This window comes from Haemaphysalis longicornis, unplaced genomic scaffold, assembly GCF_048455015.1.
Source record: "Haemaphysalis longicornis isolate Haplotype H1 unplaced genomic scaffold, Haemaphysalis longicornis Haplotype H1 scaffold_7, whole genome shotgun sequence".
Classification (NCBI taxonomy): Eukaryota; Metazoa; Arthropoda; class Arachnida; order Ixodida; family Ixodidae; genus Haemaphysalis; species Haemaphysalis longicornis.
Window position 1 is genome coordinate 49,096,619 of NW_027526422.1, and position 69,975 is coordinate 49,166,593.

General features: G+C 45.8%; 5 protein-coding genes across 10 annotated transcripts in view; 2 read left to right on the forward strand and 3 right to left on the reverse strand.

The window, feature by feature from the left end:
• Positions 1-2,453: 2,453 nt before the first annotated feature.
• Positions 2,454-8,353, reverse strand: Prbp (Prenyl-binding protein). Its single transcript, XM_077677212.1, has 6 exons — positions 8,195-8,353; positions 7,931-7,993; positions 7,818-7,843; positions 7,557-7,682; positions 6,323-6,428; positions 2,454-4,631 (listed from the first exon to the last, which is right to left on the reverse strand). The coding sequence occupies exons 1-6, from the start codon at positions 8,233-8,235 to the stop codon at positions 4,550-4,552; spliced, it is 444 nt and encodes a 147-aa protein (XP_077533338.1). The 5' UTR covers positions 8,236-8,353; the 3' UTR covers positions 2,454-4,549.
• A 201-nt stretch (positions 8,354-8,554) lies between these two features.
• Positions 8,555-33,572, forward strand: Pex5 (peroxisomal biogenesis factor 5). 3 transcript variants are annotated; one of them, XM_077677209.1, is made up of 16 exons: positions 8,555-8,759; positions 8,913-9,151; positions 9,245-9,283; positions 12,050-12,067; positions 14,705-14,828; positions 16,300-16,501; positions 19,187-19,283; positions 20,283-20,417; positions 21,455-21,579; positions 22,655-22,715; positions 22,814-22,957; positions 23,093-23,163; positions 25,386-25,583; positions 26,977-27,142; positions 29,405-29,562; positions 32,174-33,572. In XM_077677209.1, the coding sequence occupies exons 2-16, from the start codon at positions 9,056-9,058 to the stop codon at positions 32,382-32,384; spliced, it is 1,845 nt and encodes a 614-aa protein (XP_077533335.1). In that variant the 5' UTR covers positions 8,555-8,759; positions 8,913-9,055; the 3' UTR covers positions 32,385-33,572. The 3 variants fall into 3 exon arrangements, with proteins under 3 accessions (XP_077533335.1, XP_077533336.1, XP_077533337.1); XM_077677210.1 differs by lacking the exon at positions 20,283-20,417; XM_077677211.1 differs by lacking the exon at positions 14,705-14,828.
• Positions 33,573-58,554: 24,982 nt separating this feature from the next.
• LOC144145568 (type-1 angiotensin II receptor-associated protein-like) lies at positions 58,555-66,879 on the reverse strand. The gene is made up of 6 exons (XM_077677219.1): positions 66,656-66,879; positions 66,258-66,292; positions 66,062-66,173; positions 64,065-64,150; positions 62,301-62,413; positions 58,555-61,208 (listed from the first exon to the last, which is right to left on the reverse strand). Exons 1-6 carry the CDS (start codon positions 66,683-66,685, stop codon positions 61,066-61,068), a joined length of 519 nt encoding a protein of 172 aa, XP_077533345.1. The 5' UTR covers positions 66,686-66,879; the 3' UTR covers positions 58,555-61,065.
• A 169-nt stretch (positions 66,880-67,048) lies between these two features.
• LOC144145567 (uncharacterized) lies at positions 67,049-68,488 on the forward strand. Its single transcript, XM_077677218.1, has 3 exons — positions 67,049-67,243; positions 67,412-67,515; positions 67,774-68,488. Exons 2-3 carry the CDS (start codon positions 67,428-67,430, stop codon positions 68,391-68,393), a joined length of 708 nt encoding a protein of 235 aa, XP_077533344.1. The 5' UTR covers positions 67,049-67,243; positions 67,412-67,427; the 3' UTR covers positions 68,394-68,488.
• Positions 68,489-69,218: 730 nt separating this feature from the next.
• The window catches only part of Camta (Calmodulin-binding transcription activator), a 94,340-nt gene continuing 93,583 nt past the window's right edge, over positions 69,219-69,975 (reverse strand). For all 4 annotated transcript variants that reach the window (XM_077677217.1, XM_077677216.1, XM_077677215.1 and 1 more), the window contains one exon: positions 69,219-69,975. This exon is cut by the window's right edge. The gene's annotated coding sequence lies outside the window, so the exon portion shown is untranslated.

The following is a 69,975-nucleotide window of genomic DNA, read 5'->3' on the forward strand; positions in this document are numbered from 1 at the left end:
TTCAAGGGGTTTCCCCGGCTTGGGTATAGTTGTTATCGTGGAGTGTTTCCATTGAGGGTGTAGTCGATCCTCGAGCCACAAATCGTTTATGTATTTGGCCAGGGCCTCCATCTGAGCATCGTTTAAGTTTCTTAGCATATTGTTTGTTATTCCATCTGCACCAGGGGCGCTTTTCTTATTGCTGGCCAATATAGCCTGCTGTAGCTCTTCCTTTGAGATTTCTCTATCAAGTAAGCCATTGGGGGCTACCTTGATAGTTCCTGCGTACCGGCGGGATGTTTCGATCCAGTTCAAATCGCTCTTTAATAGCCAAAATCAATTCGTTGTTGAAGTTGTGAGCCACCTTTGATGAGTTGTGAAACTCATTCATGATGAGCTGTCAAACCTTTGAAGTTGTGAGCCACTTTGATGAGTTGGTGACTCGTCTCTCTCCTTCTTGTTTCGGGGTTCAACATGCCCTTGATAATAGCCCATGTTTTGGAGTTGTTCAGTTTGCCTTTAAGCGATTCGCAAAAATCATTCGTTTTGGTTTGCGAGCTTGCTGGCATGATCTCTGGCCCGTTTGTCTAAGTTTCTGATGCGAAGCTTGAGCTTCTTATTGTGTCTTTTCTTCTTCCATCGTTTGTGGTGCATTATCATGACCGTTCGTGATGATGATGATCTTTGCTTATCATCTTGTGTGAACCCATCGTGTAAAGTTGACGTTTTTTCAGTGCGTGTTGGCACAACATCGAACACCACCAGTGAGACATAGAAAGCTTCGCTTTAAAAATTCGAAGATTAAAATTTTCGGGGTTTCACAAGCTGAAGCTACGCCTGGCAAATGAGGCACACAGTAGTGGAGGTCTCTGGGCTAATTTTGGCCACCTGGGGTATTTAAAGGAGTTCCGACACCGAATTTCAAAGCTGAGATAACTACGTAAAAGCTTCCTTTGTATACAGAGATATCTCTTGGGATGTTTCATTGTAAGCGTTCAGTATAACACATTTTAAATCAATTGTAATCCTTCTATGCACCGGAAATCACAGAATGGATACCCTTTCAGCATTGGCATCAGCATGACGCAATGTGTGCCTCGCCCCAACACTGCTGACGTCAGGGATCCCATGATGTAGCAAACATGCTAGCTATTATTGGTATGCGCGGCTTCACCTTCTGCATCGTATCACACTTTTGGACTGATGTCATGCTGTCAGGGCGTGTGCGACCCCAACCGGTCAGGATGCACGCGCATGCACTTCCAGACCGGCCATAGTGCGACGAGAAAAGTGATGTCATGCTCTCCTGTCATGGCTCTCCTGTCATGGCAGCCGCCTCAGTGGTAATTTGGTCGAAACCAAAACAGACACAAATAAATGAGGCTGTAAATAATTATTTACATGCTCCAAACATCCAAGCGAAGCTCGCTAACTCGGACGTATACTGCTGCAGCTTGAGGAAGCAATGCGGAGTGACCACCAAGAAATGCAACTCCAGGCCGTCCAGCAGGTAATCGAGGCGCTGGCTAGGCAGGGACCTAGCGAACCGGCAAAGGCGAGCGAGGATCCTCGCAGAGCACGCACCAAGACAACGACGTAGGCCACGTCCGAAGCACGCGTCCGCGCTTTACTGCAGCCACAATCAACATGTCTCCAATCCAATTGCGTTGCAGTCAACCATCTAATGTGTCATTCTGTGATTACTGGACTGGTAAACACCAATCGCAGCAAAAAAAAAAAAAACCGACAATTTTGTATCAGTACTTTTTATATGCACCCAAATTTCGACCCACGGGTATTTTTACTTTTCACCTCCATCAGAAAAGCTGCCACCGTGGCTGGGTATTGAATCCACGTCCTTGGGCTCAGCAGCACAACTCAGCAAGAATGGTCTGTGTTGCATATGTTAACATGTCCTCCAAGTTTGCCTAGCCGAGACTTGCCCAAAATTATTCATGTAGAAGAAAAGTGGCAATAGCATTTTGTGCTGTGGGAAAATGGTGGAACATCTAAAAAAATGCCAACACTAAGCAGAGGCTCTTACCTTCGTAAATTGTTTTGTTCTTAACTGAAACCTCAGTTCACCTAAGATCTGGCCGTAACAAATTTTTTTAAAAAAGGTTCTACGAATCACAACACAGTTACGAAAACTAGAGCATGTACAGTCGTCAAAAGTGCTAACAATAACGAAGAAGCGGGCGCCAGCCTATGCACGTAGCGGCACATTACGATAGCCATGAACGCATCTTCGGCGGTTGATAATCGGTGCTCCTTAGGCTGACTTTCTGCACACCGCAGCTCCAGCGCATGCGCACAGCTTTGCTTATTACCCAGGGCGCTATAGCAAGCTGCCGCTCTGTGCATACGGTGGCACCTCGTTCTTTGTGGTTGTCAACATTTTTGATGACTGTACACTGCTGTGTTTACAGCGGTAAACAGAGTCACTACATGGTGCAGGAAGTGCACAGACAATGCTGGTGGAAATGAAGTTTATTGCCTTTGGTAATTTAAGCAGTAGTAAGAATTCATGCATTTCAAATCTTGCTAACAAAAATGGGTATATGCAATACATGCAGCCTTTACCTTTAGACGATGGCACGTATGTACCAATCTGTACGTAACAATTTTCTTTCAAATGTCAATGATTCAGGTTAGGCTTTTTTCTGCATTGGAAATGGTGTGTTTCCATCACAAATTCTGCACTACCAATCAACTTGCAAACTCGCATATCAGAAATAAATATTGCCAGGAATGCACATCAACAACCAATTCCCCCTCCACATAAAAATAAAAACAACAGAACAATTCGCAACGATGACATCGATTTGCAACAGCAAGACAATGGTTTTTTTTTTATTACTAACAGTATCTTTATGTCAAAAAGAATTTTAAACAAATTACGAAGACTAACACCACAACACAGCAGTGCTCTGGCTGTCATTCAAACACTACATCAATTCGAAAAGCAGTTGAACACTTCTCACAGAGAAAATAGAACCTGCAAGAGAAACCAGCGATACAGGGAAAAGGGGAAAAAAAAAAAAAAAAAGCAGCAGCTTCAGAGAGCCTAGGCTTTTTTTAAGAAGCACTGTGGTAAAGGGAGGGGGAACGTTTTGCACTAAAGATTTCTCCATGCCACATGGCAACAATATGTAAACTTGCCACAATTGCGTAACACATGAATAAGGGTAGCAATACTACAAGCAACAAGTATAGGTGCAGCCTATCTGGAATGTGCTTTTTAACTAGACAACATGTTTCAACAGCACAATCTGGATGGCAACATTGAAGACAATGCATTTTTTTTTTTTCTTTTGTTTGAGGTGGGGGTAATGGGACAAGAGCTGTGGCAGTTATCCCTGCAACTTGCAGGCTGTATGGTGCTTGTTCCACCCAAAATGTCCACACATCATATGTCCTTTAAAAGCAGTAGCAGCAAGTGGGATTCTAATATCAGTCACTAAAAGAAGGGTGTAGACAAGCACTCTATCACAAGATTAAAGCCTCTCTCGTAGCATGGTGCCAACGTGTAGAAATGAAGTCATTGTGTCTACGCTTGTGGACAAAGCATTAACATCTAATTCAGCATCGACACAGTGCTCATCTGCTACGATACAATGAAAAACGCAATAGAAAAGATCGTAACTGACATACAATCCAGCAACGCGATGAATTGTGCACTTTTTTTTTTTTTGCTAAACAAACGACAGCTGTCCGTTATGCGGCATTTTTCTTCCTGTCATAACAAAACACCTGGAATGATGACAGCAAATACGTCGAGGCCACCATTTTGCGGTAGCAGCAGTAGCCTCGCGCTGAATGTGCTCCCTTATTTGGACTTCTGCCTGGACTAGCACAGCTGCCAGCTGCATCTCAAAAACGGCCAGCCAGCACGCAAAAAAATACTTCTCACAACAGCAGGTATGGCGGTCGCAACAGTTGGGAGGGGACACCGAAAGACAACTACCTGCGTTTGCACATTCATCAAGCGAACTTGTCAGAGCAGGGGGGAGGGGGGGAGGGGAAGCAATGAAGAAAGAATGTACACAACAAAACAGGCATAATTAAATACTGACAAGTTTGCACCTCGCATATTTACAAAAAGAAAAAAGTATTTACAACTCAAAAAATAAGTGTCAATAGCCGATTCAACAAAAGAAAAAGCATGAAAACAACAAACAAAAAAGACTGAAGTTTGCGAATTTACGTCAAATGTGTTTAACATCTGACCCAAATGCAACCTTGGAAATTTCATAGAAGTTCTTATCACAGGATAGATTTTTTACCATACGCAATAAGAAGTTGTCGAAATTGTGAACAAATTTTCTCGTCTGGGCATTGATTTCAGTCTGCCCAGCGAAAACTAATTGAAGTGACGGAGACCTCTAACAGCGGAGGGAAAATAAGCGAAAAGAAGGGAGGTGGCGTGGCAATGTGGGGAAGGAAATGCAAATGGAGAGGCTATCATTTGTTCGAGACACCCCGAGTGTGAGCACACGTGTCAGAGAAAGTAGCGAGGTGCCACAACGAGCTCCTCGCAAGCAGCCGCCGCCGCTTCACGTCGCGGGACTCAGATGTAGTACAGTCGGACCTTGGATGTGCTCACAAGGAGGTTGTCATCGAAAAACTTCGTCTCTATTACAACATTCCCACTGGAAGAGAGAGAGAGAGAGGGGGGGGCAATGAGCTTGTGAGTGAGAGAGCTCTTCCTCACAGCAGCTGTACTTTGCAAAAACCTACAGGGTTCGCACAGGCTTCAAAAGCAAAAATTCAAGGGTTTTCAAGGACTTTCAAGGACCAGAAAACACATTTTCAAGGTCCCCATCTAATGTTTTATCAGGGATTATTTATAACTTTTCCAACACGATGCAAAAGTTTTTTATTGCGCAATACCTAAGCACATTAGTGCACATTTAGATAGGTGCTAACGGGTTCGTAAATGCTCCCCCAGCTTTATTTTTTTTTTCATGGCTGGTATTTAGAGGTTTTTCTTTTTTCTTTGTGTTTTGCTGAGGCTGTTTGATTTCAAAACTTCGTTAATGTTGCCTGCATCTCCTGCTTTGTGAGCAAGAGTATCAGCTGAAATTAAATCGAGCAAGTGTTGCCTCAAGGTAAGATGAACTATGTACACGTCCACCATTTGCACGTAAAAGCAAACATAGATGGAGCGTAAGAGGGACAGCACACATGCAATGAGCAAGCGTCCACAGACTAGATGGAAGATAGAGAACACAAGCTGGCTTTCACTGGATTGTATCGTGATATGGATTGGATTGACAAGTGCCTGCTCCCAATGTTGCCTTGTAATAATGAAAATCCACCAAACTTGTAATTTCACGCAATACACTGAAACTTGATTGTTACAATGTTTCTTTACATTTGTTAGCACCTAAAATTCATGACAAACACTTTAAATTCTGGTGAAAAGACAGGGCCATTGATTCTCTCCGAAAAAATCAAGGGTTTTCAAGGACCACTTAAAAATTCCAGGACTTTCCAGGCCTTGAAATTGACACTTCTAAATTCAAGGGTTCTCAAGGACCTGTGCGAACCGTGACCTACAACCATGCAACAACTCAGCAGCAAATACTTTTCCATCAACCATATTGAATAGATCTAGGTAGAGCCCATGGAGGTATCGTATGTTAAGCAGCTGGGCTTGTGCACACAGAATCTTAATTAGTGCGGAAAGTTGGTACTGGAGTAACTGGGACACGTTTTTAAGCACGAAAAAGATGAGAACTTAGAGAAGAATACGCGCGGGACAACAAACGCTAGGGTTTGTCCCATTTGTCTATGCTAGCGTTTGTCCCATCCGTATTCATCTCTAAGTTCCCATCTTTTTTTGCGCTTGAAAACATGTCCCAGTTACCCCACTAATTAACGTAGTTTCTAGCACAATGGGCCCCGTCCTTCCTCCTCTATTGCGTGTAAATCCCTCCTTTACTTCAGCTACTTTAGTCAATCTCATCGGTAGCGTTTGTCCCGTCCGTAGTCTTCTGTAAGTTCCCATCTTTTTTTGTGCTAGAAAACATGTTCCAGTTATTAGAGAAACTGATTTCTGCTAACGAAAATTCTCCAACTTTGAACAGAGATAATATACTCTTTTACTTCCTCATCTGTGGCCGACTCATCATGAACTTGCAAGTAATCCTTCTCTGGCCGTCAGTGTACTCCAAATCTTGCATGCAAGATATTCTGTCCAATGGTAATAAAAGTTCTTCACCAACTAATCATCGTTCTCATTGTTAGCCGCACACTCTAGAGACAACGTTTTAGGCATCCTGTTATAAACGCGACCGCTGGGTGAATGCTGTGGTGTGCTATGTTGAAACATACTCACTTCAATACGTTGGCAGGCATCATCTGAGATTCGGGCGCTGCCTCTATTAATGACTGCCACGTATTGGTGGAATTGGGGATGACGAAGCCAAACTCAAAGAACCACTCTGCAACATGAAAGGCAGGGAAGGATTTGAGACGGCAAGTGAAGAGGCTGCCTCGCTCAAATTTTGCACAGTTGAGGCAGGAAGTTGGGCTAGCTATTATCCAGCATAGTAAGACGTGATTATTAGACATGCATAAATGTTTGCATAATGAGTGTAATAAAAGCAGTTCAACTCTAGCGTGGTCTTATGTTTATTCTTTGTGTCCATGCTCTGTGATAATAATATAATCATGCCTGATTTGCACCACCATTACCTGGAATTTGTATAGAAAAATGATCTTGCCTGAGGTAGCGCCTTGTTAGCACGCAGTTACATTCAGGTTGGAAATTCTGCCGTGTATTCTGCTCTTTATTAAGTTTGGTTCGCCCAGAAAATTTACTAATATTACCTACTGGGAGATTTGATGGGGTGTTAATGAGCAGCGAGAACAGCAGTGGCATTATCATCAAAGGTGTAATTAATGCATATCTCTCAAACAATGCAGGCAATTAGTGTCAGCAAACAATGAAATATCACATAAAAATAGATGGAAGAAGCAACCTTATATTTCCGTATCAAGCAGACTCTTATCAAGCTCCAAGCTCTGATTCCGACTAACCATGCAACACAACCATAGATATCAGTATACAAGCATTGTCTGAGCACATTTGCGATCAGCTGTATGCGTTTGTGATAAAACTGCAGGCTGCTCATTTGACATCTTTTTAAGTTGATCGGGCAAGTAAATTGTACTGCTGTGTTCTAGGTAATTGATAAAATGGGATCACTTGCTCATGTGCCTCCTCCCCCCCCCCCCCCCCCCCCTTCTTTCCCGAAACCAATTTTACCGTTTCAAACCGCACATTTTAGTTCAATCCTAACGCAAAATGCTTATTCAAATAGCAAGCAGTTTTTGATGTGCTAAAAAAAAAAAAAAAAAACAAGCACAATCAGCCTTCATACCGTCATACTGCCATAATACCGAAATTTTGTTTGTCCTTAAAACGCGACTACTTCTCTTTTAGCACAATTTATGCTTGTTGGAGCCACTAATGACGGAAATGCCACAAATAGTTTGCTGCAGCACAAACGTAGGCGCCACGCGAAGATAATCGTCGAAACAAGTGCTGAACATGCAGGTTGGCCCACCTTCCAGGCACCGCCCTTTGAAGAGAACCTTTTGTTCCAGTCGGAACTTCTCCATCGACTCCACGGAGGAGAAATTGATCTCCCTCGACACAGCTCGACATTTCAGTATCTTCTTAGGAACCCTGGCTGCAGGAATATAGAGCAAAGCGAAAGAACAGCAGGACATTATAGGACCTAGCGAAACCAACTAGAAACTTCTAAGCGCACTAAAACGTGCGTGATCGCCTAACGATGAAAGAAAAGATGCAATAGCACACTTACCTTCATGCTCAACGTCTGGTTTAGACCTGCAAGTACAAAGTACACGTAAATTAAAGCTACTGCGAAATAAAGCACGTCTTGTAGCACGTGAATTTTTCACTGCCGGCGCTTACAGGTCGTCGGTCCCTTGCCAAAGCATCTTGCCCGTGTCGGCATCTCTCAAATTCATCCAATTCCTGGAACGGCGCTACAGTTAAGGAAACAACTGCGAGGAGCAAGAAAAGCGCAGTCTGCGACTGCGAAGGACGATAATCAAAGCACAATGGCCAGGAATTCAAAGCGAGGCCACCAAAACGGCAATAATCAATGACGGCCTCGCGTGCGCACAGGATAAACGTGCGACTCGCATGCGTTGCAAAACCGTCGAAAAAGGATACAGCTTAAATCCATTTAGTATGTCTTCGCCTTTCGAAGGCATTTAAGATCACCGTCGTCTACGAAAATCAATCGCCGCAGAAATTACTCCACAGATAGACGGGATTTCGATGCCACCGGCGGAACTTCAGCCTTCGGCTGGGTCACAGAACAGGGGCTGGGTAGAAGCTGCCGATGCTGCCGAGCCGATGTTTACAAGGCTAGCTACGAGCCCAGTGGTCCGACGCTTGCAAAGTTTTGAGTGCTAAAAGCAGTACGCAAATAACTATTGGCAAATAATTAACTTGATACAAAAATAATTGTGCTGGCGTTAATTAAGTCATACGTTGTTGTTTTAAATTCCAAGACTAATTTCTGGTTTGAGGGTGCGGGCAGTCAACCAACCATGCGATACGCCGATACGCAAACCAGCTGTTGAACTAAATACATAGGGGAAAAAAAAAAGTTTCGATCGCATCATCCTCTCCTAAAGAAGGATGACGTTATTTACAAATAAACATCGCATGCTTAGGAACACCTCAACGTAGCGCGGTTGGTTACTGTTGCTGGTGTGATCATCGAAACCAGGTATGCCAACACCGTGAGCGTCCGCAACTTTCTAGATTACATTGGTCGATTTTTCCTCGTGCTGCTGTGTACGGCATACTGAATCGTTTAAGCAAGCCGTACGGTTTTGTTGGAGTGGTTTTGGAGATAACTATTCTCTCTTATTTTTCACAGATTTCATTAAAAAAATGGAGATGAAGACGCCTCTTCGCCGAAAATTCACCCACTCGTCAACCAACTAGCTAACCAGCACTTAGCTGATAGAGATCAAAATAATTATTCAGCAAGTGACTGTACGGTGCGTAGTTTTGTTCAAAATGTCCGTCCGTAACTTAGTGGAAGCCGAATGCGGCGCCCCAAACCCACTTGTGAAACTCTCCAGTCATGCGATCCAGGACACTGCGCGGCAGCAAGTGAGTTTTCTCTCGACTTCACTGGAATAAATTTTCTGCTTTCCGGTGCTAAACTGTTCCACGTGCTTAATTTATTTCCCTGTCTATCACCAGGAGGGATATCTAAGGCAAAGGCATGGACAAGCTGGAAGGGTAAGTTTAATATCCCGCTGCAATTATGCTTCCTTTTTCATTTCAGTGGCTCTGAAAATGTGTATGCAATTGTTGCTGTGTCGATTGCAGTAAGGGGACTTCGTAATGCTACCTTTTTTAGTTTAGTTTTAACCTGTGGAGTGTTAGTCTCTGTCTTGAAAGTTTGGTTGACTCCCGTAAAAAGTTAAAAATGAACTCAAGTCTATGCATCTAAATTTTTCGCCTAAAGTGAAATCACATCAGTACCTGCCCGCCTAAAGATACCTTGAGGACAACACAACACAAGCTTGTTTCATTTGAAACAACTGGCCTTTGAAAACACGCTCAACTTCAATCCGGCATCAATAAGATATAAAAATATAGTACAGTATTGCATATCCTGGAAGACGGAAAAAAGCTTTCAATTTTCTGCAAGACAAATTTAACAGAGAATATTGGTGGGTTAGTAAAAACAAGGTAATTTTGCTAGCAGTCGAGTAATGCAGTGAAGCGGACCCAGAGGCACCAGTACAATTGCTCGCTCATATTTATTCCGATAACGCCAGCTAGTCCCTGTGATGTCATGGGGGCTAGTGCAGTGCCAGTGCGTTGCTGCTATTCCACCTGTTTTACTTATCATCCTGCTTAGTCGTTTAATGTTTTCGTTCAATTTGAAATGACTGAAGTGGTAACCTTTTGAATGAATCAAACTTGTATTTTCCACTAATGGTCTCTTTAGGCTGTACCTGATGTTTAAAGAAGCACTGACGCGAAAATTTTATGTCACACTTTTATTTCTTCTATCGATGCTTAATGGCCTGGCGAACCTGAAACAGCACTTCAAATACTTCAGTGCGCGATAGTTAATTACATTGTATGGCCTGAAAATCGTTTGTTTCAAATTCCCGCCCTTTAATCCCGAACGGCGCATATGACAGACTCCCTGCCTGACCTCACCGCTTTGTGCGGACGTCACCGGCGCTCGCTTGAGAGTGTGTTGCGCCCGCTCGCCGCTCGTGGGGCCACGCGCATGAAGTGACGTCACGAGCTTTTGACAAGCGCTGCCGCGTCATTTATTTTGGCTCTCCCTGGATGATGTCATGCTGATGTCCATTTGCTGAGTGCCGCTCCACGCGCTGCTCCGTCGGCGCGATAAATGAGATCCAATTAAACTATGTTCTTCGCGTCACAGGCCGCTCATATTTCACCCAGGGTATTCGGTTGAGTGAAGGAAGCGAACTGTGCAATAATTTTAACGCCGAAAATTGGTGTAGGGGCTCCTTTAAAAGGTCTATGCCTCATGTCTATTTTTTTTACTTCCAAGTTTGGGTACAGTACTTTGCTTAATTTGTTTGAGCCAAAACAAATAGTTATATTGAAAATATGCATGCACTTAATTTCTCCTGTCCTTGTGGAGTGGCTACCAAATCCTCTTAGGGCAAAAAAGTCCGACAGAGCAAGCAAGTCTGATCAGACCAGTGAGACGCAAATGGTCCTGACTGAATGTGGTGTTTCTCACCGGAGTAAGATGGAATGCTTTATAGTGAAGCAAGGTAATCCATGACTAGTGAGACATGAATAACCTACCAAAAATATTAAAAAAATAACTTGGTTCAGATTGGCTATTGGAAGTAGTAGTAGCCACTTTTTAACATTGGGTTTAGGGTAGGGGGGTGGCGGAGGACAAAAGGGCACCTGCAACGACCAGGGCTCTGTGGCCGTGACGGTTTCTTGGGTTGCCAGGTTAGAGCTCCCCATTGGCTGCTCCCAGTGGGAGGGGGAGGGGAAAGTAGGGAAGGGGTTGTGTGGCCACTCACAGACGGAGTGGAAGAGTGTATCCAGCGTGCCACATGAGGGGCAGTGAGGGGGGGCGAATTGGTGTGGGTGGGTGCGCACAAGGAGAGTGCGGTGTGGGAAAGTGTGGGTTTGTAAGAGCCGCCACGTGTGCCGCCGGCGGAGTAAGTGAAACGTGCGGGGGAGGTAGGTTCCTGCGGAGGAGGCAGTAATGTTGAGTTATGCCCCTGTACGTGAGAAGGATCGAGTGGCCATTTCAGGGATGCCGTGTGTAGGCGTAAAAGAAATGGGAGCCCAAAATATGAAAGCTCGGGTGTGTTCGTGTGCTGTCTCATTACAACCTACGCCGGTGTGGGCCGGAGTCCACAGCAGCATCACAGGGTGGGCAGGGAGATTCTGAAGATGAATTTTGAGGGCAGCTATGGAAATGACGCCCATTGTGTAATTTCGTATCGCAGTTTGGGAGTCGGATAAAGTGATATGGGGGCTGGCAATTGAGTAAGGGCAATGGCAGCCTCCTCTGCAGTTACTGGAGAGGTTGTGGAGAGTGTAGCTTATACTTTAGGGAATGTTGTAAAAGTGCCTACTACAGCAAGTGCGAAGGCAGGGCGGGCGGGGTAGGCCGCTATGTCTATGTAGAGCGTGTTCTCTGAGGGAGTGTAGCGGGATACGTGTGCTGGGGCTCGGTCTAGATGGCGTCCACGGTGGTAGGTTGGATGCATATTTCGCGGCATTGGCTTAATGCGGAGATGTGCGCGCAGAATCCGGGGGATGTGAGCTTCTTGCACAAAATTTTGCAATTCAAAAGGTTTTTGTGGGATTGGCGTGACGTGTGGTAAATGCTTAATTTTTAGAAGGTATTTCATGCATGGTACAGTACCACAGATGCGCATTGTTACCTCCCCCCCCAAAAAGAGGAGTACTCAATCTCGTGAGCCAACCCCCTTCTCATGACAGTGCAGCCTAATGTGTGTGTCTTCTTTTTCTTTCCAGGCTGGAACATCAACAGAGGTGCGTTAATTTACATCTTCACAAACATCATGACATGACTTAATAATTAGTAGGGCTGTTTGGATAACCGTCTTAGACTTACCTCAGGCCCACAATAAGGTATCCAACATTTGTTTTTTTTTACTTGTATTCCCATGGCGTGGCAAATACTTGGGCTACCCGTGGACTGTAAATCAAATCAAAGAGTCCCACTATGCTTGGCTGGATGTTCACATTTTGTGCTGTTCAAGTACTACACTTTACCCTTGTGGCATTCTCAAAATTATTGCATTCACAATCAATTCAATTCTTGGAATTTTCAGCCTTTTAGACTAACCCTTAACCTTTTCAGTGCCAGGTTATTCCAGGGGTGACCTCCCCCAGTGTTGGTTTCCTCTCCATTGAAGCATTTTTGAAACAGGAGGGGCAAATGCACGAGTAATTCAGTGAAATGGCGGAACCAAAATTCTAAGGCTTACTTGTACACCACTGACACTGAAAGGGTCCTGTCAGTCACTTATACTTATGTTCCTAATGTGTACCACGTGTCAACTAATTTTAGGGACACACCATGTGCTCTTTGGCCAATATCTCATTGCACCATTAACTTGCACACGATTGTTATAATATCATTGTGGTAATATTCTGTCAGGATTATAAAAGAAAGCAAGCATGCCCAACCCATAAAACCTCCTTCATTGAATTTGTAAAATCAGCACTCCTGCGCACACTTATACTTGCCTAGACTAATTATAGTTTGTTTAGACCTTCAGCAACCACCTATGTAGACCATGGTTTCCTGTGTTAAGGGGACACTGAAGGCAACCATCCAGTTGGTTTCAAATGAAAGTCATTTTAGCGTTGGTTCACTGTCGAAAGATGCCTCAATTTCTGAGAAATCATTAAGCAAACGCTGATCGAACGTGATGCAAACAGCGACTGCAGCCCTGTTTTCGTCACGCTAAACTGGAAGCAAGCGAGGCAGCGGTGATGTATAGAAGTATAGAAGCGACCGAATACAACGCTACCATGTACCAACAAGGTTGGTCAGTTTTGGTCAAATCTGTCATCCTTTCCCAAAATCCCATGTCTTTTGCAGCTCCAGACCACTGATATTCCTTCATGGGACCCGTGATCAGTAATGACGCATTGTTGACGAAAAACATATTGTCCTTTTGAGGTTGTGCGAATGTTGACGCCGAACCAACCGCTCCTGCATAGCTCGCACGCTTCCTTGAAAAACAGTACTGCCGACCCAATTATGGACGAGTGGCGCCATCCAGTGGCAGCCAGGAAAGGCGTCGCACACGCCAGGCATTTTAACCATAGTTTTATAGGTGGTATTCATTGAAAAGTTTAGCTGTCAATTTCTCTGTTTGGCAACACTGGAAATGGCCACGGACATGGCGTGGCTTGTGCCACTGCGCCCGCACGCCGAAGAAAAAAATACCACCGCCGTGCGTCGTCTGCTCCGTTTCAACCCAATTCTCAACGGTGGTGTCAACAGAGTTGTTATTAATCGCACTCACATTGGAGTCGATGCATTACTTTGCGTTGGGCGGGCTAGAGCTTGGAATGTCCAGCCCATATCATGCGCTTAGCACAGACAAGTACCGCCGTCCAGCGGAGTTCGACGTAACCAGTGACGCAGCACTTCCATGGTTGCCTACATGCATGCCTTGCTATTGAGTACAGGCTATACTAATGTATGCTAGAGGGAAATCTGTCGATGCAGTCACACGCCGTCGTGGGTGCTGTCATAGCAGCGAGCGATGTTCCTCACCCACTTGGCTAGCCACATGGCTTTTTTTTTGCCTTTGTAGCCCAAATCCACGACAAATGTAACATTTCTTTCTTGTTCATCCAGGATAAAAAATAATCCTTGGCAAATAAATCTTTTTGGAACTCCATTTTTATAATTCACCACATTTAAATAATCTTTTGCGATAAAATTGTTGCTCTTATGCAGCCTGAGGCAACTTTTCAGCCTGTTCGTGAGCCATGCCAAGGACAGGTAGAACTTGCGTCCCCGGTACATGACGGAATGCTAGCTGAAGCACGGCTCACCTAGACAGTGGTCGCAGATTTCCCTTTGGCATATATTAGTATGAAACTCTATTGTTTTAACCACTTCCAGTGCAAGTTGCGCGTTACAGCCAGTGGCGGCGGAACCTCTCCTCACGTTTTCACTATTTTCTGCCTTATTTTAAAAAACGCTGTGCATAAGAAAGGTATGTTTGTGTTCTCGGTGAGCTAATCTATCGATCTAGAACAACTTGTATTCAGTGTCCCTTCGAGCAATCATCTAATGATCATTGCAAAGTTGATTGATCGGTTGATTGTAGGGCTTGACACACCAGTGCAACGCAGACGATGAGGCGCGCCGTAGTGGAGGGCTCTGGATTAATTTTAACCACCTGGGGATCTTTAACGTGCGCCAAAATCTTGTACACACGGGCGCTTTTGCTTTTCGCCTCCATCAGAAAAGCGGCTACCGTGGCCGGGAATCGAACCTGTGTCCTCGTGCGCAACAGCACAATGCCTTAGCCACTGAGCACCGTGGCGGGTTCATTGCAAAGTCACTATGAGGCATTCGTGTCGCTGCACCTCTACTCCATCTTCTTTAAGGCTGTCTCTCTTTTTTTGTCCGAAATGCAGCTGGTGGATGAATTCCTGGCCGAGAGGCAGGGGCCGGAAAGAATGGCCCCGCAGACCTTCCGCATGGCTGGGCTGCTCCAGGAGATGCAGGACATTGAGAAGATGTACCAGCCACCACCGTCAGGTACAGTTAAACCTCGATGTAACGAACCACGGAACTTTTTGTAACGTCAAGTGTATGCACACCATGTATTTTCAACCTCTGTGTAACGAAGTCCCGTTTGCCCAGATTTCAATGTAACAAAGTTTCATGGAGATTCAGGCACGAAATTTCAGTTGTAAAAGTAGTTTTTGGGAGACGCAAGCACCGAAACAGGGTCTCAATGAAACGCGAACGGCGACACGGGCCGCCCAATGCCGCGGATGCAGTGAGCCACGGAGTCCGTGAGCGAGCTCTTTGTCTACAAATTGTGTGGCGCGCATACCCAGCTGGCGCACTGGTTCTCTTTCTGTCGGAACTTAATCGTCTACTCGGGCATCAGTGTGAACCGCATGAAGCGTTTTCTCCCTGCAAAAACATGCCCCGCAAGCCACAGGCGCGCTGACGCAGCCGCGGAGACTATCCGCGTGATGCGGGTAGCTCCAGCGAGCGCTTCTAAGCACTCGCTGAAACGCAACTCGAGGGGAAAACAAGAGGGGCATGCGAGAAAAAGCGCGGATAACGCAGGCGAAATTTCCACTGTAAAATGTCATACGCGCCGCTTACAAAAGCTCCCATCAAATATCCTCCATGGTGGTAAGCCCAATCATCTCTAGCGGGGCCTCCATCGCCGCATGCTGCCACTTTGCTCTATGTTCAAGTTCGCTCATGCTTATGGGTTCCATCGTTTCAGCAAGCATTTATGAATCTTTGAGCCTTGCGCGTGCGTTTTTTTCACGCCCGCTTCCACGATTGCGCGGCAGCGGTGGCTTGTGCCTTGGCCAGAAAGCGACTCGCGCTGTGCGCGGCAGTGGGAGGAGCCTGACCAGTTTCATCAATGGGGAGGTGCGCACCCTATGCGGGAGCTTCAAAGCGTTCGTGGATGCCGGCTGGCCTTGCCAGGGACGATTAGGCTTACAAGTTACCACTGCAGAGGTTATTTGATGTGCGCTCTCGTAAGGGGCGTGTATGACGTTTTACAGTGAAAATTTCGCCTGCATTATCCGCTTTTTTTCTTGTATGCCCCTCGAGTTGCGTTTCAGTGAGCGGCTAGACGCGGTCGCTGGAGCTGCCCGCATCGCACGGGTGGTCTTCGCGGCTGCGTCAGTGCGCCTGTGGCTTGCGGGGCACGTTTTTTCAGGGAGAAAACGCTCCATGCAGTTCACGCTGATGCCCACATAGACGATTAAGCTCCGACAGAAACAGAAACAGTGCGCCAGCCGTGTATGCGCGCCACGTTTTCGTTTGCAGGAAACGCTTCACGCGATGAACACTTCATTATAACCACGAATTTCAGTGTAGCGAAATTTCAATGTAACAAAGTAAATTACGAATTTTGGGGACTTCGTTAGATCGAGGTTTAACTGTAGTATGTGAATGCCATTGCCTGTCGTTTGCTCGCATGCTAGGCAGAGTGACTTTGTAGTGAAATGCCACCTCGTTATTCTTCGTGCAGTGCCGGGCATTGCAGACGCACGTGTGTCCAAGGCTTGGGCCAGCGAGTTCCTGCCTGAGGTGAGGGAAGAGCCGGCCCTGGTCGGAGTTGCCTGGTCCCAGGAGTTCGCAGCTGTGCCGGGAGGGGCGGCGTCATTGTCTTCTCAGGTGGCTCCCGTCAAGTGGGCTGAGGAGTACCTCTTGGACAGTGAGCAGCACAAGGGGTGAGTTGGAAGATACCAGGCAGTCAGAATTAATCTGGAGCCCTCCACTGCAACACACCTCATATTCCAGGTGTAGCCTCGGTGTGGTAAACCCGCACAATTTGAAATTTCTTTGGCGCCAGAGGTGAGCCTGGGAGGCTGCAGTTTCTCGAGACGCCTTCTCAGTTAACGTGGCAAATTGGGAAAGTTGGTACGTCGACACAGGCAGTGCAAAAAAAAAAAAAAGAGAAAGACTGTAATGCGCAGTCTTTGCCGTTTTGTCTCCGTCCTTGTCTTTTTTTTTTCTCTGCTATCTCTGCCTTATCAGTGACTTGCCTCAATAGGATTGGTTAAAACCTGGTGAAAACATAAGTGAACGTTAGGTTTCTTTTCATCTAGTTTATTCTCGATGTATTATTTTACTATTCGATATGTCCACAACAAAGCATCAAACTGACCCACCCTTAGTGATGCATTCACTGTATCTGAGACACAGTGGCTTAATACCTGTGTTAGGTAACAATCAGCATTTCCAGGTAGGTTCATGTCCGTAATAATACAATGGCTTGTACTAACGAGATTGTGAGAGCATTGATTAAACAGGAGGAGAATTAGGCCACAAGATAGTGGTCGCATCGCACAGCTGCTGTTGCGGGCTTTTTTTCGAAGCCTGATGCATGCTGGTTGAGTTAAGTCCTTCTTGACAGGTCACATATCTGAAGGCGAATGCAGTACAGTAAAGCCAGCTTATATCGAACAGCGCGAGGATTGTAAAATAGTTCGATATAGCAAAAATTCGATATAGAAAGTGTAGCAAAAAAAACTTACACGAGAGCAATCTTGCCGATGGAGTCACGCGCTAACGCTGAGCTCTTACCACCCTGCAGTTCACTATTGATACGACACTTTCTCGGAAAGAAAACAATCATTTATTGGGGCAAAAGTAGCCTGCGTGAGTGTAGCTTGCTTCTTGAAGCGCAACGCGTTGCTGGTGACTGCTTGCTCCACGGTATCTAAACAGTCAACAAGCACAAGACCGCTGCGCTCAGTGACACTGCAGTTTCGCCATAGCAGGGCCACGGCAGCGACGGCTTCACTCGTGCTCGGAAGTGGTACGTAGTCCTCGGCGTCTTTGACGGAGCGGAGACAAGCATGGATACAAGCGAATAACGGCGAACCCAGCGAACCGAGCAAGTGTGGGCAGTGAGTGGTGCGGACTTGAAGTTTGGTGACACCGCAGCCGCAGCGCCCAATGCGGCGCTTTCGGCTCCAGCGGCATGCATGCGTGGAGCTGGTCCATTCTGCCACGGACGGTTTGGACGCGCTTGAGCTCGGGCGGGAGTCGCAAGCGATACCCGCGCCACCTCTGCGCGCTGATGTATTGCGGGAAAGCCTGCCGCATGCCTAAGGAGAGCGAAAAATCCTGCGTGGGAGAGTTCGATATATATCCATTTGTGAGCAAAATCGCGTTCGATATAAAAAGTTCTAAATGCATGTAATTTTTACCAGAATTATACAAGGGTTCGATATAGGCAATAATTCGATATATCCGTGTTCGATATAAGCGGGCTTTACTGTATTGGAAAAGAAAATTGGTGTTGCATTGTTCTTTCAAAAAAAACCTATAATGAAGTGCAGTCATTTTTTCGTGGTATTTTCTGTTTCGTTTTCAGCAGAGCATAACCCTCAGTGATTATCATCACAAAATGCACGGGCAAGGCTGGTTTGCATTATGAATATAATTTCATCTCGCCATTCTTCCTTTACCAACTCTCGCATTACTTCCAAGGTGGTCGGCAATGCCCACTGGTTTTCTGCCAGCTTATGCAGATGAATACCCTCGATACCCTGACGCCGTGATGCTTTTAAGTGCAGAGCACTTTAGGGGCTTGCCTTGTCGTCGTAGCTTGCCTGCTGGACCCAAGAAGAGCCACTCGCCGTTCTATCATCGTGGCAACCCTCAGAGGCTTCAAAAGCCATGCGGTTTATGTAGTCAGAAGCGTAGTCATAGTCATAGGTACATTTGAGGCAAAATATACGTAATTAACCACCACTACTCGCTTTCATTTAGTTAAGAACACTAGTTGGGTTGGTTGGCTGTGCAACGCCGGCTAGTGCGGGAGGAAAAGCAAGCACAAAAAGAACAGAACTCCCGCGGGTGCAGTTTCAGGCAAGGGGGCGCGCGAGCACTGCAGAGGCGGGAAATTCGAAATGCATTGGACAAACCTCCGTTGAATTCATCCGGAGAGGAATGAGACAGGGCAGCGAAGAGTGTGACGGGTGGTAAGAGTGAGCGGCTAACGGCGCCGCAGCCCATTATGGCGAATCACTGCTCTGCACTTTCAACAGCTTTCACATTGAGTGGAGCGGCTTTAATTTTTTAGTTTGCACGTAATCTCAGTTGGAATTCCCATTGAACCATGCTTTGAAGATGTTGTCGATGATGCTGTGCTCACCTGCATTTGAATTAAGCATCATCATTAAGCAGGAGTGATGCCCTTGAACAGAGGATATCATAAGGAACGTCGTTATTCTGTGTGACATTACCATGCGGAATATGCAAAGGTTAGCAGTAAGGAGTTGAGGTGTTTAAAAGGGTTTTGTGCTAACCCAAAGGTATGAAAATGGTGCAAGAGGGATGACTCAGAAATGTATTTTTTTTTACAAACCTTTTTTGTAAATGTGAAATTGGTTGAACGTGTGCAGTGCGCAAGCATCAGTGACAGAAAGCAGCCAAGGCCTGGCTCAAGTTGCTGATGAGCTTCTGAAGGGAATCAACGATGAAGCTATGATGGAAACAGAGGTATGTACTACTCGATTTTCCTGCTCTTGCCACTTGGGCACAGGTGTTGAGTCATCATTCCTTTTAAAGCCAGTGTAATTCAACAAAGTTGTGAACAAAGTTTGCAAGGTCATGGGATGTGTGGCTGTGTTAGAAATAACCACAAAGACTACGTACAACTTTGTTTCACTTGAGTGCTGCATCAGGATAGCAAAAGACTACTCGTGACTCGGATGGTTAGAAAAAGAGCAGAAAGAGTCGCCTCCATTGGCTTTCCGGATCCTTCCCAGTGATGTCACAAATACCAGCCTTTGCGATTGGCTGGCACTGATATAAATGTAGAACGAAAACAAATTAAAGATAAATAGAATCAGAAGCTTTTGAAATTGACTGATTGTAGGTTTAAGCCGAAATCTAGCACTTTCCTGCTGTATCCTTGAGGCAGTTAACAAATTGGTCAAGAGCTTCATCGTACAAAGCAAGAACGAGGCCGATAGCAGTGCTGTTATCCAGGAAGCAAGCCCTACCATGTCCTAATAATAAGTGGGCAATGGCCTTAGTTCTGTTGTGAAGTCGGCCTACTGACTGGAAACTCTTGGCTATTCTCTAAATTTCCAAATTCCGTCACAAATTGCGGCGAGGAAGTATAGGTATTTCAAAGTCTGCCCCATTACTTAGCGATGGCAGCGCTGTTTTTTGTTGGAACAAGAATAAAGTGAACCTTATAAATTACTTGAATGTTTTCTTCGTAGTCTCCTTTTAAGCTGTGCGCCCCAAACATTGCAAGCAAACTATGCGTCAAAGTGGCCTGCCTTTGAGAAGCCTCTTCACGTGGCCATTCTGTTTGATTTGACTTACTTGAAAATTGTTAGCGAATGACCAGTACCCTGGTGATAACCCGTAACCAAAACTCGCGCAATTTTTTTGTGGAGTTGTAGCGAAGGGGTGCAGCTGATTGGCTGGGCTTCGTGATGGAAGAGCTACATTGAGGCTGTGCTTGGCGCCTCCCCCGTGCGCTAGTTTATGCAGTTTGTGAAGAAACTAAGAAGCGGCGACACAGGCTTAGACGCACGGGCTGCGGGCTGGGCCGAAGACTTTACTCGGGAATACGGTTGGCCGCAGCACCAGCACCAGCAACAGGCCTCGGGGCTGAAGGTAATGACCTGAAACCATGTTAATGCGCTGGGCTGGGATGCGGTACGTTGCTTGATACTACTGTGGTCCTGGATGTGCAGAGCTTTGTGCTGCCCCCCCCCCCCCCCCCCCCCCCCAAACGCTGCCCCGCTTTATGAAATCAAGCATTGCTCGTGATCGTGAGTGGTGATAGCTTTCTTGCAATGACAAGCAGTTAACAATGGAGCCTTCTTAATTGTAACGGAAGCATGATGTCGTGTTCTACAGCCGACTTTTGTAAAAAGGGCCCTGAAGACAAAATGCACCTTTGTTCAGTTTAAAAGAAACTAGACTTAAAAGAAACTAGAAGGGTCCTGTAATATGGACGGGCACTGAAAACATGGTTGTCAGTGTGTTAATGCATGTTAGTATTCAAGTGATACGATAAAACAAAACTGGAGGCCCCATTACGATTGCCCAGTCATGTATCTTGCCAGTGGATTGCACAAACAATATTCCTTGACGTCATAGCGAAATCATTTGAAAATGGCTGGGAAGTCACCATTATTTGCTTGAAGTTTACAATAAAATTGGTAGCATTGTTATTGGGGAAAAGCAGTCTTCTTAATGAACTAAGCTCGTATTTTGTCTTCTTGGCCCCTTTAACTCAGCCTACGTCAATTCAGTTTTCTTGCTTAATTTTACCAATTTCAGAGGTTCCGTTAAGTTATAAAGCTACACATTCCCACTTCAGTAATTTCATTTTATTCTTAAATTGACCAAATTTTGCCAGTCCCACCAGTGTCGAAGTAAAGAGTACGTATATATTTTTATTACCTGCAAGATTTGAGGGGACGCTAAAAGACAGACATTCTGTTTATGATAGAGGGACATTTTTGTGAAAGGCTGGAGAAATACATTCTTTTTATTTGCACGTCTGTCTGTCCGGTGGGATGAATACTTTGCAGCTGTAGTTTGTTCACCGATGCTTGGACTACAAGAAAGTTGTGGTGGGAAAACCTGCTTAGTATTGTGGTTTACGATTGTTGTGTCTGCTTTTGTGACTTGTTCTGTCTCAGGATACAACAGCCGAGCAAGCAATGGCAAGCCAGTGGGCCGAAGGGTTTGTGTCGGAGAACAGGGAAAAGGGAAACGACACTGACTTCTGGGAAAATCTACAAAAGGAGTGGGACCACGTGACCAGGTAGAGAGCATTAGGTTATAAAGTAAATATTTTGAGCAATAAGGCTATCGTTTAGTGGTACCCCTTCTCGCCCTTGCCTCCAAAAATAGTGCTTGTTTCGACATGCTTGGGGCAGTGTGATAGTAGGGCATGCTACATGTTGTGCAATGGTCCACAATTACGTTATAGAATAATGTAACACTTCTTTGCATGTACTATTTAAAATTGCCTGACATGCCATGTGTTGTTGAATGCTCTGCAATTATATATTTAAATAAATAGAATACTCTTTCACTTATACTATTTAAATCTCCTCTTTGGAAGAAATGATCATTCATTCTGTAGAGCTACCTACATTTTTGAACGTATGTGGAACGTGAGCTGCACACTGGGGTTTATAAACGGCCTTGCCTCTGTCTCCCTCAGTAGCATACAATCTGGATTTGTTCGATTTCAGCATTCCTGGTGACTAGAATGACCTTCTCCCCCGTGTTCTGAAATGCTTACCTAAATGAAATCACTTACTGTCTTTTTTATTAAATTAGGAGAAAAGGGGAGGCTGTATATTTAATGTGGACTTTTTTTGCAACAGTGATTAGAGATTATTTTGAGGTTTAGATGTTTCACAAACTGCTGCTTGTAATTTGGGCAACCTCACAAAACCGTGTCCCTTAAACCACTTCCATTGCAACCATAATTTCAGAATTTCTTGTGCCAGGGAGGAAATGCATACTGCATTTTAAAAATAGTTAGTAGTGTAAGCAGTGCGTGGGAAAAAAGATTCGGGCATTGCAAGGTAGGAGTGGTTGGAAGATGCCTTCACACTGCAGTAGACATAAATAGGCTGACGGTGATGATGGGTGGTCGTTAGTTGGAGGTCATGTTATTTTCTGAAAATAAGCTCGAAGGTAAAAAAAGAAACACCGTTTGCGATCACCTTTCAGTGTCGTGCAGTGCCGAAGTGTGCTATAATTTGTGTTCATTCTTGCATGATAATGTATCTGAATGTATCTGGTTCTATGGAGTAGCCAGTTTTTGTAGCTCTTAATTGCGTTTGCATGTGCAACAAAAATTTTATATTTTGGAAATTTCATAGGGAGACACCGGCGTCCCACCCTTGGCTGTCAGAATTTGACAATCTTTCCGAGCCATATCGGGTAAGTGCTTGCCTGTTCTCCAGTTGTCCACTTTTATCCCTGTGCTTTTCTCCCGTCTGCATTTCTCTCTTGCTTTTTCTTTCTTTCGTCGTGATCAGGAATACAAGTTTGCCGATGTCAATCCTTTGGAGAATGTGGAGCATCCCTTTGAAGAAGGCCTGAAGAAGCTTCAAGAAAATGACATTCCCAGTGCAGTACTCCTCTTTGAAGCTGCTGTCCAGAAAAATCCTCAGCATGTTGAGGTAATGCTGCCTTGTGTGAGCGTTTGTGACTCTGCTGTTTTGTGGCGTCAAGTGCCAACCTGCATAACCTGATGATGGCATTCCACTGGTGAAACGACTGAAATAGTGTTGTCATGTCTATTATACGCAATGCAGGCATGGCAGTACTTGGGCACAACACAAGCGGAAAACGAACAAGATCCAGCAGCCATTGCAGCCTTGAGAAAGTAAGGGTATTTTAGTTTTTCTTTCAAAGTGCCAAATACATTGGGAAAATGCCACAGCAGCTGTATTGGCTGATGATGGTGAAAGAACACACGATGTTAGATGCACACTCAAAGAATCCCAAGTTGGATGCACCAATCCAAGAATTCCACTGTGTCACACCATGTGGCCCATGTGTAGCTTCAGTGGGTTAGAGCTTAACTCTTTCATTACCACGCCTATTCAAATCGATCACCAGTGATCGATGATTTATATTGCCTATTTCGACATGTTGTAGTCGTTTCTCGTACACCTAATGCAGCCAGTGATTAGTCTAGGCATTGCCCTTTTAGAATCAGTTTAAATTTTCCAGCTCCGGCGACATTGAGATTTTTGGCGGCGTTTTTTGTGAGCTGAGGTGCGCGTGTTTTTGATGCAGGGGGCGTGGCTGCTGCACTTGAGAAAAAAGGATGCAGGTCGTGGTTAGGCTGCATTACCATAATATTTTTTTTGTCAAAAGGCTCCTGGCAAGTCAAATACCAAATAATGGGGTCAGCTTTGTAATCCGATAGCGTTGAGAGGTGATAATTACTTGAAAATGGCCCCAGCTATTCACTAATGATCTTTGGTTCGGACAAAGGGCAGCTTTATTCTCCCAAAGCTTATTTCTGATGGTCCCCCGCATGTCTAGCAAGTGTGCCTGACATTTCCAACCAGTTTCCAGCAGTTTCGGTTTCGTTTTCGCATTGCGAAATTCATATTTGGCGCTACTACGCAATTACCCAACTACAAGCTCATTTGCCATGGTGCCTCCGTTGCCCGCTACCGCTCCTCAAAACAAGCATGCCGCTTGCGCTTCCACTTTATCTACGCCTTGCTTCTGCGATAAGAGCTTCCGCTGAAAGTCAAACGATAACACCAAGTCGTCGGGTATCAGTTCAGACGAGGAGAACGCTTCCAATTGGCCTTGAACACCGCCAGCTGTTCACCGGCCAGTTTCGGTTTCATACGAGGGTATTTCCGGAAGTCTAGTGTCACTTCTTAGTAGTACTGTTTATTCTGACAAAGTCTGCAACAGCCTTGTATTTGTTTCTTTTCGAAATTGTTAGGTGGCGCTGCAATGTAGTAGGCTCGTAGTGCTGAACTCGCTTCACAGCCCGACGGCGGCTTGGTGAAAGCTTGCTGGGCATGATTCTAGCGCATCGTACCTTATTCCTGCAAGCAGGGCTACCATAGTGAGTCAGAACATGATAATAAAACGCAAATGAAAGTTCTGACTAATGAGCGATCATCAGAACGTCAACAAGCATCCACCAAAGAGTTTGGTTCTCAACTCCAAGCGGATTTTTTCACATCGCTTGCTTGCCTTCAATATTGTGCCGGTCATAATCATTGACAAGGTGTTTTTACATCCCGTGGAGGCTAATTTGTGCCTTTAATAATGTCAAACCACCAGATTTCTTCTAGAGAACTATCCAAAATAGCAAAACTTGAAATAGAGGTTGGGCTTCACCACATGGCATGGGCACCAGGTGGGCTAACATTTTCTTTTATATCTGACAAATTGTACTTCGCAACTCAATTTTTTTTCTAGGACGGGTTTTTGAAATGGCTACCTACAAAATGTATATTCTAAATTTTTTCTACTACACGTGGTTTATTATACACAACTTACTTTTTTCTTTTTTCTTCGACGCGCGGACAAAAATTTCGAATTCGATAATTTTTTTCGGAATCATTATTTAGGAAAACATTAATAAAACTGGTGTCGTTGGAAAGCGCGTGGAATAATCTGCATTGTATGTCACTGCAATGTGTGCCTAACCAATATGTATAGCCCAAAAAAATGTTTTGTTAGACCCTTCAAAATTGGTCAATTTCCCGCGGTAACGAAAGAGTTAAATGTAGACTGGCCTCCGAGGGGGACCCATGCCACACACCGCAACGAGGGGTGTGAGACAAACGTTGCATCAGCAATGAAGAATTCTGCAATAGCGGGGGGGGGAAGGGTGCCTGAGAGGTGGAAGGGGAGGGAGGAATAGGAGAGGTACATTACGCAGGAGGCCCATTGCTTTGCTAAGACATTTGCAGTGAAGCAGGCAGATATCATTTCACTACGGCATTACTCACACATGTAAAGCACGCAGTGCTGGAGCCTCTGCTGCTTAGAAAAGCACAGGTGTGACTAGCAGCTTTGGCCCGCACAGCCAGTAGCGGTGGCAGCAGGACCGCATTCCATCTGCAGGTGCTTGGAGCTGAGCCCGCAGAACCTGACTGCCCTGATGGCCATTGGGGTGAGCTACACCAACGAGTCCCTGCAGCTGCAGGCGTGCGACTCCCTGCTGCAGTGGCTCAAGTGCAACCCCCGCTACCAGGCCCTGCTGTCGTCGGCTGACATTCCGGCCACGGAGCCGGCCTTCCCCGTCTCTTCCATCATGTCCAGGTCTGGCAAGGGGCTGTTGTATGCTGCACTTCCTTCTCGGGTCCTTGGCAGGGTATTTCTTTAAGTGCAGAGCACTTTAGGGTCCCGCCTTGTCACGCTGTCATTCACTGTCACGCTGCCTAGCCACCACTGCAATCAGGCGGCATAGTGACGTAACACACACAAACAGAGCCACATGGTGTAGCAATGTAACGGACCCAAACAGAGGCTTCGAAAAAAAAAAGTGGTTTGAATAGTTATGACAGTTCGAAACTCATGAACTGCTGGCGCTTGTCATATATCTCCCTGTTGTTCAGCGCAAAGAAAACTGCAGCTACATTTGAGGCAAAATCTGTACAAATGACCGGCAGCCCCCGCGTCCATTTAGTTAGTAACGCCCATTGGATTGAATTTTACGATAGTAAGCGAAAAAAGTGGCCGCCAAAAACAATGCGTTCCAAACTGTGCAGTAAGGCTCCGGCACGTGCGAGATAAAAGCAAGCATAAAAAAAAACAGAACTCCTGCTCGTGCTGTTCCAGACAGAGAGCGCACTAGCACTGCGAAGGCGGGAAATTTGAATTGCACTTGGACTGACCTCCAGTCAGTTCATCAAGAGAGGAGTGGGACAGGGAGGTGAAGAGCGTGGGGGGTGGCAGCAATGAGCGAATAAGGCACCACAGCCCCTCCGGCGGATTAATCATTTCTCTGCACTTCCAACCGCTTCCACATTGAGTAGAACTGCGTTAATTTTTTTTCCTGGGAATGCAAAGTTTATTTGTGAAAATAATGCCTGTTAAAAATGTTTTTGGCAATAAAGAAGAGCATTTCTGCTTGGAGACGTGAGGTGCGTTAATGCTTAGCATATTGTTCTAGCCAGGTCGAGATTGTGTAGAAAGCAATGTCTCTCCAAAAGGTCGCTTGATGTGAACTGCCGGTGAAGAGTAGCGATGGTTTACAAGCTGCGACAGGGAAGTGGTAGTATGATAACCAGAAAAGTATGGGACAATCTGATTCAGATTTGGTTTAGGTGCACAAGCTAGCCTCATCTGGTTCATTTGTGCCATAAACTGGGTGCAAATGTGCTTTGCTTGTTCTCTTTATCATGTGTGCATTCTGCTCATAGAACATGGTCGTAGGCTTTGCAGTTCACACACAGATTTGTTAGGGTTTGGCCCACATGGTGCCTGGCTCACTGGCGTCTTAAACAGAGCTGTGCTGCATGGTTGAAGAAGTGCTTGCTTGAAGATGGCCCCCACTTTGTTTTTTCTGTTAGTCTTCTGTCCTTCTGTTCTGTTAGGGTGACAATGAAGTTTTAAGAGCAATACAATTGTTGGGAAGAAATTGTCCTGAGATGTGGTAGAACGTGATGCGGCGACAGGTGGCGGCTATTGTAGCCACTGGTGTTCTGTGCAGTGAGCAGCACGGGCGAACCAGAGATCTGTTCATTGCGGCGGCTCGGCTCTCGCCCAACGATCCCGACCCGGACGTCCAGTGTGGCTTGGGCGTGCTCTTCAATCTGTCGGGCGAGTACGACAAGGCGGCCGACTGCTTCCGGGCAGCGCTCACTGTGCGGCCAAACGTTAGTGGCTCTCATTTTCTAGTATCTCGTTCGCTTTTATGGATATGCAATGGGACATGTAGAAAATCAGTGGTCAATTTCTCATTTGTTACTTTGATGGTTGGTTTTTAGGGGTGTGCGAGTATTCAGAATTTCAAATACAAATCAAATATCTTCCTTATTCAAAGTGTGTTTTATTCAAGAAATGCATATTCAAAAGTTCCCAAATATTCGGCTGTGCCCTAGTAATCTGGAAAGGAGGCTAATATTAGCACAATTAACAAATTATATGCGTGCCACGCATTCTTATAGAGGCCCAACTACATGGTCCCGTAATGAACGATGTACTCACGAGTCACGTAAGTGTGCGTGGAAGTACGCGCTGTCGTGCACGCTACGCTGGCAAGGGCGAGCGACCCCATGGCAGCAGCCATGACCGCGCCGGCTGCTGTGCGACCTAGGCCTAATGCAGCTCAACCTTCTTCAACCTAAGCTTGCATTTTATTTCTGACCATTAAATTGCATTTGAATGAAAAATGATATAACCAGTACCCCCCCCCTTTTTTTTTTTTTGCTTGCCAACCAATTTTCGACAAGGGCATGCTTATCACAGGACAACCATGATAACAATGTTTGTGCGAGCAAAGTAGACACAACTGCATGGCCCACCGCCACCTCAAAATAATAACGAAAATGGAGCCGACGTTTATCCTTTTGCGCAGAACGAAGGCACCTACCGCATGCACGGTGTTACACACTACACCAACTCCAAGGCCAAGGTGCATGTGCCTTGACGTATGCATGCACGCGCGTATGCATGGAGGCACCAACAAATAAGATGCAGATGTGTTATCTGCGAGCCGCGAAGGTCGCATGCAGCCGTTGTTGGGGGAAGGGGCGGGCTATGCAGGGCCTTGCGAATGCTTGAGGGAATAACTTGAAAGTCTTGTAGATTGCAAGAGTCCCTGCTTTCCCAAAGAGATAAGAGCAGCTAATGTAGTACCATGCACTATGTCCCCTTGCTACTAGTAGAAGGATGGCACTTTCTAATAGCCTCTCATTGAGCATTTTTTGTTTATTTTTTCGAGTTTTGGCCTCTTCAATGAACAAAACATTTATTTTCCAAAACTGTCAATTTTTTTATTGTGTGAAATGCTTCAGTAACATGTTCAAAAGAAACATTTTCAAAAACATTTTATGGCAGATAATAATGTTTTATGGTCATTCCTCTCCCAGTCACAAATCCAGTCACAAGCGAACTGAATCTAAAGAACATTCCTTGAGCGGTATCGCTGTGCCATCTAGGAAGGCGGTCGATAATATAACAAAAAATGCATTTAGCCGATAGTGGCAGCCTCAATCAACGTATACTGACTTTCGTTTTAGGTACCTGCTCACAATACGTAAATGCTGACGTCGCGAAACATACAATGCAGTGGGAGAATTGAAACTTTAGCATAAATTGTCTAACTTGCCAGGGAACAAAGCATTGTTTGCTACTCGACAAGCACTGGAGCTATAGAACACTAAATGTTTGGAATAAAATAAGCTTCCATTTTGTGCTCATGGCCCCTTTAGAGAAATTGAAAAAAAGCCGGCAGTTAGACAAACTGCTGGCTTCACTGAAGTTTGAAAAAAAAATATTGTTTGCAATTCTTGAACTAGCGTGAACTGCACACACAGATTGAGCGAAACACGTCTGCTTGGTGTTTCCAGAGGAACGAGATTTGTAACAGGAAATGTTTGTACAAACCACAGACATAACTACAACTCTCCTGGGTCCCTTTAGGGGCTAATTTTTGCATTAAGAATTTGCAGGGCAGGTGAAACACTTCCCGTACTCTCCGTCCCATGGATTCAATGGAGAATAAAATGCCTACTGGTTTCTCACCATGTTTGTAATTGGGTATCGTGATGGGGCAGCATTTTTTTACAAGTTACTTCTTTTTACTTTGTACATGCATAAACTTGGTATTTAAACATTGAAATAACTTTACTTAAATGCATTTAAAGACCTGTCCCTCTGTGAAAAAAATTTAAAAAAAGTGTGTGTTCATCAATTCAGTTGTGACAGCAGAATGTGGTTAAACAAGCCGTGTAGATAGAGCCCCTGCTGTGAGCGAAGCCGTGGGCACGTCTTCTACAGAGTGTACCTTGAATTAGTAATTTACTTGTTCATGCCACTTACAGTGCTTTGCAGGCTGCACGCATACTGCACAGTTTGCTTTGTCTGTCACCAGCATAAAAACTTGCTGAAAAGGTTATCTCCATCTGTGCACCCAGGACAGTCTCTTGTGGAACAAGCTCGGTGCCACACTTGCCAACGGCAGCAGATCGGAGGAGGCCGTCGACGCTTATCGGCAAGCTCTCCAGCTGTCACCTGGCTTCATCCGCTCCCGATTCAACCTGGGCATTAGCTGCATCAACCTGGGATCATACAGGTCCGTGAAACTCGCTTCATGCTTCGTTGCATTGAACAGTCCCGCGTGATGACGTAACACGATGGTTTTGTGCCATGCCAAGTTCTTTATCGTGCCCTACTGGGTGCAGTATTGATACTTGTCTATATCTCCACAGACCTCTATTGATCTTTACTGTAAAAAATAAACACGTAGAAGAGATATTTGTGGGCCCACTTCCTATTCGCAGTGTCAGCCAGAACTATTATTGACCACTTGGAACCCCTTACTTGGGTAGCCATTTATGGTTTCATCAATCCTTGCCTTATCCTCCAGCTGTAGGTATGCACTACTTTGTGCACTTTTTATATGAGCATTATCCAAAACTGAAACCAGAAAAAATAAAAATAAAAAAAGAAGATAGAGTGAATCCTGGCCTGCACTACAGCTCCATAAATCCATTGGCCAAAGAAGTGGTGAAGTATTCGGCATACAGCATGGAGTTACGGTTTCAAATCCCCGCTGCAAAAACTATGGACAGGCTTTCGATGTGCACTCTTTGCTCATTTTAGTCTCTAATGGGTGCCGAATTTACCTGGCAGAAAGCACGCTTGCTGAGTTCGTCTTTTTCACGCTTATTCCCAGACAAATTGCATCGCGTCACTTTACCTGTGTAAAACTGGCATCAATAGTTGTGCAATGTGCAAGAGGTGCAAAACTTCCTTACAAGGTCTTTGTACAGTCCAGCAGTGCTTGCCTTTGCTTGGTGGCACACTTGCTTCGTAATAGGGAGCGCTCTGGTTCGATACCTAACATCAGAGTGATGCTACACCCACCAGCATAGCGCTAACTTACGTTTAGAAATGCTTGTTCATTAGTCATACCATGTGTGCTTATTGAAGTATTCCAAATAGGCTCAAGCAGCTCTATGACTGCAGTCATAGCCAAAGTGCAGCTTTGAAACCTCCGATTTCAATTAGTCTCCTAACCTTATTGAAAAAGCGGGGATCTGCAAAAGCTATTCCATTTACTACCAAAAAACCCAATTGACTGAAATTAGTTTTATTTAAAGGGGGAAAAAAGTACCTCACACTAAGGGTATTGGAAGAATGAAGTCAGGCCTTCAATTTTTTGCAGTGAAGGGGAAAAAGTGCCAAAATTTTTGGAAAATTTAAATGAAACCCAATGTATTTTGCCCTAGCAACAAGTACAGTAACCTCGTTATAACGAAACCGCTTTACTCGAAATATCGCTTTATTCAAAATTTCTTCTGGTCCCAACCCAAACGCATGCATTTTTTGCCGCATTACTCGAAGCGCGCAAACAGGTTGACCCGCTTAGAGCGAAGTGGAGAACGGAGGTGTCGCCGAGCGGCGGCAACCCAGTGGCCAGTCAGGCTGTCATCATGGCGGGTCAATGCAAGCTGCTCTCTCCCCGGTGATTTTCTCGAGCCACTCATGCTCAATCAGCGCTATCTGACTATAAACAAACCACCCAAATCCGTGGTATGGTAATTGAATTTTGTTCCTAGACATTGGTCAATGGCGTGGACGCAACGTTGTGTGAACACTGACACTGGAACCATAAAAGTAGCAGTGCCGTCGACAACGCGGCGTCGAAAAACTGTTTTTTTGCAATCTTCAAGGCTTCACACATCGGGAAAAAATTCCCAGTGACGCGAAAAATCGGCCAGTGTTTTTCCTAATTAACAATTGTCCCAGCCACGGGAAGATCGACAACCTCAAGGAGCTCGCTTTACTGCAATCTATGGATCAGGGTATCACCGAAACCACCCGGAAGCTGTTCCGCAACGAGCTTATGCAGCGCATGCGCGCAGCTTGACGCCAGTAAGAGGTACAACGTTGATTTGCTCAGTGCGATCCATTTTCTCAACTTTTCATGGAAGGAACTCGCACCTTCAAAAGTCGCCTACTGCTTTGCGCACGCCGGCTTTTTCCGCACCGTTGTCAGCAACCCTGATGATGACCAGCCTGACGATGACCAGACTGGCAGTGATCTACACGAGGCTGTTCATAAAATTGCTCGCCAAGAGGTAGAAGGTGACTTCGAGACGTTTGCGTTGGCGGACGCTGCAGCTCCCGTGGTCGCACCAGCGACGGATGCGGAGATAATTTACACTTGGTGGCCCCACGAGGATGAAGAGCCACGTGAAGTGGCAACTATGGTGCAGACGCGGGAGTTCCTATGTGTGCTGTGAAATAAAGTTTAATGCATGGGCGGCGACCTTGGCCTCATGCAGTGCTTGGTCAAATTGGAGCAGGGGTTGCTTGCGCCCGGCAAGAACATTAAGCAGCCAAAACTCACCCTCATTTTTCACCTGAACAAAAATTTTGCTTCACTAAATGTATGGCGTGTTGGTTCCTCGCAGCTGTGGCGCAATTAAAGATCAACATTTTAGTTTTTCTCGATTGGTCGCCTATATCGAAATTCCGCTTATAACGAAATTTTCCACCATCCCGTTGCCTTTGTTATAACGAGGGATTACTGTTTGTCAACTTACAATTGCGTCATTTTAAGATCCTGGATTTGTTCAATTTTTACAGTTCCATAGGCCAAAACTGGCCCATTTGCCCCTCCTAGATGAACTGAAGACCCTTACAGGACAATCTGCACGGTGTTTGTTTCTTCACAGGGAGGCTGCAGAACACTTCCTGACGGCACTGAACATGCAGTCAGCGGGAAGAGGCCCGGCTGGGATGCAGTCGGTCAACAGCGCAGTCTCCGAGAACATCTGGTCGACGCTTCGCATGGTGCTCACACTCCTCAACCGACCGGACTTGTACAAAGTGGCCGACCGGAGAGACTTGGCACTCCTGAACAGAGAGTTTGGGCTGGACTCCTGACCTGCTGTGTAGTGCAAGTGCTTCCACCGTGGACGAGATCCTCCCTTACAGACTTGCGTCTGAACTTTTAAATCTCTGCCGGGTGCAGTGACATTTTTGGCATCTGTGCAGCCGTTTATTTCAAACAGTATGGCAGTGGGAACAGGAAATCATCCAGCGGGGATTGCGCACTATGTAAAGAAGTGTTAGAAGAAAAGGCATGTGCTGTATTCCAGTAGAGCAAAGTAGTGGAACGTCTGTGCAGCTTTTAGCCGTTTACCGTACTTGAAATTCTCACCTGGGGTGCTATTCTCAGCTTGTGAAAATTTGGCTGGAAATCTTTTCTTTTTTATTGGCTTTCATCAGTTTCGTCATGTGCTTCTGGTAGTCAGCTAGTCACGTTTGACAGTTGGAAGTAAGTGACAAACCCTGCAGCCGTAGGAAAAAAGCTTTAGGTCAAGAAGGCGAATTCTTAGAAAATTCTGCAAACTGGTATAATATCAAGTCCCTGCTGTGTTTTGAATTAGTAATACAGTGTAAACCATTTATAACGTAACCGCTCATAGTGCGGGACCGGATATAACACGAGTTTTTGTGACCGCCGGTTTGCCTATAGCAAAAGCCCTTTCCCTTTTCGAATGTCTGAAGATAGCGAGCCGCGATGCCGGAGGTGTCCACTGCCTGTAAGTTGTGCTGATATGCCTTCCGGCATCACGTGGGGTGAAAAGAAAAATCCTGCTTACGTTTTTATCACTGTGTATATAGATGCTAAGAAACGCACCCGTGCTCCCTCAAAACACAAATGCAAAGAAAGTTAAAGCCATGCTCGCAGATTGAAAGGCCGTACAGCAGGTTGTAAGGCCCTGCAGCAGCGGCTGATGTACAGGATGAAACGTGATCATGACAATATGAGCCAGAAAGCACAAATAGTGCAATTTCTTTCCATGCAAGTCAAATGGATGCATGGCTTAATTACAGCAACAAAGTTGGGAAATGTGGCTTACCAAATACTATACCAATAATGAGCCATTATTGAACCTTCACAAACAGTATTTGTTTGTACAGCGTGTTTTCGTGTTCGCATTTAAGTTGTCCATGACCACATTGAAAAAAAGAAAGACGAAATAAAGACCGCGCCTCTGTTTTCAAGAGGCCTTCATTTCAGTGATGATAAAGAATGAATAAAAGGTAGGTGACAATGTGGTTGGATTTGTGCATGTTTTGTTTATAGTGCGGTACTGGACAGCGGCTCCCGTGAAATACGTTGCAAGCGTTCTACACTGTTTGTGTTTCTGGCATGGATAAATTGCTAGTAAATCGTATACCTTCAAATCCAGTTTTGTTATTGGAAAAATTTCCTGTTCATTTCTTTTCAGTTTGCTACGTGATTCTTGTAGGTTTAGTAGGACATTAAGTGAAGTAGGTCAGAGCAACAAGAAACAAGGCATCAACCAGCCGCAGCACTGAAAACTGAAATTTTCTGCTAATAGTTTGCTTGCAAGCGAGTAACCATCAGCTAAAAAAAAGGTAATACAAGGTTCGTTCTCTCTCCCTCGTGAACTCTGAAGGCTTGGCCTGATGTGTACAATTTGCTTGGGCTATAGAAGCTGGCAACATGGTGTTCATCTTTCTCATATGCCCCTTGCACACCATTCCAGCCATGCTGCACGTTTTGATTATCTCAGTGGCACATTTTTTCATTTTAGAAGTAGCATTGGCTGCCTGTCACTCCTGTTGTTTGCCAGCATCGGCAGGTTGCCACCATCTCAGCACTGCATTTACTTTACACTATTTTACGCTGCTCTGTCGAGCAACATGGGTGTCAGGCTCCGAAGCACTGTCACTTCCCGAGCAATGCTGGCAGCTAAGCAAAGGCAAAGAGGGGAACAGCGCAACACAGACGGAACACAAGAAGAAAGTGGCAACCACGAGTGCCGACTTACAACTGAAATTTTTATTTTTGGGCATGTCGCATATATACGCTGACAGTCAAAACACACAAGAAAGCAGAAATAACATGACTGAAATAACCAAAGCAATCGTCACGCTGCTTCTTGTGTTTCCTCTGTGTTGCGCTGTTCCCCTCTGTAATTATGGACCAACTCTCCCCAGGCCTTAACCATTGTAAGCAAAGGCAGCGCCACCAGCTCGGCTTGGCGTCGCCTCCCTCCACACGTACCCAGTTATTCTGTTCTACCATCGTCCTGTGTCCATGGATCGGGAGTGCAAATTTGTGCCAACATGGAATGTCTATTGCTCATGCAACAGGTGGTGGTTTCATCGACAGTGGTACCCTTAAACTTTTTTCGTTACTTTTCTCATTTGAGCCCAGACCCTTATGCCAGCAGCACCTACATGTTTCTGTACCGGTTGTGGTAAGTTTATAGCACTTCTTCAGTTGATGCAATGCTCCATGCACCTTAGTGCTTCCCCGAGAAGCACTGCAGTCAAGCCCAACTTTCACGGCTTTCTTTTTCTTTTCCCCCCAAGAACTCTACATTGTTTCTGTGTAGCTTCCTGCCCCCTCCCAGCTTTGCTAGAGATATTTGAAGCATGGTGTTCATTCCTCAAAGGGGAAAATTCAGTACGAGAAGATTAGCAACCTGAAATGGAAAAGTAGAGAATGTTGAAAGTCGGCAGACCTTTGCCCATGCTCCTGAGCAATGCTGGAGGTATGAGAGGGGATTTGGAGGGGTATGTATGCAGTCTTGTACAGTCTTGTCTTCCAGCACAAACTGAAGCCATAGCTACCACCATTATCAGCCTTTCCTGCAGCAATGACTCAAATTCCTTCTCTCGTCAATCCAGCAAGCGTTCTGCTTCCCTCCACTATGCTCGTTGAATGTCATCTATCTTCTCTAACACATGACGTGCACTACTCCAATCCTTTTTTTTTCTCTTTTTAGCCAAAGTGTCCTCTATTCTAACTCGTTTTTTTAATCAAAGATGCATGTTTTGAGCCCTCTATGGTGACAACGATTACCTTTCCATGACTCTCTGCGTTGATGCAAGTTTTCCCTATATAAGTATTTGAAACGGCATGAAGTTTCTGCCACAAAGGCGTGGACGAATTGTGTTTTTTTTTCTTCTTGTTTTTCTAGTGGAAAGTTTGGGCTCCTCTTCTATTACCAGGGATTGCGTTCAAAGTGCTGTATAGCCGTTGCTGACCCTTTTCCATATTGCTTTCTCAAGGCCTACGTTTCAAATGAGCAACTGTTGAAGTTTTTACTTGGTATTTCCTCTTGTATTTCGTAACAAATCTTGACAGATCGTTCACAGCTTGGCTGCTGGATACTATTCTTGATTATATTTTTTTATTCTGTAGTAAGCATACAAGAGGTTTCACTATAGTCCCATATTACACGCAGTTGTTGTGGTTCCGTCTGTCTTTGAAGGCAACCAGATGGGTAGAGCTGCCGAGGCTTTTTCGGAAGAGCTCGAGCATGCGGTTCTAGGAGTGAACACCTGATTTCTCGAAGATAACCAATAAACTTGTGCAATCTTCTGTCATTGTTTCACCTAGCATCATCGCCTCTTGGCACCAGTGGGATGTTCCAGACACTTTTCCCACAGAAGCGCTCCAAACCACTTTGCACCCAAAAGTGTGCAAGAGGTTCACATCAACAGTTCTTATGCTGCGAGTGTTCAGAACAGACCAAAACACCAATTTTTGGCCCTGCCTGTGCATTCTGAATAACCTTTTGCAGGTCATCTACAGATTTTCTGAGCAAGGTGATGTTAACAAACCTCGGGTTGGTTGGATATTCCCAACTAACTTGTATGCTTCTCTTTGCGAAGATAATTTTACCGTCGCCTTCATAAGCAGCCCAGCAGTGCTTCCATCATTGAGAGACTACCCCGACGAAGGGTGGGACCAACAAAAAGCATCTGACACGAACATCAAAAGTTGTCGTTTTCGAATCGGCGGAAATACGGCAAACCCTAAAATTGACTTTGCCACAAGAGGCAACAATGTGGTATTTTTGTGGCAAGTCTGAGGAACAAAGAATGGGTGGGGAAATCCTTTGCAAGTGGCTATGAATCTATGCATGCCCAAATCAAAAGATGTTCACTGTTGCAACAACGTTCGTGCAATGTCGGTATCAATGTAATGTTGTTATAATGAAATCTGGGGCTTTGGCATGCGATTCCTTCTGTCGAGCAGTTTTTTTTTTAACACGCTAAACCCGAACTGAAACTGAACTGAAAAAAGAAATAACGGTTACCGGTTCATGGCGACACGGTTCGACCCTCCGTTGTTGATATTGCAGTCAATGCAATTCAGGCCTTTTTTTCTTTCACGTACCATCAACTTCGTACCCGCTTGCGCACTTTCCCCTCCAGACAACTGAACACTATCACGCTCTATGTAACAACAGGGGAAATGCATAAGCACCAATGTAGCAATGGTCTGCTGCTGCTGGAAGTGCGAGCATAGTGCAAGCTGACCAAACGAAATGTCATTCTCAGCAGCTTGCAGAAGATATATACAATGACTTTGCCCTTGCCTAGCTGCGACTTTATTGGAGCAATCAGGCTGCAGGAGTGCTCCACTGCGCAACAGCGAAAGCGGGCCCACACCCGATGAGTGCAAACTTTTTGCATTTCATAATTTGTTTAAAAGTTTCGACACCTGGAAATTGTTAATACTTGACAAGTGTGACCACAGGAGTTGCTCAGTGGCTAAGCCGTTTGCTGCTGATGCAGTTTTGTCTCTTTCAGATCTGCTTTTTTTCGAAGGTGCACTTGTACTGACTGCCCAACTCGCTACATTACTTCTACTGCTACTCGTTCCAGAGGGGAGTACTGCACGCTGTCGACGAATTAAAGCGCGTCTACCCAAAAAGTCCCATCTCATGCTCCGCGCGTCAAATTTCCCTTTCATTTTGTAACAGCATAATCTGTTATAAGATTCCGCAATGTAGCACACGGAACGATGGCCGGGGGTCAGGCGGTATGATGACATACTGATTGTAATGCACACATCCGGTATAGCTATCGCAAAAGGAATTGCAGTGGTCAGAGCAATAATGCAGTGAGCCACGGAGAAAGAAATTCTTGCTTCGTGGACTGAGCGTTAACTAAAGCTTACTTTTAACAAAAGTGTAGCTAACACATTTGATAAGGAGTTAACAAATTATTCAGGGTGACCAAATAATCTAATTCATTGGTAGTATTTATGTGCCTGTTGTAGGATTTTTCTGTTTTGTTACAAATATAAAAAATGTGCGCCATTGGTATTGAGCGCTGGTATTTGAACGCGTCTGTATGCAGGCCTAAATATAAGGCTTCAAGGTTAACGTGATGGGCGATTCCATAGCGACGATTTCGATTTCAACAAAAAAGTAAAGGGCAGCTAGAAACTATATCCCGCCGTCATATCTCTTGGCGGTGGCTTTATGAATAGTCGCTAGGAAAACATAAAGTCTGGGCGAGAAAGTAGGTGGTAAATCGTCACCACTTCATCTTTTTTTCTAATATCTCATAATTGTTTAAAGTTTGCTTTGCAATTGCACCACTTCCCTTACGGAACAGCAGCATTCTGAATTTTTGTTTGCATTTTGATTTGACTGTCGTTTTAAACTACTAGATGTTTTTTTCTAATTTCAGTGATAATTCAACTCATCGAACCGGTTTGCAAACCGGTTCAAGCTCCCGAACCGGTTCGCGAACCGGTTCTGTACATGATTTTGTCGAACTGCAACTGAACCGGAATGAAATGATTTCGCCTGAACCAGAACCGTAACCGAACCGGTATTTTTTTCGGTTGGACAAACTGGTTTTAACACATGTAATTTTCACTACCTGCATGCCTTCATTTATTTCAAATAAATAAACTATATAATTTGGTTTTTGATATAGTAACGGAAAAGTAACAACGCTACTTTTTTACAATAACTGTAACTGTAACATGTAACTTTTGCAAACGGTGTAATTGTAACTGTAACAGGATTACTGTTTTGGCTTAGGCAACGGTAACTGTAACACTCTTACTTTTTGCTGGTAACATGTCCATAAATGCGGGTGCCTCCAGTGAGGAGTAGGATGTGAGCTATACGGCATTTTAGCCCACTCTTCCTGCCCGAAGCACGCTCTTAGTGCTGCATTCCGCGTGAGTTGAGAGCAACAACAACAACAAAAAAAAACTCCCCCCACCTCCCCGAAGGGAATCGTGCGGAAATGCGAATGCATTGGGTGCACCGATGAGTGCGCTGCGGCAAGCAGTAACGGAGAGAGGCGTGCGCTCCACTGCATTTATATACATTTTCCGAGCGCAGCGAGCGGAGAGAGGGTACGCGGAGAGGAGAGAGAGACCCGCGCAACACGCCCGCCCCGCGCGCGAGCTCTCTCTCCCGCCGAGCTCCGCGATGCGAGCGCCCTCACACGCCCGAGCGCGCTCCTCCTCTCCCCTTGCCCTCCGCTACTCCCGCCCGAGCTACCACCAGCTCCGGTTGCTAGGCGCGCCACAGCTGTTGCTAGGGGCGAGGAGGAGCGCGGAGAGATAACACCTGCGGGCGCACGCCGACGGAGCACGACAACCCCCGACTAAGAAATGCATTCGCATTTACGACGACGACGACGACGAAGGCAGAACTACGAGGCGCGCGCTCACGTGCGCTCGCGCTGGAGGAAACGACGACGAAGGCAGAACTACGAGGCGCGCTCTCACGTGCACTCGCGCTGGAGGAATGCAGGCGCACGCCGGCCAACGGAGCAAGACAACCCCCGGCTAATAAATGCATTCGCATTTAAAAACTGGTACTGTTTTAACCGGTCCCCTTTCCGTACACGTTGCGGCGGCTAACCGCCGCTGCATCACGCCAAAAATGGCCGTCTCGATATTGCAACTGCTGCTTGAAAAATCGCGGAACGATCCTTTTTACTATATGTAACGATTCGATGACGTATTCGAAATTGATGCGATTCCGGAATGGCCCCCGCCTGGCACCCCAAAACCAGCTCTCCGCATGCGTCAAAACTGGTAGATATTTTCCGCCGCGACACGCGACAAACAAGGGGGCGGCAGCCAATAACAGCACGAGGCGCGGAAGCGTCATTCATGATGTTTCGCGCCCCAGTAAACGCAAAACGTCCTGAGGACGTCCTCAAATGGTCTAAATGTCCTGGATCCATTACTGGGCGTCCAGGGGACATCCACAGGGTTAGATATTGAAAATGATCCCTCAATGGTCCATCCTAGAGCTTATTTTGGACCACAGGGGATTGCGAATGATCCCTAAATGATCCGTTGTATTACTTCTTTTGGATCACAATCCGTATGGACGTCTGACGCTGCCGTTACCATGGAGGAAAGGCTATTACACTCGTGTCCCTAGTAAAAATTCTGATAGAAACTTGTATTAGTCATAGATTTTGTATTGGGTGTATAAGACGTGTATTAGTCTTATACAAACTTGTATCAGTTTAAATCTCCGGAAATCTCTAAACAAATTATTATGCAAAATCGCTCAACATTTTTTTTGTCACTTTCGCTCCTAAAAAATGCGCTGCTATCAGACATGAAGAGAGCTGATGGGAGCTAAGAGCGAGGCCTGTGAGGCCGCAAGATGCGGCAAGAAGAGCAAGAAATCTAACCCGGAAAGACTGCAACGAAGTCAAGCCAAGCCATGCCACGGTCTTCATTGGGTAGCCAATATGGCGACAAACATCAAAGTGCGGTTGGCGTGTGTGAACGTTCAGGAAGAAGACAGCTAGAAGCAAACAGCTTGTAGCATTATTTCACATCAGACGCGTGTGCATCGCGTCATCGAGAAGTGTTGGAGATGTGTCTAACGCTCGCATAACTTTGGCAAGTATGAACCAGGCCGCCGCGCAACCCATCTTGGACCCGTCACCTCGCCGCTTCGAACATCTTTGCTCCTTCTGCTATGCTGTGTAACGAATGCCTGACATGGAAGAAAGCGTGCGCATCACGTCATCTAGAAGTGTTGGAGATGTGTAGCGCCCGCCTAACATTTACAAATACAATCCCGGCCGCCACCCGACCCATCTTTCACCCATCACCTCGCCGCTGCGGACATTTTTGTTGATTCTCAAGGGAATGCCTCACGACGAAGAGATTCCATTCTAATCGCGTGTTGCGGAAGGGTGAATGCCGTTTTGAAGTTGCATCACAATGGGAATGGTGTTCAATCAGCCATTAATGCGCTCGATGTGTGCCTATGGCTGGACCGTGCAGGTTTGACTTGTGCTTTTTTCATTGCATGCTGCAGCTATTTTGTGGATTCGCATTGCAATTTATTCGTTCGTTCTTAATGCATCGTTCGTTCTTAAAGTATGCATCGTTAGATTATTCAGCCAGATTTCTGTCAGCCAGAAGAATTTGCCTGTGTACAGGGGGGATTAAAAGAAATACGAACGGAGCACACAGCCTCCGACGCATGCCACACCGTCTGGCTGCGCTGTCAGTAAACGGCGCGCATGCGTAATTCTTTCATAGTGTTTGAGAGTGTGGCCTACTGTTAGTGGAAATGCTTGATAAAGAAGGGACGCCGGCCATTTATTTTGGGGCGTCGTCTTATGCTCTGTCGCCACTGAGCATATTGTTATCTACTACATTCGGGAGCCAAGCTCGCAGCAGGCTGATTGCAGCTAGCATGATGCCCTTGAACGATGACCCTACTCAGTGGCGACGCAGCGTGAAAAGGCGCCTCTCGATAAACGATCGGGGTCGCGTCTTGATCAAGCATTTCCCATAAATATAGGCCACACTCTCAAACGCTCTCAAAGAAATGCGCATGCGCGCAGTTTACTGCACTTTTCAGCCAGACGGTGCAGCATGCGTCGGAAGCTGTGTGCTCCGCTGTTCGCATTTCTTTTAATCCCCCCTGTACCCTGATAATAAAACGTGTTGCCATGTTTCATTGCTTTGTTTGAACTTGCCACTGGTTCTGATAGAACTAGTACACTCTGGTAGACCTACCAGACTAATACACACTGATAGATCTAATAGACGAATACAGACTGATGGACCTAATAGACTAATACAGACTTATAGGTCTATTAGCGGCAATAAGTATGTACGTGTATTAGAATTTGTATCAGAATTTCGCCAATAAAAGAAAAACAGTTAAAAAGTTTATCAGAAGTTTTTTTTTCAAAATTAGCCAAGTCCACTTTGGGTGGAATCGAGAAAAACGTCTTTTTTGCTCCCAAAATAACGGTGGCAACTGCTGAAATAATTTTTCGCTATGATGTAGAAGCAAGGAAAGGATGAAGTTGAACAACGCAGGGACGGGACTAAGGGCAGAGGCGACAAACACGGGCGCCTCTGCTCTTAGTCCCATCCCTGCGCTGTTCAACTTCATGCAATGAACCAACTAGCCCAGTTACAAACCCTCCTAAAGGAAAGGATCTTATTTGAGCACTGAAATAGAAATGTGGCTGCATTACTTCCCTCAATGGTAAGTACTTGTAAAGTTTGGATCTGGCACACATTGATGTGACATGCAGGATTTGATCCATTTTGAATGAAAAGTTGTTAATTGGCTGGAAACATATCATAATGGCTGGAAACATATCACTTAAGGGCTTTTTAAAGTAACCTGCACAAAAGTAGTAATATGACTCATTTTTCAGTGGCAATGCCTTGCTGCTCTGGAACTGTGGTCACTGGGTGTCGAGAGCACGATTGATGCGGACAGAAGAAGTGTCTTCTTTGCAACATCCGCACTCTTCCTGTTCAACAGCTGCCATTTCTTTGTCTTGGAATATCCTCAAAAAGTCGGAAAAGTACTTCAACTCTTCATGCAGCTGCCATGATACTCCAAAGCTAGAGAAGTCCCGTGACGCCTTCCACCTTCAGGGGACTTACGTTGTGCTCGTACAAGCCACGCCTCTCTGGGGCACCTGAAAGATTCTTCCCTTTGCCTGAAACAACAAAGTTTGACACCGAGAACTGGGTTCTGCTTCAACTTCCAGGGTTCGTCTGTTGGGGTTCAGCTAGCCTATATACTCCGCTTTAGTTTTCTTGGGTTACCCGTGCCGTCTTTTCGAATGCAGTGTTTTTGCCTCCCTGCCAGGCACGGCTTCCCCAGGTTCTACTGTAATCATTTAGGACGTGCCCGATTTCTGTAGTGTGGCCTGTTGCATTAGCTTGTGAAAAAAAGACAGAGAAAAAAGAACATTAGTTTGTATCCTGGAAGTGTACGAAAATTGTCCAGCGGCATCATTTTGATGACGTTCTGAGGATGTACGCTGGACGGACAAACGGACCCTGACTGGACTGGCTGAGGATAAGATATGGACAACCTGAGGATGCTGAAATGTCCAGACCCGGACATCCTGAGGATTTACCCAGGTTTGTTTTGCGTTATCTGGGGCGGGTTTCTAGGAAAAAGGGGAGCCTCTATTCCGTGTGTCCCCCGCTCCTGGATTTCGCGAGGTGGCTTTCTTCTGCGCCGCAGCCATGAGCAGCTCAAGGGCGGCCCGCATCACCGAAAGCGATCTGCTGACATCGAGCAGAACCAAATATATAGGATCAAAAAACATATTTGCTCATTTATTCTTTCCTCACAGTTGGAAGAGATTTCGCTTGCCTTGTAACTGCAAAAGACCGCGCTGCATACAGTAAAAATAAGAGCAACATCTCTGAGAAGCGTCGGCATTGCAGAGTTTTTTTTTTTCTCCGTGCAGTCAGCGAAGGCTTCCTTTATCGTGGTTGATTCGGTGAAAAGAACAACCACCGAAACCATATTATTGCCACATTGAATGAGAAAAGCATTTGCAAAAATCCAGATAATTGTCAATAATGCCTAGCATTCTTACGCCGCTAGTATTCATTGAGTTTTTTAGAGCCAGATTTGGCTATGAGTAGCGGCCGCCGCTGAAAACGTAAGTCACCATTTCATTTTTTCGCGGTGCGGTAGTGCTCGCGCTCGTTCCCGCCAAAACTTCAGCTGTCGTTTATAACTGGCGCTCACGAGTGCTTCCAATTGTGTGACGCCAGATCTAGCTATCCTTTTTCCGGCTTTGTGTTTTCCGAACAAGCAGCCGTGCTCCCACTGCAGGTTCACGACGTTCAGCATGCGTTGAAGCAAGACTCGTGAGTTGCGGATGTATTAAGCTGGCTTAATTAAACTCTACTTATTAATGAAGCTTTCGTTTCATTATTTTCTTGAGCAACGTAAAGGTATTGTCGAGCGACAAAGTAATTACACTACCGCTGGGCTTCTCCGTCGGTTCCGTTCGCGTCTGTATTCCGCGTCTGACGGGGCAGAAGTGAGCGAAGGCAAACAAAATTTCACGGAACCGCTGGCGTGTCGCTTTGTCTATTGGGCTTTTTATATTACTTTGCGCTACTGCAATAAGAGTGAAGCCCATTTTCGGTGAAATTCCGGACTGTTTTCTCAAGAACGAGCCAAGTAACTGCTACCGTAAAACGCAGTATATTGAGAAATGAATAGTGCAGTACGTTTTATGTTTCATAGCGAGTGTTAACAAGCTAGAACTTTAGGCTGAATATTTTCACACGGATATGTGGTAAGGCTTGTATAGGTGCTGTATTTAGTAAGCAGCGTGAATTTAGCATTATAGTGAACTATTTTTTTTACTTATTACAGGCGCTACGACGCACAGTTGTTTCCCGTGGACAAGTGGCGGATGCAGCAGTGACACGCGCGCTTTCCAAGCTGGGCTATTCTACAATAGTGCTGTTCAAAAACATATTGTGGTCTTGGCAGGTCGGCAAATTACCGGGAATGAGGGTCCTGTTTTCATATGCTTCTGTTTTGTAGGCATCTCAAGCAGTTAAACGAATGATAATCGGTTCGCGCTTCATGAGCAGCGCTTTTTAAAATTTTTTCTCGACTGTTATTTGTGTTTGCTTTCATGTTTGTGTTCGTATTCTTGCCACTGTTAAGCGAGGTTTCTCGTATATTTGATGTGCCTAAGGCAGCGTCTCCTGCCACGCGCGTGGCACCAGCCACGCCCCCCTGGCAACGGCTGCTGCCACGCGTGACGTTATAACCATGGCAGCGTCTTCTGCCACGCGCGTGGCAGCAGCCACGCCCCCCTGGCAACGGCTGCTGCCACGCGTGACGTCATAATGACGTCATAACATTAATAATTGTCATTATTTTGTGTAGTGTAGTCCGAAATGGCAGCGTCTTCTGCCACGCGCGTGGCAGCAGCCACGCCCCCCTGGCAACGGCTGCTGCCACGCGTGACGTCATAATGACGTCATAACATTAATAATTGTCATTATTTTGTGTAGTGTAGTCCGAAATACACATTTTTTTTATTTGCAGTACAAAATAACGCACCATTGAACTGCTAAAACTTTTCTAAACAAACAATTTTTGTTCTTGCGGGAGCAGCCGGCGATGCTGCTGCTGCTGCCAGCTGCCGTATCGCGCACATGGAGTCGCGTATCCGAAAGCGTGACGAAGCTCCGATTTTCTTGGGCCGACAACGTAGATAAACCGGAGTTCATATTGTTAGAAGCACTATCTGAAAACGTGAGAAAGTTGCTTGTGATTATGTATTGCGTGGGGACCCAGCCAGCCTTTCCAGACCGCAGCAAAATAGCCGCTCTCGAGTAATGTTGACCTGTGACCGCTTGGTTATGCTTGGTGTACGCCGATGGTACCTGCGTACAGTTTCAGCGTACGTGAGACGACATCGCACAGCCGACTGGCCTCGTTCGAACAAGCTACGTTCCACACAAGAAAAGACACCGTCCGAGCGTAATTCTGTGAACCTTCCGACGCATGTCGGCGCGGCGGCATCTACTATCAACAGTTTGCACCACGGCAAGTCCAGAATGCTTAAATGGGCGACCTGAAATCGCGGTGTGTGTTCTCGAAATGAAGACAACTTAGCAGCGCCAAAAGATAATCAGAATGTACAGTGCAGAGGACGAAGGGTAGTGGCGGCAACCGTTTTTTACTAGGCACATGTGCGCATTACAATTACAGACAATTGCGCCGAGAATAGGAAAGGTAATCTTTGGTGTCCCCACACATGTACCACGTACGTACCACTACAGTAGATCTCCTCTTCTGAAATATTAGCAAGGAAAACTCGAAAATCGGGAAGTTCTTATTTTCTAGTGGGCGAAATTGTAGCTTAAAATTTGTTTTACACCCACGATACGTTTTATGAGCAGAAAAGTCTTGTGAGCATGCGCCACAAGGATCATAATTGCGTGATATTCAGCGCTTAAAAAGATTTCCTAGTAGAAACCAAATATTTCGTAGTAGGATACGTGATTCTACAACAGTTTAGGACCTGCGACCTTCAAAAGGTAGACTAGCTAGACGCTTCATCTCATAGCCACTGCACTGGTATAACTTTCACATCTCACTGTACCGTGGTGTACGCTATGTTGGCCAGACTTGACTGAGTCCCTCATGCAAAGGAAGTTAATTCAGGACACACACCCAAACGATAGGGTCAGAGAAGAGGCTGTAGAGACGGCAATAGGAAGGGTATATGCTTGGCCGGCCATCATGTCTAATACACCTACATGCACTCCAGCATATGAAAACCTATGGGTTCTGCACAGGCTCAATAAGCAACGTCAAAGAGAATCTTAAGATGTGCCTGGAACGTGAAAGCATCTACGGATTGTTTGTGTAAACAGGTATAAGCAGTGAGCATGGTGCAAATGTAATTGATAGGCAAACGTCAAGGCTATCATGGGGCGAATTTAACAAAAAGAAATGGTGCAAAAGATCCCAATTTCAAACTACATTGATGTTATATGTGCATGCACTATAAACACAGTCATCAGTATGTTAACTGTACGTAAACACTCAAGTGATATGATCAAACGGAACTAGAGGCCCCACTGCAATCGCCCAGTTATGTTTCTTTGCAGTGGAATAGGTCGGTATCTGTTAGTCGCACAAACAAGATTCTCTGATGGCATGGAGAAATAGCTGGAAAGTGGCTATGGAGCTCCAGCTGCTTTACACATTTTCTGTAATACCAGTTATTTGTTTGAAGTTTTGCAATAAAATTGATCTCATTTGTTAGTCTTTTTAATTAATGAACGAAACTTTTCATGGCCACAAAACAGTGGTCGATAAACAAATGCTCACTTTCTTTGGTGGCTTGTAACGATTCACTAGAATTTCACATGGCCAACCCAAGGAATCCATGGCTCGTACACTGCAGGGTAGTGCTAGTCTCCAAAAACATTTGCCAGGACGACTGGAAACTAGTGCGGCCCACAGGCTCCATAGGTGGAAACCAGTAGCCCAACCACAGTGCCATAAAACAGCTAATGAATGGAGTGAGTCTCTGCTAAATATTAAGCAGGTTCAAAGGGTAGGTTCGCATTGATAGATTTTGTGCCATCGTTCACTGTGCGTAGATTAACTATTTAACGGGCACAATAGTCATTTTTGTTATTTCGGACAGTTGAAGGGTTGCCTAAATGTTCTTTAACAAAACAAAAAGTGAAAGCTCTCAGGGATTTTAAAAACATTGTTTAGCCTCTCCAGCAATTGTCCCAGCCTGAAGGAACTCAGCTGATAGTTGGTGCCGACTGTCGTCCTCGCTTGCTAGATCCCTGACCAAGCACATGAATGCAGTGACTAAGAAAGATGGTGACCAAAGTGAGAAGAGAAGGTGGATCCCGTACAACAGCCCTTGATCATCTAAACACCAGAAAAAAGCGCCGATGACTCACAGGCCACGACTAGGGCGTTAAAATACCTTTTGACATACATTTACAGGGCATTTACAACCTTTTATCAAAAAAATCTTGATTACACACACTCCCTCCATGGAAGGGGTTTGTTTCTGACAAGGTCGTTGAAATTTGTTATTAGTGACAACATAAACTCATCATTGGTCCCTTTCATTCAGCACACTTACGGGCTTCGTTTTAAAAACCCTGCTGTTTCTATTTCACGTATAAATGAACTGCTTATGCAATATTCTCTTATTTACCTATGTTCGAAGTAAACTGTGTTATACCGTAAAATGTGATGTGCCGAGTGCATGCAGGTGTAACATTCTTCAATGGGACATGCAGAACATGAAGCTCAGTGCTGATAAACTTAAATCAGGGAAAATAAAGCTTCCCATGTTGCTTCTTTATTTTTGTAACTATTCTCTCTACCAAATACCTTGGTGGTAAACTCAACTAAGCTCACCTTTTCCCTAGGCCTTTATAATTGTTTTGCTCTGCAATTATACATTCTCAGCTGGAGCATGCCTGCTGAATTCAGGCCCCAACCACGCTTTACTATTTCTCAATTGCAGCTGTATGAAATGTTGCTCTTTAGGTTTTGCCAATGATTTCCAACAGGCCATTTAATTGGTGTCAGAACCATTTTATACCTTTAATTGCTATTTATAGCAAACAGTATTATATCATTTTTCATAACACATTTTGTTGTAACCTCATTCAATGATTTTGTTACCCCGCCAGCCTGGTTCATAAATCTTTGCGTGAACATGCCCGTCTTGCAGCTAATCTGCATTAACAGACACCACACATTTTGGCTTTCCAGCGTAGCTTTGGTGCCCGCAAAAAGGAATCTTTTTCTTGGCTCCTCTGCAGCGCTTTGTAGAAAAAGATCACTTGCTGGTTTGGCTTTCCCGCAGGGCTCTAGTGTAGTGCAAGAAAGTATCGCGTGCTTATTCCTTTTTTGTTGAAGTTTTAATGCTGTGCATCTTCCAGAAGAACCCTGGCATTTTGTTTAGAAATGGAACTTCACAGCACAAACAGTGCAGAGATAGTAGAGCTACTCACTTTTTGCATAGACACGGAAGTTTGGCAGATCACTTGTCATTGACAAGCAAGTGTTTGATTTCTGGCTTAAGGTGCAACGCTGGGATAGTTTACTAGCTGGGGGGAAAAAACACAGCACTGATAAACGGTACTGAAGTACTAGGAAAGGTGCCGTGATCAACATGGTTTCCATGTGTTGGCAGCTTTTTGGTCCAGTGTTTTTCATGAATATTTGCCAGGGGGCCTTAACGTGGCCTGCTTTTGTGTAACAAAAATGCCAACAGTGAAGCACTTATCAATGCTCACATGCTGCTCATTGATACCAGAGCAAAAGTACGTTCAGCAGTCATTTTATTGTTAAAGCCACCCATGATCCATACACCTTCCAGCTGTACTGCAACTTTCACAAACACCGACAGACATTCACATCTATGCACGTGGCCTTGGCTCCAGTTCTTGCACAAGGAATTAAGAAGTACTCTTGGGAGTGGGCAATGTCACGCTCGACACCAACCATTACCCCGAAGTTGTACTTGATGAACTATTTTTTACGCCTGTTGGCTTAAAGGATTGTTTAAGTGCCCGTTTTGTGGAAGAAAAAGAAACAGCTAATGGGCACACAACACACAACCCGTGAATGTGTTTTCTAGCAGCTGGCTTCTGACGAGACTTGCATCATTGTTGGGACATTTTATAAAGCCCCTTACCACTAAGTAAATTCACTTGAGCAATTTTCCAAAACAGTTTACACAGTGCGGAGTTAAAAAGCAATAGAATGTGAAACGTCCCCTCACAATTGGAAACTCTTCCTGTTCACTACCCCAAAGGCTTTGACAGTAGACGCTTAAGCACGCTTCACCAGTTGCGAATACAAGCATTAGTGTCAAGTTGAACTCCGCAGAGTGCTTGGGATGGGCATATAGATGTCACAGCCACTTGGAATTTGTGCATAGACTGCAAGCCTCCGAGATAAGCTCTCATCATCATTAGCCCATCCTGCTGAGAGTGAATGAAAGTATTGTGCCTGGTTATGTTCAATTCCAACCAAGCCAAACACAAGAGTAAAGAAGGAACGAGCCTATCAAAATACATACTCAAAGCAGATGCAGGAGGAAGTTCTGTTGCCTAACCAGGTTAGAGGAGGCGAAAGGTACTGGAGCGAAGGAAAGGGAAATAAGAGCCAAGCAGTAATTTTAAGCCTTGCCTATCATTTCATTAAGACTTCCTAAGTTGAAACCACAATGGTACTAAGCAACAAATCTGAGCATAGAACTGAATTGTCACTTGTTAACCTTATGCACACCAGACTTTTAAAGGACTATTAGCAGAAGTTCCAAACTTGGCTCACACGGCGATCTTATCGGCTGCACTTCTCCCATGCTTGCACAGTTGGAGCTTGAGCCTCCTTGCACAAGAAGCCAGCCAGTCAGCGAATGGTTTCAGTGGTATCTTGAATAGATATATCTTTGGACGGGCAGTTGGGCTCCACCCACGGAAGTGCAACTGCGCTCCCTGCACGGATTCTGCAGCGCTACGTGCACAGATCGTTTCTGTGGAATAGTCAGGATACATTTCTCGGCGACAGTACTACTGCCCCGGGGGAAAAATTGCAGAAGCTACATGCGAGATCGGATTGCGTTCGATGATGCCGTGCGCTACCTGACGACACTCGATTCGTGCACACGCTGACACTACGTCGCTCGCTACGGCGCGACGCGATGGAAAATACTGATCCCTACGTTTTATAATTGAGCCAGCACTCCAGAATCAGAACACAAGGCTTGGCATGGAAGAAGCGAAGCACAAGTAGACAACAAATGCAGGCGCGTAAAGCAAATAGCACGCGAACTGCAAAACAACGTGAAGCTTACAAAATATTAAACGACAACAGTACAGTTCTAGGAGCATGTAAAAAGCGGGGCGAAGCAGCGTGCAGAAAACAATGCGTTAGGCTTACCAAGACGTGCAACAGCAAGTTCACAAAAAATACCCAATCTAAATAATTACAAGCACACCTCCCAACAAGGAAAAAGCGCCGCGAGGCAGCCGCTGTACAGGGAGATAAGGACGTAACGATGCGTCAGGCCTGCCATTCGAACCACGGGCGGAGAACATCGGGACACAAGACGCGAACACCCGGCTGCCGTCGTCAACACAAAAAAGTGGCATGATCAAATGACGTAAATATGACGTTTGTTTTGTGACGTCACAGGAAGTCACGTGATTACTTTAGCTTGACGTCACTTCTGCGTGGCAGCAGCTGTTGCCAGGGGGGCGCAGCTCGTGCCACGCGCGTGGCAGGAGACTTAACCTTTCCAGAAAGTTGAAATAGGGTCGTCTGCTTCGCTGAACGCTAGCGAGCCTTTTTGGTAGAAAATAACTTTCGCTATCCCAAATGTTCCCAGTTGGGTGCATAGCTGTTCATTTTTCTAGCTCCGGAAGATGCTGCTTGATGTGTGAATTGTGAACGCCAGCCTAGGCTATAATCACTAGCTAATCACTGGCGCCACCTTTAGTGCCATTACGCCGACGCAGCGCAGCTCCAGCCCAAGCGAGGTCTGGGACGCGCTCGTTAGTGCGCGGGTGCGCGTGGTTCACAGTTGCACAAAACATTGCAGTCCGATTCGCCTCGCCATGCCTCTTCAATGCTCCAACCTTCACGCCAGCCCTCACATCTTGCGCAGTCGATGCCCGAGCCTCTGTGCAACCACGCAGCCACGCAAGTACGCCAACGCTGTAACTAAGCCGGCCTTCGCCGTTGGACCAACGTTGGTTGGACCAGTGCGCCATTTTGTCTTCCTCGCCCAAGCGTTTTGCACCGTTCAACACTCGCTTGCCTCCTTGTGCGCGTCTGCGCTTGCTTGCTGGCGGACGCTCCAGCAAGATTGTGTTTTGTGTGTGACCGCCTGCGTGTATCCGGCTCGGCGGCATATCATGCTGGGCATTGTGTGGGAGCGGCTCGTCTCAGTGACAATGTTGCGCCTATTCATCGACCTCATACGGAAAGAATTGGAACGGCGACAGCTGGACACTGCCGGTTTCAAAGAAGAGATAATTCGGCGGCTGGAAGCCGACATTCGGCAGCAGCATGAAGCTAGCCCCCCGGTTGAACCGAAGGCTTCTGCCTCGTCCGCCGCGGTGCCTTTGACGCTAGACCCAGCCACGGTACTTAACCTTGCCAGACACAGTGGGCCTCTTCGATTTTCCACTTCTGGCTCCCCGCGGGCTGCCTGCGGGTAGTCCGAGGATTCCCCGAAGCCATAGGGATACATGGGAAAATCGAATGTTGGGCTGCTTCTCGGGGAGTCCGCGGTGAGCCCGAGACTGTAAATCGAAGAGGCCCATTGCCACAGACTGCCTGCAACATGATCCGTTGCCTTTGCCAGAGCAGCCGCCATGGCAAGTGTTAGTAGCCCAGACATTGCCCTCAAGAAGTGCCCCTGTCGCATGACACCGTCGCATCCGACGCGGTGTTCGCGCGCCATCATCCCAATATTCCATCGTCCCGCTTCGCAGCCAGCCCACTCCCAGCCAGCACGCAGTTATAAAAGGTACATTGGCCGAACACAGAGCTGTTTTTGCTTGCCACAGCGATGATCTTGACCATATCACTGATATGAAGCTCTGTGTTTACCTGCTAGCGCGTTGCCCTACAGTCGGCGCTCATACCGGTACGATGGAGAAGGCAAGCAGTTCCTGAAAACTCAGGGGCCCTAGTGAACCATGGCTTTCAAAGGGGAATGTAATGAGCTACAATCAAAGCCATCATCCGTGCCTTGCTCATCGCAGCCAAGCAACCGCTAACTCTACAGCTTCTGTGCGAATTCAAAACGAGTAAAGGCCAGGAGCTTCCATTCAAACAGTACGGCGTCTGTGGCCCCTCCGCTTCCTTCTGAGCCTCCCGGATGCCGTACGCTCGACACGGGTGGGTGGAGAAACCAAGTTCTGTCAGGCCAGTTCTCACAAAGGAAGTCAAGCACATACAGAATTCCTTCAACAGCCAGAAAGAGGTCATACCGTCGGTGAACCACCTGCCAACTACTTTCAGCCCAGCCAACAGCAAGCGCAGCATGCCGAAAACTTTGTCCATGGACAGAAAAAGGGAAGAACGGTCGTGAGCCAGCCACCTACAGGATCCAAGCCCGTCAACAGCACCAACCAGCCGCGAGCTGTGCAGCAGCCAACGCCCAACTCGAGCCATCTGTGGTACCATAAGAGATTAAGGACAACTTGTGCCGCACCTGGCTGACCACTTCGTGAGTGGCATCGATCTACTTCAGCTGGACAAAGCCCATGCCTGAAAGTTTTTGCAGCAGCACCGACCATTCAGCATTTGGCTACAAGACGAGCAAGAACTTCCTGCGTAGCAATTGTGGCATACTGTGTGCCACATGCAGCTCCATGAGACTGTTTGAGAGGGTGTCGGCAACCTCCTGTCCAAGGACAACTGGCACGCCTTTCACAAACCTCGAAGCCAAGGCTAAGGCCCTTACCATGCTTCAGTGTGCATGAAACTGCCAGTGCAAGGAAGCAGGACAGTGTAGACTCACCTCTGCAGTCAGTGCAGCCACAGCTTAAACGGTACAATGCGCTTATTGGCTGTCTAGCCACCTAGATGACTTGGTGCACGAATGAAGCGTGCGGCAGTGTTTCCCCCGCGTGCATGAGTGTTGTGCCTGTTGTGGACAATGTGCGGATATTACTGTCCACGAGACGTGGTCAACCAAACTGGTGGGGCGGGGTGCGAGCTGCCAGCCACATGTGCTGTAGTCATTGGGTGATCACTAGCGTCACCTTCAGTGCCATCACGCCACGCAGCTCCAGGCCCATTCGAGGTCTGGGACATGCTTGCTTGTTTGTGCTTCATTTGTGCCCGCCTCCGGTGTGGTCAATCGTGTTGTATAATGTTCAAATAAATGCGTTCCTTTAAATAACTCCCATTCGCCTGGCCATGCCACCTGAATGCCCCATCCTCCACGCCCAGCCCTCGCAGTACCGCATACGGTGCAATTCATGAATTGCGAGGAGGACCAGAGATAGCGCAAATAAAAGTAATGTGGTGGTTTTAGCAGCACAATATTTACAACAATCGAGGCCTAAACCTAAAAAATAGCCGCAGTGATTTCATTGAATCAGCAGATTTGAAGATCTACGGCGGGTAAAATGGATCACAAAAAGAATCTGGCTTGGATGTTTTTAAGAAAGCATAGTACAGATAAAAAAATGGATTTCTTGCTGAATGGATGTTGGGATTTTTTACTATAGAAGTGTAGAGCATGTGTGTGCTTAAATTTGTTTTGAGATGGGGCGTGTTCAGACGTATTTAAGCGCATATGTCAAGGAAAGCATTTCTAGTAAATTTATCATGAGTGGTTTTCAAAGTGTCAAGACGCGTAAAAAACAAATAGGCTCGGGTAACACTTCTTTACCGTGTCTCCAGATAAAGCTCTCTCAAGCGACGTTTTTAAAACCTCTTGGTGTAGCATATGCTTGTGTTGTTCTCAGCAAGACATCTTTTACACGTTTACAAATAAACTTCTTAAAACTGCTAGCGGTAAACGTTTGCAAGATGTCTTCACGTAGAGGTAGACGATTGTAGCTGTTTCAGGCTGTTTCAAGACGTCTTCAAGACAACTTGTGTTTCATGGGAACGACTTCAGCGGTCAAACCTTCAAAGGTCCTCAGCTGCCGTATCCCAGAGGATGCCCTCAACGAGACTGTCTACGTCGGTATCATCAAGAACAACTTCAGCGAAGATGGATGCATGGCTTACGTCTTGAATGCCCAGAAGCGTGCATACAAGCGAAAATGCAACAAGGATCGACCCACTGGACGAAACTGCTTGCATTGCATGTGATGCATGTCTGTGTTGGCATTGTACGGTCCCTGCTGGGATTTAAAAGGAAAGTGCTCAAGCCGGCAGCTGGTTCTGCAAGAAATGTTTAGAGCACTACTACCTACATGTTACGCATTACATTTGCTTTTCTATTCACTGCGTGCCCACCTATGCATTAGCCGTAAAAAGTACACGCAAAGAATAAAGCTTCGGGTGTTCTTAATGCCTCGATCAAAAATGTGTGCGAACCATTTCTTTCAATAGAAGATTTTAGCTTTTGGCTTCAATGGCCATTATAAAAAGTTACCGTTTGCCCCACATTAAAACTGATCGCAAAGACCACCTGGCCCATATAGTTACCCCTTTCATAAAATACAATTATTCATTCGTCAGCTATATTTATCAATTAAAATTTCCCGATGTTTTTTTTTTTTCCGGGAACAAATAAGAGTCCCACAGAATTCCTTTTCCACGCTTAATCAACTATGAATTGTATTGGTTAAAAGGCTCTTGGCCCATGACAACTTTGTTCTTGGCACGAGCTACGGACGCTACAGACTGGTACTGTGCCTGCGGCAAAAGCTTAAGCTCTCACTGATGGCGTCTGTAACGTGAATACACCCTGCAGAAAAGCTAGGGTGTCTAGAAAAGCCAATTTTCTCTGACGATGATGAAGATTGTGGATGAAGTGTAGCAAAATAAAAACGCTTCCCTGCGAAGCTCGGCGACAGTTCCGTTATGCCCCCTCTGCTAAGGTTTGATGTGCAGCAGAGAGAGAGAGAGAGAGAGAGAGAGAAAAAAAACATTTATTGCCCAGTCACCGACCTAAGTCCAGGTCAGCTAAACAGCGGATCCTGAGGCGTCACTGTCTTCATAGTAGTCCAGAATGTCCTTGGAGATCTTCTGGATATGAAGGCAGAGAGCCTCCTGGGCGGCCCGAACGTCTGTTCCGGGCGGGGGAGCCAGCCAACTGTCCCACGAGGTGACGCGGGAGAGGGAGGGGGGAAGCTTCGGGGGGTGGCAGTCCCAGTAGGAGTGGGGAATAGAGGGGTATGCGCCACAAGAAGGGCAGGTTGGGGGACCGGAGCACTTGCGAATGCGATGTAGAATGTGGTGAGATGGGAGGGATCGGGTATGAGCCTGGCGGAGAAGAACGGTTTGGGCGCGAGTGAGACGCGGGTCTGGAGAAGGGTAGACTTGGCGGGCGAGGCGATAGGAAAGTAAATTGAATTTACGGGTTTCACGATCATGAAGACGAGTGGAAGGAGGATGGTATGAGGTTGGCCAGAGCATAGATGGACCCGGGGATAGATCTCGGGAAAGCGCGTTTACTCTTGCGTTGCCGTCCATGTTAGTGTGGCCAGGTACCCATACCAGGACAAAGAGGTGAGAAGGATGCCTGTTGAGAGTGTCAGTCACTAAGCTAGAAGAAAAGGGGTTGACGGTATAGCGTAAATAATTTCGGATGGCGGATTGCGAATCTGTGAAGATATAAGTGGGGTGTTCGGTGGAGGTTGTGAGAGCAGCATGCTCTATGGCAAGAGCGATGCAGTGCTCTTCTAGGGAGGTGGCATCTGGCGGGAAGAAAAAAGGCGTTTGTGCGGATACCAACGACGAGTGGCGTAAAAAAGGCTGCGGTTCCTATTTGCGTAGAGGGAAAATGACTGGAGTCTGTAAAATATACCGCCGATCCTTGCTTTTCTAGAAAGGAGACACGTTTGGTGAGGGCTTTACAGCGTAGAATTAAGCGGCGGGTGGCATGCCTGGAGGGGTTCATATTCTTAGGCAGGGGTTCTATGCGGATACGAGGGAACGTGGCCCAAGGAGGGGAAGTTGTGGGAATTGGAGGAAGCGAAGAAGTAGGGTAGGCCATCGTCTGCAACAGTGCCCGACCCTGGCAAGATGTCTGAAGGCGCTGAAGTTGGGCTTGTTTGTGTATCTGAATACGCTCTTCTATAGTGTTAAATCTGCCGGTCGCGATAAGATTTTTAGTAGGAGAGTAGGGAGGCACGCCGAGGGCTATGCGGTAGAGCTTACGGAGAGCTGCCTCTAGTTTGGTTAGTTGGGTGGGCGCGGGATGTACAGTATGCGGGACATGGTAAAAGCATCTATAATACGTAGGAGGTGTTGTTAGTGCGATTTGTGACGCGGTGCAGCAGATGAATCATTTGCTCGATCTGAGAGTGTAGTTCGAAGTGTAGGGTAGGAACTACCGGAGTAGTGATAAGCAAGACCTAGAATTTTTAGTGAGTCTGTTTTGGGAATTGGGGTGTTATCAATGGAGATGTTGATGAGGTCACGATCAGGGGCTCTGCCTTTCTTGTTCGTTATGTTCATGAGAGCCGATTTGGAAGGGGAGATAGCGAGACCTAAGGTGCGAACATGGCTGTTCATTACGACACATGCTTCTTGGAGGGTTTCTTCGAGTTGGGCTGGGCTACCATGGGAGGACCAGAGGGTAATATCGGCATAGATCACGGTGGCATAGATGGAGTAGGAGAGGTGGGAGATAGAGTCCAGGAGGGGAGGCAGTTGGGCTAGTGCCAGGTTGAAAAGGGTTGGAGACAGGATTGAGTCCTGTGGGGTGCCAGAGGTTAAATGGTGGCGCAGGCGTGCGACAGCGCGACGTAAATAGGCCTAACGTCATGTTGTGAGGTGGACATCTGTTTCCCATTTTCCGGCTAGTAATTTAGTGGCCCTATCGATCCAAGGCTAAAACATCACTATATATTTTCTAATTGATAGGTAACAGCCAGCCAATTATTTCGGTTGAACTACTTTTAGCTGTGCAGCGAAATGGCGTGGTTTGGCTCTGTAGCCTTGACTGCATTGCCATAGAAAGTTGTCCCCGAGTATAGGTATACTCTGCACCGGGTCAGCTGTAAAGCAGGCACATGTTTTAGAATTGATGCCATGTGCGGGTACGCCAGCCGAAATGCTACCCCAAATTATCAGGCAAACAATGGCCGTACAGCTGTATGGCATTCAAGTCCGCATAGACTGGACTTCTGGTCATGATTTGGTGGCACCGGGGAATCAGGCAGCCGACAAAACTGCGCAAGAGGGTTGCTCTTTTCTCTCCTCCGCTGAGCCCACCGTCACCCAGCCTTCAGACCTTCCTGAATGCTTGGACACGACCGAAAGTACCAGCGTATCCCCACCATCCGCATACACCGGTACAATCTGGATGATGCCACTTTCCTGGCGACGAGAAAAGACCACCTCCGGCACCGCACACGTGTTCTCATTGCACCGTGTGCTCCCAACCTCCCCCCGGGTCTTACCCGTGCCGAGGAGGTTGCGCTCAGAAGAATTCGGGTGGGGACAGCCGCCGTGACCCGCCACTGGCCGCAGTACCGAGGTTCCTTTACAAACCCTGGTTGCCCAGTTTGCCACCGCAGCGACGCGATCGCCGACCTTCACCACTTGCTGTGGTCCTGCCTCGCCTTGAGGCCGACGAAACTGCGGCACCTTGCGGCGACGGGCCTCCGCGTAGACGTCTCCGCATACGCCGCATGGATACATGGGCGTCACCATCGTTCGCTCCTTGACTTCATCCGCGAAGCGAACATTTTCATTTCCATCTAATCACCATCAACTCATACCCCCACATATATATATATATATATATGCCCTGTGGCAAAATAAACGTTCATAAAAAAAAAAACACGAAAAGAAATTCCAACTAAAGCAACTTACGCCGAGGGTTCACGTTTCCAATCAACCTTCCCTTACAAGAACCCAAGAAATATTTATTAAGAAATTCTACGCAGATGCATCATTTTCACAGGAAACAATTCGCAAATGGTACTACCCCCACATCAACCCGAAATGTCCATACTGTCAGCAAGCCGTCAAGGCTGATTTGCCCCACCTGGTCTGGATATGCCCCAAATTCTCTTGATACCGGAATTTCTCTTCCCCAAACCCAGATCCTTCAACCCAAATCGGTCCCCTCACATTTGATGAACACACCATTATCCTCATCATACGGTTCACCACGAAGAGCAGTCTAGCACGAGTTATATAGCGATGGCCTACACCAGTGAATGGACCATTCAATGCTGTACAATTGTCCTGTGAAAAACTGATGCCGCCTCCCGAAGACCACGAACTTATAACGAGCCCCCTTCAACCATGCATCCTTCTCTCCCAACTCCCCCACAGGGCCTCCGGCCTTCCCTTTTTGAATAAAAGATTTAGCAACAACAACAACCGTTGGTCATTAAGGTAACAGAGTGGATCCCTAGAGAAGGCAAGCGGGGCAGGGGGCGGCAGAGAGTTAGATGGGCTGGTGAGATTAAGAAGTTAGCGGGGATAAATTGGTCGCAGTTACCACAGGACCGGGATAATTGGACATTAATGGGAGCCTCTGCCCTGCAGTGGGCGTAGATAGGCTGGCGATGATCCTAAAATGGACCACTGCAATAAGGCTGTGTAGATTACATAGGGCACAACTGTACTTTGATTCCATCAGCCGTAAACTTTTTTTTTCTGCTTGACCTTCCATCAAACATTACTTTAATTTTCATTTTGGGTTCCGTCAGATGCACTCTAGATACTGCATAATTCGCAAACTCACAGTGGCTGCTCAACCTTCATAATATTGCAGATTCTAAATGCGCAAGTGAGTCAGCGTCGTCTGGTAGGAGAATAAAAGGTTTATTGGGCAATGACTCAGCCTCTTAAAGTTAAAGCAAGTACACACCCAAACTTTCCGCTTATAAACAGGTGCTAGCACACGCACACATCTCGGAATGGGAAGGGACTGGAACAAATGTGTTGTGCTTATACGCAAAGCTGCAGCTAGGTGGCTAAGTGCAACACACGAAAGGGCAACAAAGTGGCCCTCCACCCCAAGTAATGCCCTCAAAGGGTTGAACACACGGTAACACAAAGCTGTACATTTACAGCAAGCATAAGGAAATTTGGCTTTCAGCTTGTGGGTAGGTTCAAGTGATGGCCCACGAACAAAGACTTTGCTTTGGCTATGGTTACTTTGCTTTGCAGCACCCTCTTTTCCCCTAGCGTACAGTTAGCTCTCCAGCTTTCACACTGATTCAGCAACTTTACTCCATGCGCATGTTAGCTCACACAACTTGTTTCTTGATTAAAACCAAGATTGAATACTACCCAGAGCATTATATAAAATCCTTAAAGTACACACCTAAAGCAAAAGAAAAAGAATAAAAATGGGTAAGATTGGCAACATGCAAAAGTAATTCGTTTCATCTATGCCTGCAAATTCATCTTGGTGCTTTCAAACAGCTCGTGACAGTGACAAGTAAATAGATGAGTCTACTGTATCGACCGATGCTGAAAAATGTGCCGCAAACAGACCGTAAGGTGGACCTCCAAAACACCCTGAAACAACCACTTCTCAAAAAGGAGCCTTTGCAGAAGGAACCTCCATATTCAAGCTTAAAAGCAGAATCACAGCATTTCCCTTTTGCACACGAACTGGTAACTTGCCCTACGCAGACAATATATTCATAAAACAAAGGTTTCAAAAAGCATATTTAGAACAATAGCACAATGACTAGTGGTATGCCAGGACACCAACTAGCCCCAATCCAATTCGCTTCTCAACAAGCAACTGACGCGAAGCAAAAACTTGATTAACATCACAAGTGTAAATAAACCCAGTCCTGAGTGAACTGCCTTGACAGGATGGTGTTCAAAAGTGCGTAGAAAAGGAATGTGCTCTTAATACATCAAGATATTCGTGAACAAGAACTCCAAACACAGTATATTAAATAAAAATTCCACACAGAGATAAAAATGTTTGAAGTAACAAAGAAAAAAAACTGCTCCGAAATGAGCCCACACACACACAAAAAAAAAGGTCAAACCCCAACATGTGTCAAGGTGCTTCCGCAAGGCCCCAGATAACTGTTTGCGCGACTCATTGCCTTTCACACATGCATTAACGTGCCAGAGCACCTTGTTGGCTTAAATGCCGTTAAATATGCATACGTAGCTACTGCTGTAGCGGTTGCTGTCTGAAAGGGCATTGTGGTCACTCCAAAGTGTGCCAGGGATCTAAAACAAGCCCTCTCACATCGAGGGGAACAGAAGAGGCAAAAAAAGCCTCGACTAATGCACAGGTACACACGTCTCCGCAGAATGTAAGTACCGAGTTCACCATCTGCGGGAAGGAATGCCTTGAGAATGGCTGCGCCAATTTGGCACACACCAAGCTGCTAATGTTACAAACACACACAAACTCAGTGAAAAACTCGGTAACTCAGAAGCAAAAAGAAGTGCACGCAACCAACAACAAAAGCAAATGAAAATAGTGAACATTAAAGTAAAAGTGGTTGACCAGACCAGACGGTTGAAAACATTGCTGCCTTGCTTGAGGAAACAACAAAAAAACACAGCTGCACTAAGAAAAGGGCAGCAATGCATAAGAATAATGCATGACAGCAGAGCCACTTTTTACAAGCATCAAAAATGAACAAGCTTAGCACACTGTTCTTTTTATCTTCAAGCTGGTGAACAGTTTAGCTTGATTCACAGTAAAACGCCTACAAAAAGCAGCGCAGGTAGTTTTCGCAGCAGGAGCAGGGTCGCAGCACATTAACAATGACTAGAAGAAAACAAAACGAACCTGAACAGGAGTAAGTGATAACAAGAGTCAGTTGGCAGACCATTTGAAAATGCTCCTCAAATCTCTCACAACAGAAGCTGAAAAAAAAAAAAAAAAAGAGCAAGAATGAGTTTTGTGGGCCCGCCCGCGAATAAACAGTCTAAATCAACACTGACCATTTCTCAAACTTTTCGGTGAAAACTGAGCGAACTAATCGTAAAACAAAACGTCTGTCAAGTTCATCCGTATGCGTAGTAGCGTAAGCAACACGAGCTGCTTACTACCAACACATTAACATGGGCTCACACACACATTCTTGCACGGCCACTAGCTTCTGCAAAACAAACCGCACATCTTTCGCAGCCAAACACGAGGAATACACCATTCTCTCCACATGTAAGTTTTGTTTTAAGCAGCAACAGTTCTAAGGTAACATTTCAGGGTGGGGGAAGGGAGTGAAGAAAAAAAAAAACGCAACCACGTCGAGTCTAGCCACTGAAGATTGGGTCGCTCTTTGCCCTCGGATGAGTGAAGTGCGTGCCGGGAAAACAGGGCGACTAGCACACTACGGCTGCGAGTAGGGAGGCAGGCCGGCGTCGCCCCCTGCGGAGTAGTGGCTGGGGCTACCCGTGTCCAGTCCAGTCTTGGGCACGCTCTGCGTTGTGGTCTGGTCAATGTCGTCGTACTGGCCCCGCCCAGTGCTCACACCTGAAATGCAATAAAGAAACGGGGGCGCTCCGTCAATCTGCCAATGCATTCGTAAAGGCTCCCACCACCCTATTTCTGAGAGAAAAGGAGAAAGGGGAGCAGTAGTGAAGTTTACATCGTTGAATTTAAGGTAAGAAGTTGGGCTAGTTGGCTACGTGGTAACGAAGGCATCTTTCTAGTGCTTAACAAGCACAGGACAGAAGTAAACAGGACAAATGCAAATGCCCTGTTCACTCCTTTCCTGTGCAAAGTCTAACAGTGCTAGAGAGATGTTCTCGCTATTATGCCACTGCTTCACTCGTTTTGATTTTTACTTCTAATCTTTCTCCCTTCTACTTTTTAGTATTTCCACATTTTCCCGTCAGCCCAGGAAAGCTGATGCTCCATTTATTTTAACTCCAGTCCAGGGAGTAAAAATTGCTAATTCCGAGGCCTGCAACTGTATGAAGTCGATACCTGGCCTATTTCATTCCTTGATGGGTGGCATGATCCCAAGCCACTCCAAAAACTCTATTCAACAAAACGTTTCATGCCAATGAACCTTAGAAAACTGACCAAAAAAGAAAACAAGCTGCTGTTATAAAAAGCAACAGCCACACCTATTTCACGATAGTATATGTAAGGCCAGACTTCAATTAACACACGCCAAGAGATTTGGCCTTCTCCGAAGACACCTCACGATCCCAACTTGCTCCAACAGCAGGCCATTTGTAATGGTGTAAGCAACAAGGCCCATGGCTCCACACACAGGAATGGCAACTAGCTCTTGCAGCATCCCTCAGAGCGGGAAAATGATGTTTAGGAGCAAGTGGGGGCCACCATCATGAAAGGTCAACCTGACCATTTCATTCAAATGCCATTGGCATTTCAGAAGCGATCCACTTCTTTCGATGAGCTCCTCTTCGTCCTCACCTGTTACGATACCACTACACTTCAGTTCAGCCAAATCTTAAGCTGAACCCCCCCATCATTCATTAAAGTTCAAGCTCTTCCCCAGAGCCCATACTCAGTAGGTTAGAAAATTTTAGCGCCGGTGCACTGCGAAATCGTCTTGCAAGAAGGCACCCGACAGTCAAACGAGAGCGTGCTCACCGCCAGCGAAGTTGGGGATGCCCAGGTCAGCATAGCGGCCTCCCCTCTCGTTGAAGATGCGCAGGAGAAACACGCTGGACACGGGCCGGAAGAGCAGGTTCACGATGGCAATGCTGAGCATTTCGGGCCATTGAGGAGAACGTGCGCACGATGTGAAAAAAAAAAGCTGTGGCGCTATCTATTCTTTAACACTGCGGCATCAACCTAGACGCTTTCTCCACTGCACTCCATCTCAAGAGGCACGTTTGCATGGGGAAAAAGATGGGGTGGGGAAACTGCAGCCAAGCACACAGAACAAATCGCAAACAGATATTAATTATTAAGGATAGTTTAATTCGGATGCTATTTTTTTTTAATCTGGGTGCCTGACATCATGGCAGCTTAGCTGTTACAAAAGATGTCCCCCTTGTACAAATATTGCTTCATTAACGAAGTCTGTCAGGGCCTCAACACAGCGACAAAGCGTGAATCGCCCCTTTCGCTCTATGTGTGTGCCACACCCATACCTTCCTCCCCTGAAGCAACAAATACTAGAGTATTGGCCTTCACAGGTGGCTTTCATCCACGCAACAGGTCTCCACCATTGAAAAATTGTCGCAAGGCACACTGTCCTCAGATTGAGCTGCAAGCATAAGACGTGTGTAAGATTAGCTATTGCAATGCTGCTAAACGAAGCAGAATTCAGGTATGAAATGCTGGGAAAGACGTAAACCTCAGATTAGTACAGTAAAACATCGTTACAAGAGACACTTGGTTGTAAGAGACATTTGAATGAAGACTGTTTGGTTGATTTTCGTACGTTTGACATGTCAGCAACATTGCACCTTGCTTACAAAAGACATGTTTCTAGGGTTCCTTGAGTGCCTCTTGTTATGAGGTTTTACTGTAAGTGTTACAAAACAGGCACCAGGTGGCAGGTGTCATTTCAGCATCGATTTCGGTTAGACACTTTGCTTTAGTAAACAAGCAAAGTAAAAAAATTTATGAAGCTGGACACAGGTGCAACTGCATTTTCTTACTGCCAGCAAAGGTATCTACAACAAATGGAAACAAAAATGGGATATTCTTGAATGCTCATGCCACGCCCGGTAGTGGGGGTGGAGGAGGAACGCCACAATCGTGCTTCACTGCAGTGTGCAGATGCAGAGGCCCAGGTGTTTCCAAAAACAGCAAAGAAGAATACGAGACACTCCGTACCGTTGTTTATGAGATGGTTCAGCGCTAAAACTTAACTGATCGATTCAATTTGTGTTACTTCGAACTGTTTCTCTGAAAAGTCTTCCTAGAGTTCACAAAAAATAGCTACCTCCCAGTTCATAGATATGTCAGGCTTACTGCAACAGTGATAACCCACAGCACGATTTGGGGCCCCATCAGGTTTTACCATTACATCTCCCCAAGATGGTAGCATGAGGACCAGTGATTGTTTTCAAGCCCGTTCCTTCTTTTTTTCCCTGATCTGATAGATGCATCACATTGTCTACTCTGCACATCTAGGCAAGCAGGACAATACAGCCTGAATTGTTCCTTTGTAACAGTCACAATATCGACTGCACAATTTTAACATACAGTTTTAAATTATGAGAGTAAGAAACATTCTTACTCAAGGTTCCCAGCTTGAACAGCCCTTTAGCACACTACTAAACAGTGCCACAGTAATGAAAATTCAACACAAAACACAACATTACGCAACTTGTTCGGCACGCATTATCAAATCGAGCACACACATCAATATATTTTTTTTTAGCCGCAGAAAAAGGATACCCAGCACAGAATGTAAATTGGCTGGGGAAGTGCATTCCGAGTGTCACTATGTCCATTAAGATTGTACCCAGGTTTATGGCTAGTGCCTGAAAAAAAAGAAAATGATGGAACAAACACTTAGTGGTATAACAGTACAGCCATACTGGAGCATCTGGCACACAAGCCGCTATATTTCTTTACAGGGGTCATGAGGACAAAACAAGTCTGGCTCATTAAAAAGACTTTTGTCCCGACAACGAAGATACTAATTTCATAGCAAACTGCTAAGAAATAATGCAGATATTAAAGACATACAAAGCAGTGGCGCCTCCCCAGCCACTTTCTGGAGATTTCTCGATGACGTCACAGAATCTTGTTTGTGCGATTGATTGACTGATTGATTGTAGGGTTTATTTAATGTGCTGACGCTACGCAGGCGATGAGGTGCGCCGTAGTGGAGGGCTCCGGATTAATTTTGACCACCTGGGGATCTTCAACGTGCGCCGAAATCTCGTACACACGGGCGTTTTTGCTTTTCGCCTCCATCAGAAAAGCGGCAGCCGCAACCGGGAATCGAACCCGTGTCCTCGTGCTCAGCAGCACAATGCCGTCGCCACTGCGGCGGGTTCCGTTTGTGCGATTGGCAGCCCCCGACATAAGTCACTGGCAAGAAACATGACTGAGCAACTGTATTGGGGCCTCTAGATCCATTTTAGTGTACCACTTGAATGCTTGCTTACAATACATCACTACTGCCCTCATTGTGTCACTGCAGTGCAAAATCTGAAAGTGTTTTAATATTTTCCATGTTTTTTCAGCTCAAAGTGCGTCTCGTGGCTGGAATGGAGTTGAGTGAGTTACGAAAGACCAGCTCTTTCGAAATGACCGAAGTTGTGTTTTGTTTTTAAGGCCCCTTTAAAGATTCCAGTCCGAGTGCCAAACTCAAAGCAGGTGTTCATCGTGACACTTACAAATGAAAGCTGTCATGATTTAATGTGCAAAATATAAGAAGAGTGTATCAAAATTTTTGACAAAATTTCAGGATGCCGTGATAAACAGCCATCAGTGGCCATCTATTCAACAATGCACAGACATGCTTGGTTCACATTAGTTGTTATCTCTTTTTCGACTCTATGTTGTGCCTTTTTTCCACAAGCAGGATGGAACTTTCATACATGCATATTTGTTTATGTTGAAGACATGAGATCGTTTCAACTCTTGAAGGGAAAAAAAAAAAAAAAAAAAAAAAACTCCGAAACATTAACTGGAATTAAAAGCATAATATGTGAGGGGGGCTGTCATAGAAAAGGATAGTTATCGGTAAATTTAGAAGCACTTCCACTTAAACAGGGTGGCTAGCTTTTTATTAAAATACTTGCACTGCTTTCAATAATTTGATCGACTAATTTCAAAGCACAAAGAAAAAAAAAAAGAGAAAGCTACATTTGTAGCACGGAGTAGCCCAATAATGCTCATGATCACTGATCAGACACTACTCATTGGCTGGAATGTTTCGGCCATGTTTGCCTACACGAACAGCTTCACACAAGACGCACAGCTTGCTTCAAACTGTAAGGAAATGAGCTTACCACAACAAGCGTGTCACACCTTCAGATTATGATGACGCTTAAGCACTTATGACATTGCGATTGCAAAAGCATGTGTCCATTTGCTGAATGTGCCCACTCACTATCATCACCGTTATCCTTTTTCCTCTTCTTCTTTTTCTCCCAGTTACTGTGACTCAGCACTTACCCACATTGGTATGTGCACTTGGTGTATTAAACGGATCCTTACCCACTTGTAATCCCACTGAGACTGCATGACAAGGGTCTACTAAAGGGAGTAGACAGCCACAATCAATATGCACAGACAGATTATCCACAAGTCATATCACCCGACAAAATCTGGGGAAGTTTTACTAGAGTTTCGTACCAGCTTTCTTGTCATATTCTCCAACTTAAACTATTCGGTTTTTTCTGCAGCCCAGAAAAGAAAAAAAAAGTCTTTATACTTGCCATAAATACAGGCTCTTCGGAGTCCTTGTGATGAATCGCCCAAATCAGTGTCAATAAATAAATGAGGTTGTAGTAGAGATAAGCTTGCGGCGCCCATCCCTCTTGCAGGGGCCTAGAAGATTAAACCACATAAGTACCAGCACGATAGCGCACACAGCAGTGCCTACACGCGCAGCACACCGCTTTAAGTACTCACCATACTGTTAGGAGCATGTGGATAAGGAATATGGCCTGAAACGAGAATTGCGAGTTAGACTACAACCAGTACTGCTCTCTCCGCTATTTACCGCACAGTTTCAGAAACCTCTCCATAGTTTGAACCCGCTCACAGGCACTACATGCTTGCAAAGCCTCCTTGAAAAAATAAGCACGGCATTCCAACAAGCTTCGTCAACAAGCTCGTAAGCTTGTACAAGACCAGGGTTCACGAAGATTATTAAGGAGAAATCGCCTATCCCTTTTAGAGCATCAACAACTACGCAGCCGCGTTTCGGCTGCAGTAATTTGTTAACAACGATTATGTTTTAGAGTTCAGGGTACTTGCGCATCTGCGTAGTTTCAAGCACGGTCCCCAAAAGGTAGGCGGGGGCTTACCTTGAGCTGCGGGTTTTGGATTGAAATCATCTTTGTACAGGGGTACTTCGACCAAGCAAACTTCTATACTAATTCGCCCTACGCGCAGAGTATAATCTAAGGAAAAAGACTTAGATTAAGATAACGCTATCGCATGGCGTAAATATTTTTTTCACTGTGAAAGGAGCGTAGCCCGCCTGTTGCCCAGCGTCATCAACGTCGCTCGCAATAAAACGCCAGGGAGGGCGCTAGGAGCGCAAGTTTAAATTTCCATCATTTTACTTTCAAAACATGTTTAGTTAAAAAAAATAAAATCCACCGCTTATGTCGTGAATAGGTAGCTTGTTCTTGTGCTAGCTTTCGAAAGTGCAAAATCTAGATAAAATTTTGTCACGGTCGTGAACGAGTAACTCTGGTCGTGAACAACGGTCGTGAAGAAGATTGGTTTAGAACATTTTCAGCCAAAACAATCCTCCCTGTTCTGTGCCAAAACAAGCCAAGGCCAGCTGCATAGGCAGCGTGATGGCAGCGTGCGTGGTTAGTGGGTCCTAGCGAAACCCTTGCTTGTTGCAACCAACCTGGATATTTGACTTCATATCACTGCTCAAGGTAGGCTTCAACAGTCCACAATTGTGGTTTTAATGACTCTCGCAGAAAAACGTTTCATAATTCTGTTTAGCGCCTGGTTCTCTGGTTCGCTTGTGTGTGCCAGTGCAATTCATAGGTTTTGGGCTGTGGGGCTGCCAAGACCTTGCTTTATTTTACCTCACATTGCAGTTCCAACCACGCTTCGATGATGGCTCTAGCCCGCGCCTTAGCACGGGCCGCGTCCCGACTGAACCTGCTTGCAAAGGCTCCTGAGCTTCACACCGCACCACAAAGTGAGTCGTGCTTTAATTTTAGTTCTTGTTTTCTGCTCAGCTTTTTACTCAGCCTTCATACTCAGGAGACGTTCGTAATAATAAAATGTTAGTGCAAGCAGCATTTGGAACAGCGTTGAGAACTATGTGTATTCGTGCTTGACTCGGCGAAAGACTCGTCTGAGGTAGCCGGCAAAGAATTTGACCGTCCTGCGGTAGTTCACAATAACAACAAGGTTTTGCGCGGCTGTGTAAAGTTTTTTTGTTGTTTCTTTTCAGGAAGCCTAGCATATATTGCTTATCAAAATATCAATGTTCTGACCACAAACCTGCTTGGAAAAGGCGCAGCAGAGCACTCTCCCGCAACGTCCAGCATCGACCAGAGGATTGTGTACGTGCCACCAAGTACCAGAGAGCCAGTCGTCCTCCCCACTTTGAGGACTCCATGGGACTACACCCTCCCCTCTCTCGTGAAGCCAGTCATTGGCATCAAGGAAATCGTTGTTCCGTCGACGGACGCCAACTCTAACGGGCTTGAAAAAACGGATCCAAGCCCAGCAGGTGGTGTCAGCGAAAAGCGCGCCGTGAACATGCTGATCATTCGGCGTAAAAAAATGAAAAAGCACAAGCTTCGGAAACTGCGCAAGAAGATGTACTTCCTCTGGGCCAAACGGAGGTTTCGTCGTGAGAAGGCCAAAGAGCAAGCCTTTCGCGCGGAACTGCTCTCTCAGATCCACGAGGCGCAGGCCTTTGACGCGGAGAAGTTTGTCAAGGGAGTCTTCGACTCTATTCGCAACAGACCCAGGCCAGAGACTCGCGAAGAGAGACGGGAAAGGATGCTCGACCTGATGCGCAAGCACAGGAGCAACGTGCAGTATATCAAGCCGAAGTTTGACTGATGGCGTGTCACTGCAGAGAACGTTTGGTGTAGTGGTTTTCTGTATTGCAGGAGCGTTTGGATGGAACGATAAATAAAATTAGTCTGCCTATTGTCGAGGAGTGCTTCCTGTCTGCAATCTTGCGCAAGCTTGGTATAGTTTAGCTTCACAGTTGCTTCTCAGCTTGAAGTCTTATCAGTTGACCAGTGGCCTGTGGAGGTGTCTGAAAAACAACTCGAAACGGAGAGGGTTCTAATTTCTGAGACAGCCATTTGTGTTGTGTTTGAAGTCTGTGAGCAAGTGCCTTTACTTACAACCCTGTAACGTGCAGCTGCGGTGTTGTTGCCTGCATTAGTTCGGTGCTTACTAGGTTGCAACTGCTACTAAGGACAATAATTGGCCAGCTTGCCCAGTTCTCCATCAATTTGTGGCTCTTCTGCCGCTTTACTTTCTTTTGGACGCTGTGAGAAAAAGGAGGCACCGAAGATCTCCGTTTTTCAACTCTGAGATTTATGTTCTGGAAATTTTTATTTCTTCAGGTTTCTATTCAATAACTTTCATAACTTTACCTGACGCTGCAATTGCAGCCCAGCGCGACTGTATTTCACTTCTGCAGTACCTGCAGAGGGGGATTGGCCACAGCTTGGTAAATCTGCTAACCAGATTGTCGCAATGTATTAATTATTTCAATTACTAGTACCTTCAGCTAAAGTTTGCAACCACCCATGTGGCTGCTCAATTTTGTTCACTAAATAGTTTTGCAGCCAAGTAACAAGTGGTAAAAAGTTGCACTGCCAGTTGCAGACACATTTATAATCGGAACACCGTTTTTGCAATAGAGAGAAGTGAAAGGAAGAATAGTTTTTATTTGTTTTTGTGGTTTTTACACAGTGAACACGCACGAGAAATCAGTGATAATCTGGCATGGGGGGAGAGGTTAACAGATGAGATCAAACGAAGTCATTGCGGTGCGGGAAAAACAATAACAGCGAGTCAAAAAAAAAAAGTGTCTACATGCCACTATGCATGGCAACACACACAAGAAGAAAAAAAAAGCATCTTTCAACTATCACACTTTCCCCTACCCCACAGTCAAACAGAACAAGGGGGCTTGGTGGGAGGGGGGGAAAAAAACGTTCACAGAACTTACGACAAGTTACTAGCCCAGCCTCTGAGCCAGCACGCCTGCTGGGCTCAACAGCCATTCAACGTTTTGTCTCGCTTCCTCTCAACGCTACTCCTTCCAACAACCTGACTGCTTCTCTTGAACCGTGACCCAATCTTTCTTCACTCGCCCTCAAGGCTTCGCAGCTAGTCCGGTGAAGAAGGTGAACCCAGAAGCAAGAAAAGAAGTTGCAACTTTTGCAAAAATATTCAGTCGTCAAAAATACCAAGGAACTGGCAGTAAATATATATATATTATATATATATTTATATATTATATATATGTAAAAAATCGTTAACACGAGGCCCTTAACAAACTCTACAAGTGACTCCCTAGGTAGAAATTACAAAACAGCTATGGACACCACAAATGTATCGAGCAGAAAGGAGGAGACAACGGGGAGGGAGGGGGGGGGGGGGGGGATGGGCGCAACTGTAG

What these genes read in the sequence shown, in the direction of transcription:
- Prbp (XM_077677212.1), bottom strand. Translation starts at nt 8,235, where the DNA reads ATGCCTTCGAAAGGCGAAGACATACTAAATGGATTTAAGCT. An exon ending in ACCAGACGTTGAGCATGAAG is followed by an intron (nt 7,683 to 7,817) that starts GTAAGTGTGCTA and finishes ATATTCCTGCAG; the next exon opens with CCAGGGTTCCTAAGAAGATA. An exon ending in ATGCCTGCCAACGTATTGAA is followed by an intron (nt 4,632 to 6,322) that starts GTGAGTATGTTT and finishes TCTCTCTTCCAG; the next exon opens with TGGGAATGTTGTAATAGAGA.
- Pex5 (XM_077677209.1), top strand. Translation starts at nt 9,056, where the DNA reads ATGTCCGTCCGTAACTTAGTGGAAGCCGAATGCGGCGCCCCAAACCCA. An exon ending in AGGACACTGCGCGGCAGCAA is followed by an intron (nt 9,152 to 9,244) that starts GTGAGTTTTCTC and finishes GTCTATCACCAG; the next exon opens with GAGGGATATCTAAGGCAAAG. An exon ending in AAAATCCTCAGCATGTTGAG is followed by an intron (nt 22,958 to 23,092) that starts GTAATGCTGCCT and finishes TACGCAATGCAG; the next exon opens with GCATGGCAGTACTTGGGCAC.
- LOC144145568 (XM_077677219.1), bottom strand. Translation starts at nt 66,685, where the DNA reads ATGATTTCAATCCAAAACCCGCAGCTCAAG. An exon ending in CACATGCTCCTAACAGTATG is followed by an intron (nt 66,174 to 66,257) that starts GTGAGTACTTAA and finishes TTAATCTTCTAG; the next exon opens with GCCCCTGCAAGAGGGATGGG. An exon ending in CATCCCCAACTTCGCTGGCG is followed by an intron (nt 61,209 to 62,300) that starts GTGAGCACGCTC and finishes ATTGCATTTCAG; the next exon opens with GTGTGAGCACTGGGCGGGGC.
- LOC144145567 (XM_077677218.1), top strand. Translation starts at nt 67,428, where the DNA reads ATGATGGCTCTAGCCCGCGCCTTAGCACGGGCCGCGTCCCGACTGAAC. An exon ending in GCTTCACACCGCACCACAAA is followed by an intron (nt 67,516 to 67,773) that starts GTGAGTCGTGCT and finishes GTTTCTTTTCAG; the next exon opens with GAAGCCTAGCATATATTGCT.